General features: G+C 48.5%; 2 protein-coding genes across 6 annotated transcripts; both read right to left on the bottom strand.

Moving 5' to 3' along the window:
* Positions 1 to 38,583: 38,583 nt before the first annotated feature.
* Chst14 (carbohydrate sulfotransferase 14) lies at positions 38,584 to 42,578 on the bottom strand. The gene has a single exon (XM_034493707.2). It carries the CDS (start codon positions 40,510 to 40,512, stop codon positions 39,382 to 39,384), a length of 1,131 nt encoding a protein of 376 aa, XP_034349598.1. The 5' UTR covers positions 40,513 to 42,578; the 3' UTR covers positions 38,584 to 39,381.
* A 159-nt stretch (positions 42,579 to 42,737) lies between these two features.
* On the bottom strand, positions 42,738 to 66,004 carry Bahd1 (bromo adjacent homology domain containing 1). Of its 5 annotated transcripts, none has more exons than XM_076929492.1 (7): positions 65,747 to 66,004; positions 49,965 to 51,386; positions 47,828 to 48,207; positions 46,889 to 47,048; positions 46,411 to 46,487; positions 45,582 to 45,682; positions 42,738 to 44,892 (listed from the first exon to the last, which is right to left on the bottom strand). In XM_076929492.1, the coding sequence occupies exons 1-7, from the start codon at positions 65,757 to 65,759 to the stop codon at positions 44,703 to 44,705; spliced, it is 2,343 nt and encodes a 780-aa protein (XP_076785607.1). In that variant the 5' UTR covers positions 65,760 to 66,004; the 3' UTR covers positions 42,738 to 44,702. The 5 variants fall into 5 exon arrangements, with proteins under 5 accessions (XP_076785607.1, XP_076785608.1, XP_076785606.1 ...); XM_076929493.1 differs by having other exon boundaries at positions 45,582 to 45,673; positions 47,828 to 48,210; positions 65,747 to 66,000; XM_076929491.1 differs by having other exon boundaries at positions 47,828 to 48,210; positions 65,747 to 65,998.
* Positions 66,005 to 70,704: the final 4,700 nt, after the last annotated feature.

Raw genomic sequence — 70,704 nt, 5'->3', positions numbered from 1 at the left:
CCATGTTTCTTTTCTTTTCTTTTCTTTTCTTTTCTTTCCTTTCCTTTCCTTTTCTTTTCTTTTCTTTTTTGTTTTTTTGAGACAGAGTTTCTCTGTGTAGCCCTGGCTGTCCTGGAACTCACTCTGTAGACCAGGCTGGCCTCAAACTCAGAAATCCACCTGCCTCTGCCTCCCAAGTGCTGGGATTGAAGGCGTGTGCCACCACCACCCGGCCAAAAACATGTTTCTAAGGGTGCTGTACTCATGTGGTTCACAGACTTACATGTGGTCAAGACACCCATAAACATAAAACAAATAGATCTCAAAAAAAAAAAATCTAAAACATTTCACATACTTTTGTAAATGCTTATAACAATTTGGCTAGTGTGTCATTTTTCCCAAGGTATTTTAGCTGGCAGGTCATCTAGAAACTTTGGTCAAGAAACAGCCAGTTAACAATAGAATTTCTGTTGATAAAGTTGAAAGAAGGAAGCAGTTGATGTTTCACCCTTTACCAACTTGAGAGCAATAAGGAGATGAGATGACAGCCTCGCCCTTGCTGAGTCATCTTGCCTTCTTGCTGCGTTTGTCCCTTTAACGCAGGTGACACACACACTGATCATCCTGACAGCCCCCCATTAACACACCTTTAACATTCTAAGCACATTCCCTCTTGATGGTGGAGTTTTCTCATCACTGCCTGTAGTGTGATATGTCACAATGGTGACCCAGGCCTGTAATCCCGGAATCAGGGAGTCTAAAGCAAAAGGATTATGAGTTCAAGGCCAACCTAGGCTACAAAATCTCTAAAAACAATGAACAAGTGGACTGGGATGCAGCTCATGGGTATGAGTGCTTGGTAGAGTGTTTATCTTGTGTTCAGCAAACTCTAGGTTTTTTCCCCAGCACTGAAAAAACTAAACACATGCGAATAATTCCAGGAGACAGGAGGTTATCCTTGGCTACATAAAGAGTTAAAGGGCATCTCTCTTCTCTCTGAATTCCAGGTCAAGCTTGTCTGCTTGGCAAGTTCTGTGGGAGCTGTGACTATATGGCATGGTGTCTCAAAAAAAAAAAAAAAAAAAAAAAAAAAAGCTAGGCAGTGGTGGTACACCCCTTTAATGCCAGCACTTGGGAGGCAGAGGCAGTTGGATCTCTGTGAGTTTAAGGGCAGCCTGATCTACAAAGTGAGTTGTTGGACAGCCAGAGCTATACAGAGAAATCCTATCTTGAAAAAAAAAAGTGTTCAGAGCCGACCTGGGAGACTGTATCTCAAAAATAAACGTAAATAAATATAACAAGCAAACAACAAATGTATGTATGTGTGTGAGTTCCAGGGAGATAAGAGTCTGTCATGTCAGGGAGTCAATGGCAGCGAGGGACAGGGTTGGCAGCAGGAGCAGAAAGATTGAGCACTCACATCTTGAAAGGCAAGTAGGAGATGGAGAGAGCAAAGTAGAAATGTCGAGAGTATTTAGCCTCTCAAGGCTCACCTCCAGGGATACTTCCTCCAACAAAGAATGCCTCGCAGTCGAAGGGTCCCAAACCATTGCTGTCAACTGGGAACCAAGCATCCAAATACCAGAGACTATGGGGGACATCACTCTCGAACCTCCAGGTATCTCCCACCTTAATTTTCGACAGGATGTCTCATTAGCCTGATACTTTGCCAACTAGGCTATGCTAGATGGTCAGCGTGCTCCAGAGTCTCCTGCCTTCTCCTTCAGTCTTGCCCACTTGGGGATTACAAGCATATGTCACCATGCACATTGCATCTTTTCACATGAGTTCTGGGAATCCAGAATCAGATTTCCATACTTTTTTTTTTTAAGATTTATTTATTTATTTTATGTAAGGATACCAGCACTGTCCTCAGACACACCAGAAGAGGGCATCAGATTCTATTCCAGCTGGTTGTGAGCCACCATGTGGTTGCTGGGAATTGAACTCAGGACCTCTGGAAGAGCAGTCAGTGCTCTTAACCACTGAGCCATCTGTCCAGCCCCAGTTTCCACACTTTTAAGGCAAGCACTTTACTGACGGAAGGATCCACCCTACTCTTTGTCTTTTGTTGTATTATATATAACATTATAATAATATAATATTTAATAATAATATTAATAATATAAGTGTGTGTGCACTGGGCAGTGGTGGCACACGCCTTTAATCCCAGCACTTGGGAGGCAGAGGCAGGCGGATTTCTGAGTTCGAGGCCAGCCTGGTCTACAGAGTAAGTTCCAGGACAACCGGGGCTGTACAGAGAAACCCTGTCTCGAAAAAAATAACAAAACAAACAAACAAAAAAGTGTATGTGCGTGCATGAGCGCACACACGCGCCCTTTTTAGTGCTTTTTAATGATTTCGGCCTGTGATAATGAATAGCATTGATGGTAAAGTGTGGAGACACATCTCAACATTTTGCATTCATCCTTATGGGAATAGTTTCATTTAGAAATTGAAGCAGAGGTGGAGAGCCGCTTACCAGGCTGCACGTTCCTCTTGCATAATACTGTTGTTAGGGAGTGGCTTCCCACCTGAGAGCTTTACTTCCAGCTCCCTTATATTTCAGAGAGCCCGTGTGATAAATTTGTATTAATGGCATGGAAGCGAGGCAATCCTGCCCCACTTCCAGGCCCAGTTAGAAACAGGCATGCTTTCTCTATGCTGATTGGCTACAGAGAACGGGCTGCTCTTAGAGATTGGCAGAGTCACATGAAAGAATTGCCTGAGCCTCAGCCACCAGAAAGAGAAAAGCCCCGCTGCCCAGGAACATTAGCCTTCAGTTACATCAAACCTCTGAAATGTTGGGGCTCCTGTGTTACAGCAGCTAGTGTTGTTACCTTGAAGTAAAACTCTCCTGGCTTGTACTTTTCTGGGATATAACTTTAATGCAGGACACAGAGCAATCTTCAAGGCCAGCTATGTAAATTTGATCTTCTGTCCTTACAGAGATATAATTTAGTTGACTGTTCCTTTTTTAGCCAAGTCTTATTTTAGTATTCTGTAACCTGAATGAACAACAGAGTCCGCGGTGCAACTTGCAGAAAAACACAAAGCTGAACAGACAGACTAGCAGGGTACTCAGTGAGAAAATCAAGATCCAGAAGTACGTGGTTGGTCTGATGGCACAAGAGCAACAAGATGAAATTTAGGCACACATCAAAATGATACAGCCAGCTGGGTGTGGTGGCACATGCCTTTAGTCCCGGGACTCTGTAGGTAGAAGCAAGTAGATCTCTGTGAGTTCAAGTCCAACCTGGTATACATAGGGTAGCCAGACACTAAGAAAAGAAATGCTTTCCTGAAGATTGGTTGAAACACTGTAACAGATGTAGCTCCTATTATAAATTGGGATATGCAGCAGTTGATAAGTAGTGGGAGGAAAAAGGAGTTATTTTTTGCTACATGTAAGAGAAAAGGGACTGTGATTGTTCATGAGATGCAGATCACTCCCTGATGATGACCACAGCTTCCAGAGCTGGGATGGAGCTTCTTGGAGGTGCATAGTATATGTGAGGCTCTGGGTTTGGTGGTTAATGTCTCAGGAAGCTGTGGCAGGAAGATGCCTTGAGCCTGACACCAGCTTTAACAGCATGATGAGACCCCATGTCAACAGGAAAGAAAAACAACATGTGTGTAACAGTGTTTTAGACCATCTTGTGTAGTCTGAATCTAGCCATTTCTCCAGACTTAGATACTTCCCTTTGTTTGGAAGATTCTATGTATTTAAAAAGCAACATTAAAAATGGCATTGCGGTCTATGCCTGTAATCCTATGCCTGTAATCGCAGCACTCAGGAGGTGGAGGCAGGAGAATCAGAATTCAAGGTAATCCCCAGCTACGTAGTAAATTGGAAACCAGCTTGAGATAAATTCGATTCTGTCTCAAAAGAACCAGGGGGAAGGGGCAGGGGTCAGAAACAATAATTTCAAAATGTAAAGACCTGCATTATTTTCCCCACATTAAAACGAACATGGACACCTGGCAGTGGTGGTGCAGTTCTTTAATCCCAGCACTCAGAAAGCAGAGGCAGGCAGATTTCTGTGAGTTCAAGGCCAGCCTGGTCTACACAAGGAGTTCCTGCATAGTCAGAGCTACTCAGAAAAAATCCTGTCTTGGAGAAAAACAAAAACAAAAAAATCCCCTCATATTGATAAGCAAGCAGGCCCTCACTTAGTGCCTGACTCTAGTCAGTGCTTACCTCAGTGGCAAATGGGACTTTTCTCTGAGTGAAATCACCCGAATAATAGTAATTCACCTCTATAGGCCTCTGGAGGACACTACACTGCACCATAGCAGAAGTGTAATTAGTCACACAAGATTTTACACTTCCGAAAGACATCATGTTTAAAAGAAGAAGAAGAAGAAGAAGAAGAAGAAGAGGAGGAGGAGGAGGAGGAGGAGGAGGAGGAGGAGGAGGAGGAGGAAACAGGTGAGATTAGTTTCAGCAATGTATTTTACTTTAACAAAAAGACGATTTTTATATGTCTAGTGTGAAAAAAATGAGATGTTTTACATCATTTTGCATACTATTTTCATATTTACATCTTTATTACCTCTCGCAGGGTTCAGATGGTCATAGTCCAAACTCATCAATTATGACCAGTGTCACCAGTCTCTGCTACGTCAAAATGGTCTTAAAGACCTTCTCTGTGTTTCTCTTTCAGTCTTCACCAACACTCAGTCACGAATCCCAATCATTCATATTTGATAGATAACATTGTTTTTTCTCCCAGAATTAATGCTAAGACACACAGCTGTAAAGAAAGAGGCAGGCTGAGACCCAGGTTTCCTACCAGTGGTCCCCACCCCGCAGGTGAGTATTCAGGTACAGAGTCAAATAGAGCTGGAGTCCTGTTTATGACATCTGCTAGCCCGCTTACTTGGAGCACACATTGTCACACTGAGGCTTAGTTCCACTGCATGAAAAATGATGATAATAAGAACCCTGATAGATTATTGTGGGATTACGTGAGGTAATGCATGCAAGTACCCATCATGGCAAGTGCTCCTCAGAACAGGATGGTTATTACCGTGACAACCAGCCCATGCTCACTCCATCTTCCACACAGCTTGCCAGGAACTTTTTTTTTCCCACTCAACAAGGTTTAATGTTGATGTGTGACTTTTTACTGAAAACCAGTGACCTGGCTCATTGTTCTGACTCTCAGTCCTACACATCATTGTTATCTTCCAACACCAGAGTGTGACGACGTGATGAACCGAAAAGCAAGTCTGGAAATGTTTGAAGTCAGACTACACTGTCTGAGACCCCTCTCAAGAGCCACCATACCTCATGGGTCGTAGGAATTCCTGTCTCTGGTGATGGGGTCATCTGTCCCTTTGTCTCTCTGAAAACTTCTGAAGCAGAGAATGCAGAATGTCCCCAAGCAGGAGCTGGGTGTCCTTGCAGCCTCTTCCCTGCCTGCCACCAGTATCCTCACTCCTCTGTACTGCTGGTAACATGACCCCTTCCCCAGGTGCCAGGCTGAATGCCCACAAGCCAGTAACAGAGTGTGTTTTACCAACCTTAAAAAAAAAAAAAAAAAAAAAACTTTAATAAAATATGTAGCTGGAGTATCAAACCCTCAAGTAGAAAAATTTGTGTGCTCCTTTCTGTAGTAACTGTCCTGTTCCTTGAAGTATTGTATCCTGTGTGCCTTCATATGATAAATGGCTTTATCATATAGGTTACTAAAGACAGGTCCCAGAAAGATGGACACATAATGAATGAATTATAGCTTCAGTTACAATTCAGCAAACATCTACTGAACCCAGATATGATACCTGCTTATGCCACAGCCCAGAGTTAGGAAGAGTGCTGGGCCAAAGGAAATGGACACACTTGCTGCTTCCTTTGTTCTTACCCACTAGGGGGATTGTAGCTAGCCATCATACATAAAACTACAACCTGCAGTTAGAGCTACAGAGGAGCTCAGTGGTGGAGAGCTTGATGCAGGTGTCTGATCTGCGGAGAGAGGAGGAAAGCTGTTCTGAGAAACCTATGAGCAACTGAGGAACACAACACCTGAGGTGGCCAGAGGTGTACAGGGGTGATCCCGAAAGGAGGGTCAAGTCAGTTATCTTGGGTCTTGAATTAATTGACAAGTGACACCATTTTTCTCCCCAAGACAGGGTTTCTCTGTGTAGCCCTGGCTGTCCTGGAATTTACTCTGTAGGCCAGGCTGGCCCTGAACTTGGAGATCTGTCTGCCTCTGCCTCCTGAGAGTGCTGGAATTAAAAGTGTGCACCACCATCACCTGGCTTTATTTTGTTATTATTAGCTTGTATGCATGTGTGTATTTCATGTGTGGCTTGTATGTGTGGTATGTGGGGGGTGTGTGGTGTGTGGTGTGTATATGTGTGTGGTATGTGTGTGTAGTGGTGTGTGTGTGTGCTCGTGCTTGCTTGTGTGCATGTATGCGTGTGCGCATGTGTGTTACAAGTGTGAAAGACAACTTCTAGGAGCTAGTTCTCTAGCTCTCTCCCTCCATCCAGGGATTGAACACAGGCCAACAGGCTTGTATACAAAGCATTTTTACCCACTAAGGCTTAGTGACAAAGCCATCTCATCCTTCTGGAAGTAGCACTGAGACACCTAAGAGGTGTGATCAGGGAAGCAGGGCATGATTTTAACCCAGTGTAGCCATAGCCCTACCCCCAAGCACAGGGATACAACAGAATGTGGCCAACAGAGAGAGGTCAAATGTGAAGCCTCAAGGTGCCCAGAGGATGGAGTGAGTCAGAGGTCATTGGCCGACCCAGGGAAAAGATGTTTCACTGGGAGGTTGGAGTCAAAGACTGAACAGAGAGTTAAGAAATGGGGACAATCAGTGTAAGCAAGTCCTTTTAGAAGCTTGGTTATCAGAGCATGCGACTGAGATGTTAAAGCCTCCACATTGTAATTCACTGAAGCGAGTGTCATATTTCAATGGAAGGAAAGCCACCGTTTGTCAGTGAAAACCCACATACTAAAGCAGAATTGGCGCCCCTCCCAAGAAAAGCTGAGGAGCTCCGACTCTGGGAGGAGGGCTGCGTATATCACAGAGGCAACAAGACAAATGTTCTTCATTTTGGGTATGCACCTATAAACCTAAACAGCGTGATCTGTGTGTGCAGATGGTTTGGGAGACAATTACTGATCCGGGGCTTGTTTTTGCCTGCTGATCTACTAGGAGGAAGTGGTAGAAAAGGAGACTAATCACCGTGATGGATGCTTGCATCAGAACCTGTGACTCACAGCGGTGCATCAGCACCCGGGGCTCCTCACACTGCCTGTGACACCAGAAAGCCAAGAGGCAGAGTCTGCTCTGGAGGCACAGGCACGTGATGCTCAGCCTAAGAACTACAAGGGAGGGAGGTGGCTTTGGGGACTGGAACATACAGTAATGTCATGGCTTTGACATCCTTCGACAGAGCAAACTATGTTGTTAGTCTTAATAGTTCTCTAACCTCAGACATCTTGACCCATTTGGAGACACGGATGTCATTCACTTGGCATGCAACAGAAGCCAACACATTTTTTTTCTTATCTGTGTGCATATGCCCAAATTTAACCCGAACTTTTGACGTCTAAAACCTTAATTCTGGGGGCCTGGGCTGTAGCTTGGTAGAGTGGGAACCTAGCATGCCCGAAGTTCTGGGCTCCATCTGTGACACCCTGGGTTTGATCCCTAGCACCACAGAATACCATGCTGGTGTTCAGATTTATGGAGGCAGGAGGCTAAGAAATTCAAGTTCATCCTCAGCTATATAGTGGTTGGAGGGCAGCCTGGGCTGAATGAAACAAACAAACCACACACGTGCACACACACACAAAATCAGATAAAAATCAGATCCTACTAAGTTGATACAAATGTTGGGAGGATAAAGAATGTCTGAAAAGTTCCTTTTTCTTTTTTTTCTCTTTCTTTCTTTCTTTCTTTCTTTCTTTCTTTCTTTCTTTCTTTCTTTCTTTCTTTTTTCAAGACAGTGTAGTCCAATGTTGGGCGGTGGTGGCGCACGCCTTTAATCCCAGCACTTGGGAGGCAGAGGCAGGTGGATTTCTGAGTTCAAGGCCAGCCTGGTCTACAGAGTGAGTTCCAGGACAGCCAGGGCTACACAGAGAAACCCTGTCTTGGAAAAAAAAAAAAAAAAAAAAAAAAAAAAAAAAAAAAAAAAGACAGTGTAGCCCACTCTGTAGGCCAGGGCCCCAAACTTGCAGAGATTCACCTACCTCTGTCTCTTGAGTGCTATTAAGGGCAAGTATATCACAATCAGCAGCGATGCCTCAACAAAAGCAAGAGCATTGGTGTTTCCTTACAAACAACTTTAACCGAAGCTCAAAGGCAGAGGCAGGTGGATCTCAGGCTAACCTGATCTACATGTCAAGCTCTAGGGTAGCCAACACTACATAATGAAACCTCGTGTTAAAACAAAAGAAAACCAAAAACTTCACTTTGGACATATTTAAAATGTTCTGCTTCTTACAGCATGGGGCTGTCAGAGAGAGTACTCTGATCTAAGTGTTAGTTGGTGCCTGTTATCTATGATCAAACATCTGGTGCTTGCTTGCATCACCCCACAGCTCCTCCTTCAGCTTACGAAAGACCCCAGGCTCTGGCATACAGCATGCTAACTGTCATTAATAACAAGGATAACGTCCATATATTCTACATTTGAAAGTAGATCTTGTGTTCTTACCACACACACAAAGGTATATGAGATGGTAAGTATGTTAATTAGTTTGATTGTGGTAATAAGGTATAGTTCAGGCATCTGTATATCAAACCATCATGTCATGCTACTCATATGTATACAGGTGAGCATATGCTTTTTTTTTGAGGCAGTGTCTCAATTTGTATCTTCTTGCCTCTGCCTCCAAACTGCCAAGGTCACAGGCGTGCACCACCACCCTGCTGTACAGACAACTTCTATTTGTCAATGACTCCACAGCATAACTGGGGTTGGGAAGATACCAGAGTTTGCATATCTCTGGAGGAGAACAGAGAGTACAGACCAACAAAGCAGGCTGGCCACGTGTGGGCTGGAACAGACGACCTGGACTCTTCTGGGAGAGCCGTTTCTTACCTGGGGAAGACAGCAAACTCTAGTCAAGCAAGGGGCTAGCCCAGGAGCAGAGTCAGGACCACCTGACTAGAGAGTGGGACAACACAAATTACAACCACAAAATTTCTCCACAGGGGCTGCAAAGGGACAAACCCCTAGCTAAGGAACTAAAGATAAGGTCGGGGGTGGGGGAAGAAAGGCAATTCTGCCTTTGAGGAGTGTTTATCCCCAAGGATAGAGGATGTTTTCAGAAATCTGCCTGGGCCAAAGGGACAGAGTGAAAGACCAGTAGGGAAAGAAAAAGGGGACACACAGCAGAGGCATAACCCACAGTTTGCCTTTGGCTCCTGGCTGTGTCTGAGAAGTAGGGAGAGAGCAAGCAAGAGGTGGGGGTAGTTCTTCCTGCGCTCTGCCTCGGCTGCTTTGTTAGGGAGGAGCCTCGGGAGCTGATGGTCCTAGGCTCTCCTTGTTGCTAGCCACAGGCTCGCACATACACACGTACCGCCTCGCCTCCTGCGTCTTTGTGAAGACAATTTTGTGTTAATGTCTTGAGACAATGCACACATTTAACATTATTTTAGGACACTCGTAATTTTTCCTGTCAGTTCCACCGCGTGGGTTACCAGACTAGGACTAAGATTCTATAGAACAAGATCTTACCGATTTGACAGTAAATGCCTTCACCCACTGAGCCATCTTGATGGCTTCCTATGGCTTTTTATAAAAGAGACAATATAACCAATCCAGTGTTTAAGAGAGGAGGTCCTGGAACCACATGACCTGCGTTTAAATTCCAGCTCATCTGTTTGCTAGCGTTGTGACCTTGGGCAGGAGTTACTAAACCCCTGTGTGCTTCACTTTCCTTTTCTATAAAATTAGTTGTGGTGATTGCATTTGCTTGGAGAGTTTTTATGAAGATGAAGGGAGATCACACACAACAGGCCAGGACCTGGCCTGTAGTGACACATCGTAAATGTTTGTCGTTTCTTATGGGGTTTGAGGGTTTGGCTTTAGTATCTCCCCAGCTCCCTGGGATGGTCAGTTCTGAATCTTTCCTGCAAGTTGGTGACCAATCAGTCTACAGGTGGGGATGTGGACAGCGCCTGCTTCAGGCTGCATGAGAGCAGTAGCTGCCAGGGCTTAGGGTTCGGCTCCATTCACTCCATCCATTTCTGTCCCCCCCCCCCTTTTTTTTCTCTTTTCTTTTGGCTGTGCTGGTGATTAACCTTGGGGCCTTGAGCATGCTCTACACTGGGCTATCCCCTCAGCTCTGTCATTTCTATTTTCCTTATTATCTGGGGTACCTTATTTAAAACACACTTCGTCTTCTGTTTGGCTACATAAAGATAAAACCCAATGGGAAGTTTGACCCTTTTCTTCATTTACATTCTTTCAAGCTATGAAGACCAAGCTGACTGGTCTAATAGTCCCAACAGCCACTATCCGGTTTTGATTGTCCTGTCTGGCTACTTGGAGCCTTTTCTGGTGGTTCCTGAATTGTTTCCAAGACTTTGGACAGTAAAACAGTGTCCAGGCTTACTTTGTGCATAGATTATATAAGGGAACAGAAGCAACCTAGGTGTTTTTTGGTATTTTGGCTTACCCTTCCAAATCAGATCCCCCCTTCTCCCCCCAACCCCCCATCCCAGCCAACTTCACCCCCCAGGAAGAGGCTGAACTCTCTCAGAGTTGCATTTGAATTTGTTCTCCTTTGTCACAAAGCTTTGCCTAAACACAAAGATCCTCATGGGCACAGTAGGGAGGAAATCGATGTCTTCCGGCCCCACCTCCTGTTTATCCAAACTGTAAATAATCCACTCTCCTTTACCAATTTTTTTTTTTTTCCAACAGTAACTTTGTGGACCTACCTCACCCACTGTAACTGCGCTGCTACTTCTGGAAGTTCTGATTTCTGCTATAGGAAATGGAATCTCAATACCACAATGTGGGTGGTGTACTTACTGCTTCCTTGCTGGGACGATGCTTCTAATATCTTCAAATGACAGATGTGTATATTAATTGATCTACTGACAGATTCAAAGTAGCCCATGAATTCCTATGGATACAAATCCAAAACTAAAAGAGAGTTTTTGTTTGTTACTTGAGGCATGGTCTCATGTAATCCAGGCTGGCTTTGAACTAAGGATGGCATTGAACTTCTCATCCTTTATGCTTCTGTCTCCCATGTCCTGGGATTACAGGCAGATTACTACAGCCAGGTACGATAGCTGTGTGCATATATGTGCAGGTACATGTAACACAGTACACATATGGAGGTCAGAGAACTTTTGAAGTCAGTTCTATTTTTCCTTCTTTACACGGGATCTGGGGCTCAAACTCACATCATCAAACTTGTGTGGCAAGGGCCTTTTCTGCTGAGACATTTTCTCTTGTTTCTATAGTTATGCTATAGGAGTCTTTGGTCTTTAAAGACAATTTTTGTTGATTCTCATTTTTAGTTCTGTGTGCCACTGTATATTTAATACTTGCTACTAGCCCTCAGCTTGACATTTCTCTAATAATTTTGACAGTCTTAGTGAGTTTTTTTGGTTTTGTTTTGTTTTTTGAGACAGGGTTTCTCTGTATAGCCCTAGCTGTCCTGGAACTCACTCTGTAGACCAGGCTGGCCACGAACTCGGAAATCTGCCTGCCTCTGCCTCCCAAGTGCTGGGATTAAAGGCGTGCGCCACCACTGTCCGGCTTTCTTAATGAGTTTTTAAGACTGTCTATTAGTGTTCCCCATTAGTGTTAGTATTAAATCAGTGTTCCCCAGATATAGTCTGGAAATCCAGATCAGTCTGATATAGGTATAGTGTAGGGAGACTTTATCACTGCAGATCAGCACATATGGCTATGAAGCCAAGAAGTGTTGAGATCTGGATGAGCTGGAGACTCCAAAGCTGAAGCTACAGCTCTGGGTCAGGTCCAAAGTCTTGACACTCAGAAGAGGAGCTGGAAGTCTAAGTTCAAGCCCCAGAGGGAAGAGAGCTCATGGAGTCTGAAAGCAGAGGCGAACTCATTTCTCTGAGAGTGAGATGGCAGTTCTGTCCATTTGGACCTTCCACTGATTGACTCAAAGGCCCACCCACTCTAGGAAGGGCCACTTACTACTCAGGCTCCCACTTCAAATGCTAATGTCCTCCAAAAACATTCTGAGGACATGTCCAGTGTAATGTTTGACCACTCTGGCCAGGGTAGCACACGAAATTAGCCAGAATTGAGTTTGTAATTCACTGGTAAGAATGTTTGACTAGCAATGTAAGAATAAATAAATAAATAAATAAATATCACAAAAGTAGAAGCAAGATTTTGATGCTACCCGAATTCCACCTGCTAGCTTTAGGTGGCCTGCGATGGAGCTGAGAAGTAGTTCACATAAATGGCTGCCCTTCAAAAGGCTCACTTTTGTCTCTCACTGTCCCAATGCCATGGGAGTCGGTGGCCGCTGATGCATGCCATCGTGGAAACTGCAGGATGTGAAAGAACCTGACGGACAAACGTGACCGTGGATCTGCTGACTCAGCCCCACCCCCACTCCCCTTCACTGTGCTGGAAATCCTGGGAGGACAAGGTTCACTTCAAGAGAACGGCACTTTCTATTCTGTAGTCCATGATTCACAGAGAGATTTGCACAGACATTCCAAGCTCCACAGTCTCTCTGTGAGTGCTTTGGTAGGGTAAATCCTCAGATTTAGGATGGCAGATAAGGGTGAGAAGAATAAAGCAATTTAAAACTTCAGGACTCTAGTTTTTCCATTTCTCGAGACAGCAAATGATGGTACTGGGATTATCAATGCCACAGTACATAACATCAAAGCAAAAGACAAATGTAATAGGAAAATTATGCAAACAAAAGACCATCTATAAAGTGGACACACAAAGCTGAGTACAGGCTCACAAGCCTATTGCTCCAGCTATTTGGGATGCTGAGGTAGGAGGAGCCCTTGAGCGGGGATTTTGAACACCCCTCCCCCAACAGCAAACTCCACTTCTTTGTTGTTGTTGTTGTTAAAAGACAAAGTCTTTTAATACTCAGCCCCCTGGCTGAGTATTCACTATTTCAACTAGGCTGGCCCTGAACTCATACAAATCTACCTATTTCTGCCACCAAGTAGTGAGATTATAGGTGATTGCCACTAATCCAAGAGCAACTCTACCTGTGAGCCTGTAAATGTGGGGGATGGGAGCAGAATTAAAAAGAAAAGAAAAAAGGCAGGTGCAGTGGTTCACATAATTCCAACACTTTAGTGACTGAGGCAGGAGGATTACTGGGATACTGTGAGGCCAGCCTGACTACCTAGTTGGCTACATGCCAACCTGAGGTACAGAATGAAACCTTGTCTTGAACAAATGAAACACCGAAAACCAAAACAATGAGGAAAAGAAAAAAAGCCAAACTCAGCCCCCAAAATATGACAAAAAAGTAGAAAAGAAAAAAAAAGATAAATGTTTGAGGAAATAGACATATTAAACCTGGCATATATGTATGTAAATGTGTGTGTGTATTCGTCAAAATATGACATGTTACCTCAACACTTTGGAGGCTGAGGCAGAAGGATTATGATTTTGAAGCCAGTTTGGGATGCATAGCAAATTCCAGTCCAGGCTGAGCTATGAGAACTTGTCTAAACAAACAAACAACACACTACATTACTCTATGAATATGCCGTTTTAATCTTTTTAATCTTTTCATGTATGAGTTTAAATTTTTTTTTTAACGTATGAATGTTCTATCTGCATGTAACAATCATGACAAAAGAGGGCATCAGATCCTATTGCAGATGGTTGTGAGCCATGATGTGGTTGCTGGGAATTGAACCTCTGGGGGAGCAGTCAGTGCTCTTAACTGCTGAGCCATCTCACCAGCCCCTTAAACTTTTAATTAAAAAAACACAAAACAGTCAGGCATAGTGGTACATGCCTTTAATCCCAGCAACTGGAAGGCAGAGGCAGACAGATCTCTGTGAGTTCAAAGCTAGCCTGGTCTACACAGTGAGTTATAAGATAGCCAGGGCTACATAGACAGACCCTGTTTCCAAAAACAAAACAAGCAAAAGGAGTGTATGAGCTTTCCCAGGCTTCCAGACCCATGCAGAAGGGATTCTACAGCCAAGTTATGAATGTTTGCTTTTTCCCTTCCTTTATGTTTTATTTTACTAAAACATTTTATTAGCATACAAATAAGTAGGTTTTATTATGACATTATCAATACATAATTGGCTTATTTTTTATTATTGTTTTATTTTTATGTGTATGTGACATATGTGTGAGGTGCACATGTATGTGCATATATGTGTAGATGCCAGAGGAAACCTTGAATATTGTTCCTCCAGACCTATCAATCTTATTCATTTGTTTCTGAGACAGGGTCTCACTATGTAGCTCTGGCTGGTCTTGAACTCAGAGTTCCATCTGCCTCTGCCTCCCCAAATGCTGGGATTGAAGGTTTGTGTCACCATACCTTACTTGCCTATTTTGTTCTTTGAGACAGAGTCTCTCACTGGTTCATGAGGTTTACCAATTACACTAGGCTGCCTGGCCTGTAAGCCCCAAGGATCCTTCTTTCTTTGTCTCCCCAGAACTGGGATTGCAAGCACCAATCACTATGCCCAGCTGAGTTGCTATTTTGTGTTGTTTTCTTTGTTGTTGTTGGTTTGCTTTTTTTGAGACAATGTCTCATTGTGTAGTTCTGTCATGGAATTTACTAAGTAGACTAGGCTGACCTTGAACTCACAGAGATCCACTTGTTTCTGTTGTTCAAACGCTAATATTAAAGGTGCTCACTACTATATCTGGTCCATGACCAGTTTTTTTTTTTTTTTTTCATGTGTTGGGGATTGAATTTATGTCTTTATATTTGTGCTCCAAGCACGTTACCCACTGAGCCATATCCCTAGTTCAGTTATTTTTTCTCATCCTCCTCCCCTCCCCCAACCATGTCCCGTTTATCCTTCCACCGCCCCCCTTCCCAGTGGGCAGAGTGTTTTACCCAAATGTGTAAGACTTATTAGCATATCTGAAAGACTTCATGGAGTAATCTTCTAAATTCAGTGTGATTCTGAGTTTGCCCAGTGTCTCTGACCAGTGAAGCTTGTCACTAAGCTGGTCACTAGAATGCAACTCACGTCTCTGGAGAAATTGGGTGGATTCCTCCCTGATCCTAGATTATGGCAGCAGTCATGACCCAGATAACCCAGTGTGTTGATAAAAAGTAACTCCAGCCACCTGAGTATAGTGTGACTCAAGGGAAGGGACAGGGATAAAGCCATGGTTACTGTAACCAAAGCGAGGGCACAAGACAGAGTCAACACATGCTGAGCAAATCTGCTTCGTTGGTCCAAAGAAACATTAACTTCATGTTTGCAACTCAGGTGAAGGTTTCCAAAAGGCAAGGTGTGGTGGTTTCAATATGCTTGGTCCATGGGAAGTGGCACTATTAGGAGGTGTGGCCTTGTTGGAATGGGTGTGGCCCTGTTGGAGGAAGTGTGTCACTGAATAGGTGGGCTTTGAGGGCTCCCAGTGCTCAAGCTCTGCCCAGTGTGGAATGAGACTCTCCTCCTGTCTGCCTGCAGAAGATGGTCCCCTTCTGCTGCCTTTGGATCAGGATGTAGAACTCTCAGCTCCTTCTCCAGCACCAAGTCTGCCTGTATGTTGCCATGCTTCCCACCATGATGATAATAGACTAAACCCCTGAAACTGTAAGCCAGCTTCAACTAAATGTTTTCCTTTATAAGAGTTGCCTTAGTCATGGTGTCTCTTCACAGCAATAAAACCCTCATTAAGACAGAAGTATCAGGTGGATTAGGAAAAATAGAATCTAACATTTTGCTACTTGACATTTTTTTTTAAAAAAAGATTCATCGTATTTATTTATTTAGTTTAGGTTAGTTTTGTTTTGTTTTGAGACAGGGTCTTTCTATGTAGCCCTGGCTATCCTAAAACCTACTCTATTGACCTGACTGGCCTCAAACACACAGAAATCTGCCTGCCTCTGTCTCCTGAGTGCTCTGATTAAAGATGTGTACCACTGTGCCCAGCTCATTTTATTTTTAATTTATGTCTGGGTACATGAATTCTGGTGCTGGCAGAGGAAGTGTCTGATCTACTCATGCCCTGGAACTGGACTTATAGGCCATTGTGGGCTCTCTTACTTGGGTGCTGGGACTCCAACTCAGGTCCTTTGCTAGAGCGGTATGTATTCCTGACCACTGAGTCACCTCTCCAGCCCTTGATTAACACTTTCATAGGCCGAACCTCAACCATGATGATTATGTTGACGATTATTTTTTATGTATCTGTTGTCTCATTAGCTGATTAAGATGCTGGGGAACAGCCGGGCAGTGGTGGCACACGCCTTTAATCCCAACACTTGGGAGGCAGAGGCAGGCGGATTTCTGAGTTCGAGGCCAGCCTGGTCTACAGAGTGAGTTCCAGGACAGCCAGGACTACACAGAGAAACCCTGTCTCAAAAAAAAGCCCCCCCCCCAAAAAAAAGATGAAAAGATGCTGGGGAACTGTGTGAGCAGGCTGTGTGGGACAGTGTGACTGTATGAGCAGGCTGTGTGGGACAGTGTGACTGTGTGAGCAGGCTGTGTGGGACAGTGTGACTGTGTGAGCAGGCTGTGTGGGACAGTGTGGTAATGCATGTCTGCAGTTCCAGCATTCCAAAGGCTAAAGGAGGATTGCTTTGTGTTTGAGGCCAGTCATTGCTACATTGTGAGTTAGAGGCCAGTCTGGCCTGCATAGTAAGATACTCTTTAAAGAGAGAGAGAGATGTGTCAACAGATTGTGAAATTGTCCCCTAGGTGCTGCTAGCCTGCTGTCTGTTTCTTCTTTTAAGATGTAAGGAGCTGAGAGCTGCTCCTCATTCCTCAGCCATGCCTTCCTTGCCCTGATGAACTGAACCCCCAAAATGTGAGTGTGATAGTCAAGTCCTTCCTTCTAGAATGGCCTAAAAACATCTGAGAAGACAACAGACTAATCCTTGTACTTTTGAAATCTTATTTTCTTTTTATTATTATTTATTATTATTTTGTGTGTTCACAATGTATTATGAGAGACGCCCTTCCACAGTGCACATGTAGAGGTTAGAGGACAACTGTGTGCAATCTTTTCTTTCCTTCTACTTTTTCAAGGGTCTGGGGGACCAAACTCAGGTCACCAAGGCTTGTAGAGCAAGCACTTTTACCTGCCAAGCAATCGTGCCAGCCTCTGGAAGCTGCTTTTGTTAGATATTTTGTAACAGCAGCAAGGAAAGTACTAATTAATGCCACTGTCAAAGAAACACAAGAGCTGCAAAAGCTGAGGAGGAAGCAGAAAACTTCTGCACTGTTTGTTGATGGGACTGTAAAATAACACAGTTGCCCTGGAGACCACGCTGGCCCTGAACTCACAGAGCTCTGCCTGCCCCTGCCTCTGGAGTGTTAGGTGTGTGCCATCATGCGAGCATGAAACAGGATCTCGAAGTATTTGCAGATCTACATTTACTGGAGTATTATTTATTTCAGTGGCCAATGTGGAGACCCCTATTGAGTGACTTGATACAGAAAATAGGGTGTGAGCATCCAATAGAAGCCTATTGCGCCCTGAGAAAGAAGACAAGAAGCCTATGCAACTGTGCATCTGTAGTCACGGCACTTGGGAGCTTGTGGGAAGAAGAGTGCAAGTTTGAGGGCACCCTGGGCTACCTCGGGAGACCTTAGCTCAGAAACAAACCAAAAAACCAACCGAAACACACAGAAATCCCATCGAATGCTACTTTGATGACACTCTGCAAAGCAAAAAGTGCCAGTTACAAAAAGATAAATATAACATGATTCCATCAATACGAAGAGGTCTGAAGTAATCAAAGTAATAGAAACAGAAAGTAGAGCGGTGGATTCAGAGAACTGGGGGTGCACGGGGATTGGGGGGGGGGACTGAGGAATGAAAGGGAAACTGGGGGAAGAGCGTGGGGGGGCAGTGGGAGATGTTGTGCAATGAGATTAGTATTTCATTTGTGCAAAATGAGACCATAATGAAGTCAACTCTGCAACAATGGCCTATAGTTAACACTCTGCTGAATGTTTAATAGGCTTTTTGTTTGGACAGGGTCTCCTGTAGCCCAGGCTGATTTTGAACTCACTATGTAATTGAGGATGGTCTTGAACTCCTGATGCTTCCTCATGCTGAGCACTGGGATTACATGTATATACCACCATGGTTTTGTTGTTTGTTTTTACAATAATAACGATGGAGAGAAGAAACGGCAGTTCTAGAAAGATCTCTGCAGCTGCTCTGTGTTTCTCCAGCAGTGTCCTCCATCCAGATCCCCAGGGAGACTTGTTTTCTAAGCTCCTTCTAGGAAAGGAATGCAAAACTGAGATTTCTGGGCCCTTTGAATGCTGAAAGACAGAGAGGAGTCGACCAACTTCAAGGAGCGGTAGCTCAGGGCATTGCAGTTACAGTCAGGCCCTAGCAATGCCAGGGAAGATGGTAAAGGACAGAACACACTCAAGCAGGTGAGGAGGAAATAATATCTGGAAAAGTACCATCAGGTTCCAAAAGACACTGTCCTCAGAGTCATAATTTTTAGGGTTGAAGTCCCAAAAGATCAAAATTCAGAAAGTAACTGGGAAGGGTGGCACAGGCCTTTAATCCCAGCACTTGGGAAGTAAAGGCAAACAAGTTTCTGTGAGTTCAAGGCCAACCTGGTCTACCTAGTGAGTTCTAGGCCATCCAAGGCTACATAATGAAACCCTATCAAAAGAAGAAAGAAAGAAAGAAAGAAAGAAAGAAAGAAAGAAGAAAAATCATGTGTGCATTGTGCAGACATGAATGTGTTCATTTGCGGAGGTGAGTGTGCATGTGTATATAGAGGCTAAAGGTCCATGTGTCCTCCCAAATCACTCTCCTCCCTGTACTTTGAGACAGGGTCTCTCACTGAGCCTGTAGTGTACCAATTCCATGAGACTAGCTGTCACTAAGCCCCAGGGATCCTCCTGTTCCCACTGGTATTACAGGTCGTGCTACTGTATCTGGTGATTTTTTTTTTTCTTTACAATTTTTCTTTTACAATATTTTTACTAGTTTTTTTTGAGAATTTCATGCAATGTTTTGATATTTATACACCCACATTCTCCAGCTCTTCCCAGACCCTCTCTCTCTCTCTCTCTCTCTCTCTCTCTCTCTCTCTCGCTCTCTCTCTCTCTCTCTCCAATTGAATCCACTTTGTGTTGCCCAGATAATTGTGGGTGTGAGGCCTGCCTTGGAGCTTGGAAGATTTATCAGGGATCACACACCCTTGAAGAAACTGACTGTCCCTCTCAGAGCAGCTATCAAATGCCAATAGCTCCTCGGCCAGGGGCTGGTGTTCGCATCCCCTTCCCCATACTGGAATTTGTTTAGTATGCAGAGAACTTTTATGTCAATCGGACAGAAGCAAGAGCCATCAGAGAGGAGGGAGCCTAACTGAGAAAGTGCCTCCCTACAACCTGGCTGTAAGGCATCTTCCTTCCTTCCTTTCTTTCTTTCTTTCTTTCTTTCTTTTTTCCTTCCTTCCTTCCTTCCTTCCTTCCTTCCTTCCTTCCTTCCTTTCTTTAATTTAACTTTTTATTGATTCTTTGTGAATTTCATATTATGTACCCAAATCCCACTCATCTCCCCTCCCCTGTACCCACCCTCCACCCTTGCAACCTCCTCCCAAAAGAAAAAAAAAATCTTGTTGTAGAAGTTGTAGAGAATCACAGTGTGTCCCTTACTATATTCTTTTGGCCACACTTCTTTGCTTGCAAATACTCATTGCAATTAGCTATTCTGGTTTGAGGCCTCTGGCTTCTTCTGCTACACTATCAATACAGGATCCTCAGTGGGACTCCTCTCAGATCTCCTGTTTTGCTCTGTGTCGTGGAGATCCTGCAGCTTTGGATCTGTAGAACTGGCCCCATGAAAGGGCTCCAGCAGTTTACGGATGGGCTAGATGTTGGGGTGGGCCAGTTCAGATCCGGGGATCTGGGCCCAGGTGGTAGCTGAGCTGGTTGGTGTGCCTGCTCTACTGAACCCACACCACCAGGCGAGCTCCCCAGCACTGCTAGTTCATCCAGTGCCACAGCTGGCAAGGAGCAGAGCCAGCTCTCTCTATCACATGCCCTTGGGGGCTGGCTCACCTACAAACCCCACAACAACTTTGCTGCCCTGGCAAAGTGCAGGGCCAGCTTTCTGGAGTGCTGCAGCAGGTGAGGGGGGAGCGGGGAGGGCATCTCTCCCTTGCCCATGCCATTTCATGTTACACAAGTGGCAGGGCCAGCTTTCCCAGGCTCACACCCTCCGGAAACCCCACAAGCAGGCTAGCTCTGCTGTGCTGCCCAGGCAACATGCATGCCCCCTGCCCCCACAACCCTCTGCCCTATACTCACTTCCTCAAGTGCTCAACACAGTGAAGGGCAGGGCCAGTTAGCTTACTTTCATGACCTAGGGCCAGCTCTCCTGCCTACCATAGGTGACATCTCTCCCTCGCCCACACCACCACACAGCATACAAAGTAGTGAGGCCAGCTGTCCCAAACTCACACCCTCAGAGATGGCCCACCCACAACTCCTGCAACCAGACCAGCTCTACTGTGCTTCCTTGGAGAGGTTTGGGGCACTCTCAGGAGTCCTGAAGCTGGCAAGGGGTGGGGCTGGCTCTTCTGCTGTCATGGGTAAGGCATTTTCTTAATTAGTGATCCACGGGGCAGTGCCTGGCCCATTGCGGGTGGTTTTCCCATATCTGGGTGGGTGGTTTTCGTCCTATAAGAAAGCAGACTGAGCAAGCCATGAGGAGTAAATCTCTAAGCAGCACCCCTCCATGTCCTCTGCATCAGCTCCTGCCTCCAGGTTCCTTTCCTGTTTGAGTTCTTGCTGACTTCTTTCAGTGATGGATAAGATATGGAAGTATAAGCCAAATAAAGCCTTTCCTCCCTGGCTTATTTGTTTGTAGTGTATCATCTTAGCAATAGTAATCATAACTAGGACAGCAACTGGTACCAGGATAGGTCCGTCTGTGTTGTTTTGGGAAGGATTGTGGAATGACGTTAGAACTTTGGGCTAGAAAAGTATTGAGTATCAAAGCTCGGTGGTCTGTTCTGTGGGAGCTTGGAAGATAAGAGAGCAGTGGGAGCAGTGCAGGCGATGGAGGCCTGGCCTGTGACATTTCAGAGGGAACTATTCGAGTGAAGAATCTGTGGTGTCTGGTCAACTGGAGCCGAAGGATCATCTATGGTTAGCAAGAGACCAGAACAACTAAAGTAAAACCTTTGTTTGAGTGGGACAAATGATTCTGGGTTAGCTGGAGCTGAGAAACAAGGGATGGTTTAGAAGAGACCAGCATCTCTTCTAAGTGACATCTTCTGGGAAGTGTTTCCTGAGAATCAGCACATAGCAGCTGTGGTCCAGAGGTAACCATGGTTCACTTGTGCTGGCAGCCAAACTAGGTGATGTAAGAGTCATCCAGGTGGTGCTGGTTTTAAAGGTTTAAAGAGGTCTTGGCGGGCAGCTGAGGCTTGGCACTGTTCATGTGGCCTCAGTCAGTAAGCAGCACCCAGCCTCTGCATCAGCTCCTGCCTCCTGGTTTCTGATCTGTTTGAGTTCCTGTCCTGGCTTACTTCAGTGATGGACTACAATGTAAAAGCGTAAACCAAATAAACCCTCTCCTCCCCAACTTGCTTTTGGTCATGGTGTTTCATCACAGTGACGGTGTGACCTGAGACATCTGGCACGTCTTGTGCATGCTGTCACAACTGCTGTGAGCTCATATGTGCATCTGTCCTGTGGTTTCCAGGAAACAGATTTCTTGTATTTTTTCTGCCAGGCTCTTCCTTGACAATCCCTGAGCCTCGGGAGAGAGATATGGTATAGAATTCTTTATAGGACGGAACACTCTGCAATCTCTCGTTCTCTGCACATTGACAAGTTGTAGGTCTGTGCTAATTGTCATCTAATGGAAGAAGAAGCTTCTCTGGTGAGGGTTGAGAGACACACTGATCTATGGGTGTAGCAGTAAGTCATTAGGAGTTTAAAACTGTGTCCATTTGGGAGAGTGATAGGCTCTCTCCTAGGGCCTACAAGCTCTCTAATCACAGGTTTGTGGCCCTGATGATGGTGTCAGGTACGGAGTTCATAAAATAAATCTTTTTTTAAAAAGATATCTATTAAATTTGGAAAGAGGATTTGCTAAGAAACATAAAATTACAACAAGAAAACAACAACAAAACCCCACTTTCCAGGGCATTTTGAACAGTAAAACAGACAATAATAATACCTACCATAAACACCAGACAGCTACAAGGGCACTGCTATAGCATAAAAATGGCACTCAGAAAGAAATTCTGAGATGCAAAATGCACAGACTCATATACATCACTATGGTTGGTAATTGTAGTCCTGGCTGGCCTCAAACTCAGAGATCCAGCTGCCTCTGCCTCCTGAGCAGGATTTAAGGATTGAGCCATCATGCCTGCCTTGCACTCAGCTTTCACTCTGCTCATCTGAAGCCCCATGATAGACAGTTTTCATCTTTTGATGAGATCAGCCAAAATTCACAATGGGACACCCAAAGAACAAACATTTAAAAAAAAAAAAACTTTCACAAATGCAGACCTGCAAAAAAGACCATCTCTTTATTTATTGAGGAATTTTCACACTCTCATAATGCATCTTTGGAGACAAATTTGGAAAAATGGCATATGATATATTAGAATACCATATACGACTTATGCCTCCAGTGTTGGAGATGATTTATGGTGATCTGTAAAATTATGCTGACTTCAACCATACGCCTACCTGCAGTGCTAACTATCCAGAGGCTGAGGCAGGGGAATTATCTGAGTCCAGTTGGTCAAGACTAGTCTGCATAATACACTGCAACCCCATCTTAAAAGAAGAGTAAATAGGACTGGAGAGGTGGCCCAGGGGTTAAGAATATCAGCTGCTCTTCCAGAGGGCCTGGGTTTCATTTCCAGCAGGCACCTGGCAGTTCACAGCCATCTGTAATTCCAGTTCCAGGAGATACAAAAGCCTCTCCTAGATTCTGTGAGCATCATGTATATGTGGTGACTATGCAGACAAAACATCCATACATGCAAAAAAAAAAAAAAAAAAAAAAGTGTGTGTGTGTGTGTGTGTGTGTGTGTGTGTGTGTGAAGGAGGGAACTAACAAACGGAAAAAAAAACCTTCTAATACAGTGTCTGAAGAAGTGTAAGACTAGATTGTGATCAATCACCTGGAGGCGACCCACAAGCTCTGCTTTTAGTCAGTAATTAACTGTATCTGGAAGTCCCTCGTCAGAGCGGAATAGCTGCTTTTTCCTGTTAGGGCGGGGTCCTCCTTGGAAAATGCACTTGCATTCATTTTCCATGTGGTGCTCTCCTTGAGACATTCTTCTGACTTGACACACAGGGACAGGAGCATTTCCAGTTAAACTTCCCCTTCTCCCGAGCTGGGCTGCTGTGTCTCGGTCGTGGGTATGCAGAAAGTCACTCTTCCTGCATGCAGATGCAGACCACAAATTTGGCGTAACTGGTGCGGGCGTTGGAAGAACTGTGCACACTGCTTAAATGTTTTCGTAACCTACTTCGTGCACAATTATTTTCAAGCTATGCAGTGACTTTGCTGACTTCTGCAGGCAAATGTGGCTTTAATTCATTAAAAGCCCCTGGAATTTCACCAGCCAATGGAATGCCAACCCAGAAGCAGGCACACTTTTAAACTGATGTTTTTTCTCATTGCCGTATCATGTGGTTCACCCAGTCATCTGAATTTCCTCTCAAAAATATTGGGCTGAGTGGGAAAAAAAAAGGTTTGTTAGTAACTTAAAATTAATCTTTAGGAGCCTTGTTTGCACTTAATTTCAGGTATGTCAGTATAGTTCAGGTGGCACATGTTTTCTTCTGCAGAGTCTATAAATATTCAAATGAGTGCCTATAAAGTGTTTTGATTTACTCAGCCATTAACCAACTCCTAAACAATCAGATAAGTCACTGAACTTTCGGCTGGGCATTGTGATGCCACCTTTAATCCCAGCATTCAGGAGCACTGCAGCAGGTGGCTCTCTATGAGTTTAAGGCCAGCCAGGGCTACATAAGAGTTCCAGGTCAGCCAAGACTACATAGTAAGACCCTATCTAAAAAATAGAAAGAGAGGAGGCGAGAGAGAGAGAGAGAGAGAGAGAGAGAGAGAGAGAGAGAGAGAGAGAGAGAGAGAGAGACAGAGAGACAGAGAGACAGAGAGACAGAGAGACACAGAAAAAAAGGAGGGAGAGCCAGATTGAGCTCTCTGATACATTGTGAAGTTTCAGATTTTCTTTCTTTCTTTCTCTCTTTCTCTTCTTCGAGACAAGGTTCTCCGTGTAGCCCTAGCTGTCCTGGAACTCACTCTGTAGACCAGGCTGGCCTCGAACTCAGAAATCCACCTACCTCTGCCTCCCAAGTGCTGGGACTAAAGGTATGTGCCACCACTGCTGGGCCAATCTCTCTCTCTCTCTCTCTCTCTCTCTCTCTCCTTTCCTTCATTTTGTTTTTTGTTATTTTGAGACAAGGCTTTGTAACTTTTTTCAAAACCTAGTTTTAATGATGATTCTTAAATGCTTTAAACTCCCTTTTAGCCCACCACCTGCCAGAGGTAGTGGGAAAGAAAAGATACAGAGGTGGGGGAGGTGGACCTATTTAGAAAGGTTCTTTAGAGCAACTCCCATCTGTGTTGTCTGTAAATTGGCAGTTCAGTTCATAGGTCAGCAGCGGCGGTTCAATCCACTTGCAAACACTTCATGACTACATCAGCAGTCCAGTTTGGTAGAGTTGGGATAGCAAACAGGAATTAGCTATGGTGACACTACCTAGCAGAGACAGCCAGGCCTCAGTCTTGGCACGAGTCAGCAGCAGGAAAGACTCTGAGGGACACCATAAGAAGTTCTTGCCTATGCCTCTCTCAGTGAAGATGCAAGACCCATAAACTTTGCACAGTTAGCTCTATACGCAAGCCAAGCTTAGCCCCGTCACTGTCAAGTCCTATTTATACCCTCCAAACATCACTGTCCTCCACATGTCTTGCTTCAGCACCATGAGTCTGTCTCAGCTGACATCACTCTGCCAATCAGCCCGAGTCCATGAAAGTGGCAAGAAACTGCAGTACACTACCAGAAGTTTTTTTTGGAGTATTTTTCTCTATGGACTCCTGACAAATGCGGCTGAAGTGTGCAATGCAAGGCAGGCCAATACATGCTTGTAGTTGTCAAAGCATCCTTCATCACATGTCCATTCACGTGCTTGCTTTAGCAGAATATCTTTTGATCCATGTCTGCTTCAGCTAAACGTTCCTTCACATGTTTGCCCCAGCAAAACACCATTCAACCAACTTTCCAAAGAAATCTTAAGTTTCCACTTCAAGGTTTCACTGTGTAGCACTGACTGTCCTAGAACTCACTCTGTAGACCAGGCTGGCTTCAAACTCAGAGGTCTGCTTGCCTCTGCCTCCCAAGTACCAGGATTAAAGGTGTGTCCCACCACTGCCTGGCTCTGATTTTCATTGTAACAGTTACAAGCACCACTACAAATTTAAAAACACATATGTGACCACGTAACTGTAGGAAAAATGATTTAAATTCTTCCCAGAAGTAGAAAGGGAGAGAGAATACATCATGAACACTATATGTGGTCTAGATTGTTCTGACTTCATGGTAGAATGTGCCTACCTCATGGTTAGTGCCACAAAGAATCTGCATTGTAAGAAAGACAAATAATCTAGGGACCCTGGCCAGCATTACACTAACTTGATGCTTCTATCCTTGAAGTCTGAAAACACAGCTTTTGATAAACCAAGAAACCACTCACTTGACATCTCCAGAAATAATCTAACCCTTACATCTGAGAAGTCTTTGAAACAGAGCCACCAAATGCTTGAGACCCTAACTCTTTCCTTCTTCAAAAGGAAAAGAGGGTGGAGTGGAGAGATGGCTCAGCAGTTAAGAGCATGTACTGTTCTTGCAGAGGTCCTGAGTTCAGTTTCCAGCACCTATATTAAGAAGGTCACAATGACCTATAATGACAATTTCAGGAGACTAGATGCCTTTGGTCTCTGCAGGTGAGCATGTGTGCACACACACACAAACATACACACTTTAAATAATAAAAATTAATATTTAAAAAAAAACTAGGTGTGATGATTTAATTCCATAATCTCAACACTTGGGAAATTTAGGATGGTCATGAGTTTGAGCTAGCCTGAGCTAGACTAAGATCTTGTCTCAACCCCCTCAAAAGGGAGTGGGAACCAGGCACAGAGGCACAAGCTTGTAGTCCTACCTATTTTGGAGACCCAGTCTCTTTTTGAAGAGAAAGATAAATTTAAAAGTAACTTCAAGCTGGGTGATGGTGGCATACACCTTTAATCCCAGCACTCAGGAGGCAGAGGCAGGGGCAGGCAGATTTCTTTGAGTTAGAGGCCAGCCTGGTCTACAGAGTGAGTTCCAGGGATTACACAGAGAAACCTTGTCTTGATAAATTAAAAAACCAACAATAACAACAACAAAGAATATCTGTTGGTATTCTAAAAGTAACTTCAGTATTCCAGAGGATACACACACATACACACACACACACACACACACACACACACAAAAGCAGAAACTAAAATGATAAAGGTTATGAATCACAGGAAGAGACACGGAAACACCACGAGTCATGGGTATATGCCCCGGCCGGCCCAGCATTTCACCCTCAGTGAGCACAATTCCAGTTCTCTGATGTAGGCTTGTTTTTCAAGTAATGATAAATCTGAAGCTAAGAGTATGTCTGCAGCAGGATGATGTGGTACATACCTGTTACTCAGCCCTAGAGACTCAGGGGCAGCAGAATTAGAAGTTCAAGGTCACCCTTGAGGCCAGCCAGTGCTATGTAAGATGCTTTCTCAAAAAAAAAAAAAAAAAAAAGCCACCGATGAACTAAACAACAGAAATACTATATGTATTCATTCCATCATGAACACAGTAGAATCAAGCATCAGGTCTAACAACTGCCACAGTTTCTGGGCTAAAGGTGTGGCTCAGATGTAGACTGCCTGCCTAGCTTATGTGAGGCCCGCAATTTAATCTCTGGCACTGTAAAACTAATTCTTATAATGTCTAAGTAGTGATCAGCATAATTGATATTTTTTAAATTTAATTTTATTATTATTATTTTTTACTTATTTACTTATTAGCTGATTACTTTTTTACTCCCCTCTCCTGATCCCCCCCACCACCACAACCCTTCCTCCATCTCCCTTCCTCTTCTCCTCTGAGCGGGTGGGGGTCCTCTCGGGTATCTCTCCACCCTGGCACTTCAAGTCTGCAAAGCTAGGTGCTTTCTCTCCCACTGAGACCAGACAAAGCAGCCCAGCTAGAAGAACATATCCCACACACAAGCAACAGCTTTTGGGATAGCCCACGTTCCAGTTGTTTGGATCCCATATGAAGACCAAGCTGCACATCTGGTGCATATGTTCGGGGAGGCCTAGATCCAGCCTGTGTATGTTCTTTGGTTGGTGGTTCAGACTCTGAGAGCCCCTAAGGTCCAGGTTAGTAGACTCTGTTGGTCTTCCTGTGATATCCCCTCCAGGTCATAATTGATATTTTGTTAACTGTAAAGTGTCGTAGAAATTCAGTGATAGCATAGATGACAGCCACGGAGTTTACAAATATTCACAAAACCATGAATTTACTAACATTTCAGAAATGTATAAAAATTATGTAACTTTCTTCAAAATTTACCCCTTTGGTTATTTCCAAATGCCCTAAGGGGTCCCGAGGACCCCAGCTAAAAACCATTGACCCTAAACCTTAACCAAATAAAATAAGTAAAGTTTTAGATACATAGTCAAGATTAGCCGATTCTCTGCTTTTGCGCTAAGACCAGGGAAGGACCTGTTCTGTGAGTTTGGATAATTGATACAGCAAGCTTGAGTGATTAAGGATGTGTCCAGGTCTCCCACAGAGCAGCATGGCCTGAGACCCAAACCCTGAACCCTAGGCAGCCTCCAAGGATGCCTAATGGAGTCTCTCCCTGCATGGTGCAATTGACACCTGCATCTTCCCCAGTCTGCTTCACTGCAGGGATGCTGTGCTGCATTCTCTATGTCCTCAGACCCGCCCCCCCCTTCCCAGGAGGATCCCACATTCCACAGCACTGTGTGTCTCTCAGGCCACAAGAAAGGACCCTGAAGATACTGCTTGCCCCTTGTGAGGAGAAGGAGAACTCCCCTTAATGCAAGAACCTCCCTGTTTGTTAGATTGCTGGCCCTGTGGAGACCCCCAGAGCAAGGAGGACCTAGCCACTCATACTGTCACCCCCTCCACCCACCTTGTGGCTGGAAAGGGCTGAGATGTCCTGGAGTTGCTAAGCAACAGGACAGAATTCAGTGATGACTGTACCCAGAGAATTGCTACACCCTCAGCATCATGCAGTATATAATATAATGTAGCTCTTTCCTTAGAGGTCTAGAAAGGGGGTGGAAAGGAGAGGTTGCCTTTCTAAAGGGGCCTAAAGGAGTCAGGGCAGGCTACCATGGAGGCCAGGTCGATTCCACAGAGTGGGTTGGAGATGTCTCCTCCTCCAGCACACCAGGACCTGTCAAAACCTGTGGTGTCTCAGCAGGAGAAGGTACCTGCCACCAAACCTGATGACCTAAGTTTTATTCTCACAACCCACAGGCAGAAACCTGGCTTCTGGCTCCTGTAAGTTGTCTTCTGACCTCCACATGCCTGTGGTGATGCATGCATGCAAAATAAATCAATAAAATGCATTTAAAAAACATGTTTTCTGTCTCAGCCAAAGTGCTAAAAGGAGCTGTTCAAAAAAATATCTTGGGTTGAAGTTGGTCTGGCCCTTAAACTCATGCTTGAGCACGAGGACCCGAGTTTCATCACTAGCACAAGTGAAAGCTGGGTACTGCAAGCTGTATGTGTAACCATCGTCCTGGAACAGAGGATCCCTGCGGCCCCTGACCAGAAAGGCTAGTTGAATCATCTAGCTCCAGGTTCAGTGAGAAATCCTGTCTCCAAAAAATAGGGTGAACAGAAATTAAGGATAACACACACAGTTGACCCCCGGCCTCCACACTCATAATGCACACAACATGCACATACAACTTGACATATTTGTGTGTGTTATACAACTTGACATATTTGTGTGTGTGTGTGTGTGCTCTCCCCCCACCTGAGACCCTTGTGCTGGGAGTGATAACCACAGTACTAGGGGAATGAAGCCCAAGGATTGCTGTAGGTTTAAGGCCAGCCTGGACTACACAGTGAGAGCCTATTTCAAAGAAACTAAGGGCTGGAGAGATGGCTCAAGTGCTCTTAATCAGAGGACCCAAGTTTGATTCCCAGAACTTACATGGCACCTCATAACCATCTGTAATTACCAGGAAATCTAATACCTTCTTCCAACCTCCAAGAGCATCAGGCATACATGTGGTACACAGACACACATGTGAGCAAAACACTCATGCACATAAAATACAATTAATAAATCAAGAGAGAGAGAGAGAGAGAGAGAGAGAGAGAGAGAGAGAGAGAGAGTTTAACGGATAAAGGCATCTGCCATGGAGCCTAACAATGTAAGTAGGATCCCCAGGACCCACATGATGGAAAGAGAGCACTGACTACAGAAAGTTTTTTTCTAACTTCCACTCTCAATGTAGCAGACATGTCTCACACAGATGGAAAAAAAAAATAAGTAAAACATAATAAAGAAAAGTTGAAATAAGCCAGGCAGTGGCGGTGCACACCTTTAGTCCCAGCACTCAGGAGGCAGAGGCAGGCAGATCTCTGAGCTTGAGGCCAGCCTGGTCTACAGAGCAAGTTCCAGAACTATACATGTCTTGAAAATAACAACAATGAAATAAACAAAATAAAAAAGAAATTAAAGAAGACTAAGAAACCACGTCGATAAAACACAGCACAGATCCTTGATGATTTACTGGGTTTGTTTTTGAGTTGTAATGATCAGTTTTTAGACAATTGGAAAATTTGTATGTGGGCTTATACAGTACTGTTGTATTGGGTATGATGTCTTAACTTTAATGACAGTAGCGAGTTGCACAGCGGAATGTCCTTTTCATGGTTGGGGGATACGCTGGAGTTTTGGGGGCTGAAGCACCAGAGTCTAACCTATTCTGAAATGGCTTAAACAAACATGCACATTCCAGGAGAGAAAACAAAAGTGCCCAATGTTAACTGGGAATCTAGGTCATGGGTGCTCATTGTACTATTTTTATAGCTTTTATGTAGGTTTGAACATTTTCAAAATAAAAAAAAAAAAAAATAAAGGAAAGCTCAATGCTTGAAACAGAGATCCAATCAGCTCCCCATTTCGTGAGTTGATATTTATACCTGCGTAAGAATGATCTAAGCAAAGAAATGATGTTGCTAAGCAGAGGAGGGTGGGGGAGAAGGAGGAGGAGCAGGAGAAGAAGGAGGAGGAGGAAAAAGAAGAAGAAGATAAGAAGAAAAAGAAGAGGAAGAGAAAGAGGAAGAAGATAAGAAGAAAAAGAAGAGGAAGAGGAAGAGGAGGATGAGGAAGAGGAAGAAGAGGAAGAGGAAGAGGAAGAGGAAGAGGAAGAGGAAGAGGAAGAAGAAGAAGAAGAAGAAGAAGAAGAAGAAGAAGAAGAAGAAGAAGAAGAAGAAGAAGAAGAAGAAGAAGAAGAAGAAGAAGAAGAAGTTGTTGTTGTTGTTTCTGGCAGGTGGCAGGGACCTGAGAAACAGGGGCCTCCCCTCCTCTCCCCAGCTTCCCAAAGGGTATGAGCAGGCACACAGATCTCCTCCCACCATGGGTGGCAGCGCCATGCTGTCCACACTGTAGGAGGAAGAAGTGGCCCAGGTCATCAGCCAAGTTCACAGCCTGGCCATTAGCTATCACCTCTGTAGAAGGTAAAATGCCAGAGGTGGAAAGAATTCTCAGTTCTTAGATTCACTGGAGGCAGCGCCTTGAGTGAGACCAGTGTCAGGTATGCTATGCAAGTGGGGACCCACTAGCATTGGGGTGCCAGGTGCTCATTATAGCGCTGATTAAGCCCTTGTCCACAGACTTCAGCGACTCATTCTGATACCTTACAACTTTTTAAAAAGAAAATATTTATTGTTTATTCTTTCTTTCTTTCTTTCTTTCTTTCTTTCTTTCTTTCTTCCTGGTGTGTGTGTGTGTGTGTGTGTGTGTGTGTGTGTGTGTGTGTTAGGGGGCTGTGTACAATTGCCCACAATGTTGGGTCCCATGAAACTGGAGTTACAGGTGATTATGAGACACCTAGTGTGGGTACCAAGCTTGAGTCCTCTGGATGAGCTAGAAGCCTTAACTGTTGTTTCTTTATTTCCAGCAACTCTTTGTGATAGTGGTTATATTGTTTATTTTACTTGCAGGGAAACAGTCTCTGAAAAGGCTTAATGACTTTGGGAGTGTCTCCTGAGCAATAGAGCAAGGAATCTGGATCCAGGACTTCTAACTCTTGCTTTCTCAGCTCTGCTTCTCTCCACCCTTCAGGTGAGCAGAGCTTGATGCTGTGCAAAACTCTGTACCTTCCCCACCTAGTATGGTCAGCAAGCCACACACACACACACACACACACACACACACCTGTATTCACATAAACACATACAAACACACATCCTCACATCTTACCTATTCTATGCCATCATCTATCATCTATCTATCTATCTATCTATCTATCTATCTATCTATCTATCTATCTATCTATCATCTATGCATCTACCACCTACCCAATCACCTGGTCTTCTACCTGGTCAATCTTTATTGAGCTCTTAGTATTTACCAAATACAAAGGGACACAAGGCCCAGCTCTTGCCTTGGGCAGGGCCCGATAAACAACAAGGTGGGTTAAAAGTTCTCCTTACGTGTATGGGGTGTGTGTGTGTGCTAGAACCATAGATATCAGAGGACGAAGGGGCTACGTGGTCAGAAGGCTTCATGGAGCACTGGCCTCTGGTCTGCACTAGGACTCTTCATCCTTCTTTGTTTCCATTCATGGCTGTCACTCTCCGCATCCCCCAGTTAGTCACTTAAAATCACTTGTAGACGCCTGGGTTGAAGGCTTTCCTGCCTGAGTGACATCTTTATACCAGGTTGTCCCTCCTTTTTCTCTGCCCCTCTTCTTTCCTCCCTTCCTTCTTGTCAGGAAATTTCTTTTTTATTACTGGAAACTTCCATTCTGGTAACTGAAGGGACAGGCCTCAAACTCGTGATCTTTTTGCCTCAGCTTTCCAATGGCCAGAATTACAGGGTGCTTGGCCAGGGCTTGGACTTCACTGTTTTTAAAGTTTTTTTTTTTTTTTTTTTTTTTTTTTTCTTGTTTTGTTTTGTTTTGTTTGTTGAGACAGGGCCTCTCTACACAGCCCTGGCTGTCTTGGAACTCACTATATAGAACAGGCTCACCTCCAACTTGCCTGCCTCTGCCTCCTGATTATACTTGGCTTGAAGATTTATTTTTATTATTTTAAAGTGTGTATATATGTATGTGTCTGCGTGTATATGCCCATGAGTTCATGTGCCTAAGGAGACCAGAAGCCTCTGATGCCTCTGGAGCGCCATCTAACATGTAGGTGGATGCTGGGAAGTGAATCTGGATTCTCTGGAAGAGCAATATGCAATTTTAACTGCTGGGCCAGCTCTCCAGCTCCTAAAACACACACAGCTTGTCAAGGTTCTGTTGCCTTGTCACCGAGTGTGGCAACTTACATCTGTATCCTAGCACATGGACTGCTGAGGCAGGAGGACTACTGTGAGTTGGAATCTAACCTGGACTACATAGTAGGTTCCAGAACAGCCTGAGATACAGAGTGAGACCCTGCCTCAAGAACAAACAGACAAAAAACCAAAGCCAAACTAAACCAAAAGCAAAGATAGCAATATCTATTGCCTTTAATACTCTGGCAGAGGTCACAGGGGCAGGCAGTCTCTGAAGGGCTGGGAGGAGCAGTAGTTTGGTGAATGTCCCATGTACACTCCTGTGCCAAGCTGTGGTACACTCAGGGTTTGGTTCCCTCCATTTGCAAGCTGGCAGTGAGGCAGTGAGTGGCCTGACAGGTCTGGGGACACTACTTCTTTTTTTCCTGCTTCCTAGAGTCCCATATTCCAAAGCCAAGGCTACCATAGCTTTCCTTCTAGAAGGTCACAGGGCACTGCTGGGTGACCTGGCTTGGCCTAGGTCCTCCTTATGCCCCTGCCCCTCCCCCAGGCAGGATGTTCTTTGTTTTAGTGGGAACTTTTCTTTTGGATCATGCAGAAAGGAGCTGAAGAGCTGGGGAGAGAAGCTACTAAAGAACAGGCTGTCAGCCCGGTGGTGGCACATCTGTAATCCCAGTGCTCAGGAGGTCGAGGCAAGTGGATCTCTGTGAGTTTGAGGCCAGCCTGGTCTACAGAACTAGTTCTACACAAAGAAACCCTGAAGAGAGGGAGGAAGGGAGGTAGGGAGGGAGGGAGGGAGGGAGGGAAGGAGAGAGAGAGAGAGAGAGAGAGAGAGAGAGAGAGAGAGAGAGAGAGAGAGAGAGTTTATATATGTGTGAATCCCTGGATGCTGTCTTTGGGGAACCTCCCTTTCTTTTCACGTTGTCTCGGAGTTCAAGACTAGCTGGGAGATCATATTTGGAGGGAGCCGGGTTCAGTAGACGACAGCAGCATCTGAACTCACTCTCTGTTATCTTTGCCAGCTGATTGTGCCCTCCTCACCCCAGCTGTGTGTGATGGAGGAACTGGGGATGTGGAAGCCACCAGAGATATTGAACACTAATGACAAAGACACAGTCCAGATAACAGAAACCTTCCTAAGCTGGGTAAACTGCAGAATGGATGCCCTGAGAAGACAAATTTGTGAATGCTGACTGTGCATACCCTTCAGTGCCCACTTGAAGAGCACTGACAGAGGCCAGCTATAAGATAGGAGATAGGGGCCTGGAAAGACGGTTAGGTGGTCAAGAGTATGAACTGCTCTTGCAGAGGACCTAAGTTCTGTTCCCAGCAATCATCTCAGGTGGTTTACAACTGCCAATAACTCTAGCTTCAACTGAATCCATTACCCTCTTCTGGTCTTCTTGGGGCCATCACACATGTGCACATACATATATCTGGACATACACATAAACACAAATACAATATTCTAAACATAAAATCTGGAACATATAAGAGCTTGGTGAGTAAAAGCATCAAGACCTGAGTCTGAATCCCGTCTATCCATCCACAGCTGAGCACAGTAGCTCTTGTGCACCTCTGATGAGATGGAAGGTGGGGACAGGAGAATCTCTAGAAGCTTAAAGGCCAGCTGGCCTGGAATACAGCAACAAGGGACCCTGTCACAACAAAGCGAAAGGCCAGGACATCCTCCCACTGCCACATCTTGTTTTAGCAGCATAGACCCACATTAACATACACAAAGTGCTCTCTCGTTCTCTCTCTCTCTCTCTCTCTCTCTCTCTCTCTCTCTCTCTCTCTCTCCTTATCCTAATTAAATATCTACAAATCGAAGGCTGCGAAGGCTGAGAAGGCTGGGAAGGCTTGGATGCAGCTCACTGGTACAGCTGCTGCCTAGCATGAGTAAGACCCCAGCACTGTTAAGCAAAAGGATGTCAACAGAGCCCAAGGGGACAACCGGCAAAAGTCAAAGCAGCACATTGGTTCTGTGTAGCAGCCATGGGATCATATGACTAGAATATTAGCATCTTTCTTTGAGATAGTGTGCTGGAAAAATGCAGCTGGCTGACGAGCACCCCTCCCCACCACCCTTGGCATCTCTCTGTGTGCCTTAAGGCTCATGTTTGCTGCCTGCTGCCAGCATGGTGAAGTACCAACATTATCATCCCTATAGAGATTGCCTTCTGATGGGATTTCTCTTACAGTCCTGCCATAAACAGACTTAATGGCTTCAGGATTCTTTCTGGCTTTTCATCTCACAGGGGTAGGCTCTTCCTGGCTCCCTGTTCCTTACCTGGCTGGTTTGAAACTTGCTATATAGATCAGCCTGGTTCAAAATCACAGCAACTTGCTGGGATTATAGACATGAGCTACCATGCTCAACAAGTTTTTCTTTGTTTCCCCTCCCTCCATCCCTTCCTTCCTTCCTTCCTTTCTTTTTAAACAAACATCTTAGGAAATCCTTCTGTCTTAGTCTCCTAAGTACTGAGAATATAGGTTTATCCACCATGTCTGAGCATTTCCAATAAGTTTCTAATTTTTTGCACATCAAATTCTTTTTTATTTGTCTGTTTTTTGTTTGTTTGTTTGTTTTTTTAGATAATTTCTCTGTGTAGCCCTGGCTGTTCTGGAACTCACTCTATAGACCAAGCTGGCCTAGAACTCAGAGGTCCGCCTGCCTCTGCTTCTCTAGTGCCAGAATTAAAGGCACACATTATCCCTGCCCAGGCACATCAAATTCTATATTCACAACAACTTGAAAAAATGTGAACATATTGCATTTGTGGTCTTGGGCTAGCATCAACCAGAAAGTTGACCTTTGGAGTGGGCAAATCTGGGGAACTTTGTCAGATTTGGAAAAGCCCATGGATAGAATCCATTGTACAGTGTAAGGAAAGAAGACTGGGAAGGGAAAACTCAGGAGAGAACTGCACATGCTCATAGCACACACAATGGATGGGGTCACCTAAAATGCTCACAGATTTGCTCTCTGGAGGCAGACACTGAACAGAGTGAGGTTTTAATCCTCAGGCTTGATTTCCTCCTCTTTAGTATAGGAACATGTTTTTTCTTTCTGTACTGAGTTGCAAGAATGGCAAAGAATGCATATAACATACTGGTCAGGCTCTCACGACTTAGAGGAGCCATTGTTACTTACTATTGTTTTTAGAATCTGAAAAGCAGGTCAGGCAGAAGCTGGCTTGAGAAAGAAAGACTCTGGGTCCATCCTAGGAGTGGGCTTGGGAGTCTGCCTCCCCCCACCCCCCCTCATGATTGGATCCCCTAGGAAGAGTAAGGGTTCTGTGTTCTCCCATAGAGGTGGGTCAGCAGTTCTTCTGCCCTTATTATGGCTTCCTGCAGGGTCCTGGATGGTGTGGCCTCCTACAGGGTGAGGAGTTTCTGTACAGCCGCCTCAGACAGGCAGAGAAACAAGCACTGGAGCTTCGAAGTGGAGTCAGGGTCCAGACTCAGAGAACCAGACACTATGGGGCCTTTTCCCTTTCCTCTGCCCTTGGCTCCCACTGTAACAGAAGTTAAACAACACGAGTCCCTTCACTCTGTGTCCGGGGGACCTGAGTTGTCCTGGGTAGAGTTACTTTTAAATGAGCCCTTATTCTCCTAGGGGCCAGCCTGGAGCAGAGGGTTTGGTTCTGAGTGGGAATCACAGCTGACCCAGGGAAAGGCAGAAATTCTCAGAAGATGCAGCTTTGGAGTCCAGTCCTGAGAAGTCTGTTCTCCTGGTGATCCGGAGCCCGCAGCACCCCCACTCTGGCCTGGACATGGAGGGAAAGTCAGTTCCCACTAGAATCAGTTGGGCCCCACAACTCTCTGCAATTTCCTTGTGGACCTTTTTCAGAAGTTCATTTCCTGGAAAGAAAACTTAAGCAAAAAGGCCCAGCAATGCTGTTTGTCTTGTTGCTCTCTCTGCTCCTCCCTTGACTTCTCCTATGTCACAGCTGTCCACCTCTGGCCAGCAGGATGGTCTGTGGCCCAGCATCCCTATTCTGCCAGGTGGACATGAACCAATATGCCAATCAAGGACTTTGCCCCCTCCCCTTTCCCCTTTAGAACAGTGTTCTTGGCCAACCAGTTAGGCTGGGTTCATTTTTTTTTTTTTTTTTCCAAACCAGAGTGGAGAAATTTTGTTAAAGGCCTCTCCCCACAACCTGAGTGAGTCCTGTTTTCTCATCCTTGTTTCTGTCTACTCTCACCTTCCACAAACGTTCTCCATCCCCCAGTGTGGTCAGCTGGCCCATCTGTCTGTGTGTCTGCTCTTTTCTTTTTCCCTCCTACTTGAGAGGCATGTACACCTGGGGTGGACCCTTTGGGTGGCTACTCACGCTCTCCAGGCTGATTCCCGTTTCTGTAAGACAGGATGACACATTAGGGAACTGAGCTCCTCAGTATTAAGCAGAATGAAGCAAAGTCAACAGCTGGACCTCGTGTTCTCTGGGCTTTCTAGGTTGCCTTTGCACTAATGGCACCTTCGAGGGCACCACTGGCTGATACAGGTTTGGAATTGCTATAAGCCCCAGGTAAGAGCAAGGGGTGAGCTAAGAATGGAGGACTCCTGAGATCCTTGAGGCTCATGGGACTTGTTGACAATCCCTTTTTGTAATTCTCAGTTCTCCCTTTGCTCACACAATAATCCCTTTTTTGTTGTTGTTTGAAAACATTGGAGTAGGGGCTCTTAGGTCAAGAGGTATTCCTAGCTGGCATAATGGTAGGCACCTAGAATTCCAGAGGCTAAGGCAGTAGGATTGTACTTTTAAGTCTAGCCTAGGTATGGTAAGCCCTCCCAACCCTATCTCAAAACAAAAACTACAGAGAAGCCACCTTAACCTTAAAAAAAAAAAAAAAATTAGTCAGGCATGGTGGTTCTTTAATTCCAGCACTCGGGAGACAGAGGCATGTGGATCTCTGAGTTTGAGGCCAGCCTGGTGTGTGTGTGATATATATATATATATATATATATATATATATATATATATATATATATATATATATATATATCAAGTTCTAGGGTAGCCAAGGCTACACAGAATTAGGATTCTATGTCAAAAACAAAATAAAACAACAACAACAAAAAAAAAACCAAACCAAACCAATCATGTGTATTGTATATATCTGTGTAGTGTGTACCATGTGTGTATGGGTATTCACAGAAGTCAGAGCCATTAAGAGTCCGTGGAGCTAGAGTTACAGGCTGGAGCCACCTGAGGTGGGTGCTAGGACTTGAACTCAGCTCCTTCTGAACTTAACCACTAAGCTACCCCTTCAGCCCTCATTTCCTTTAACGACTGACTAATCCACATAGGTGTGCTATATATCTGATGCCACACTGTGTACCCCTGTCTGGTCTGGAACCCCCTGTATATACCAGGCTGGCCTCAAACTCAGAGACTGTCTCGGATTAAAGGTGTGTACACTCCATTCCCCTGGCTGGTGTCATTCTTGCCAGGCCTTACCTTTTAAATGGCATCTTAGAAACTAAGTCTGTGAGCATATTAGAAGTCCCAAAAGACTTTATGGCATGACAGGGGCCACTGGACTTATTTAAGCAGATTTAGTTACGTTGTCTTTTTTTTGTTGTTGTTTGTTTGTTTGTTTGTTTGTTTGTTTTTGTTTTTTGGAGACAGGGTTTCTCTGAGTAGCCCTGGCTGTCCTGGAACTCACTCTGTAGACCAGGCTGGCCTCCAACTCAGAAATCCGCCTGCCTCTGCCTCCCAAGTGCTGGGATTAAAGGCGTGCGCCACTACTGCCTCCTTGTCTTATTGCTTCTACTTGCAAGCTTTCTCTTTTGACCTGGGAAAACAAGTACTAGGAGTCTCCCAGCACCATTGGGAACTGAGGGGAATTATAGAGAGGCTCATTTTGTATACAAAAAAGCTTTATTAAAAGTCAGCCCTTACACAGATTCTATCAAAATATACACATTTTAAATAAATGCATTAGACAAGTGACAGCCAAATACACGGGCCACACACAGTCTCACACAGTCTCAAAAGGTTTGTAGGGAAGGGAGGCTTGTTGAAGATGCCCCAGGAGCCCTAGGAAGAGGTCAGGCATACGGGTCTTTGGAGGCTTGAGGGGCTGGGCTTAGAGCTTCGAGGTAAGGGCCCTACTTTAGTTTCTCTTTCTGTAGAAAAATGATTCAGACGTAGCAAGTGGAGGAAATTTAAAGTCTGGAGTAGAAAAACACAGATTTCATTTCTAAGCACCACAGCTCACTCCAGTTCTGAGGTCCATGGGGTAGATGAATGTGGGTCAGAGCCATTGGTCCTAGGCATGGTCATGTACTGGCTAGTGCCACATTTGGGATTTGGCCACAGGTTAAATTACAACAGACCAGGTGGACTGCATAGACCCAGCAGTCAGGGGCCTGGAGTCAGTCTTTAGATCAAACATATGGCTTTAATAACCACTGGTGCCCTGCAGACAAGGATGCCACAGGCCCCTATGGGAGTCAGTTCACCAGTGAAAGCAGCAGGCCTCCTTTCTAGATCTGTCTTCTGAGTCACTGTGGACAAGGACCTCCGAGGACAGTCTCTACCACTGAGATATGAATACACCTAGAGAAATCAGGAAGCCCCAGACCCAGGAGTTTCTCTGAAAGATTCCTCAAAGCTGGTGTCGTTAAATCCAAACTCCAAAAGATGCTGGCCCACTCTCACTGGTGACAGGCTTCCTTGGTGACATTGGGCAGTGGGTAAGCAAAGAGGGAGAAGTCCAGGATATACTTAGGTAGCACATCTTGAAGCAGGGCTCGTGGGGCATTGCACAGGTGGTAATGCAGACTTTCTGGGCTGGCTGGCCGGTACCAGGCCTGGCGAGCTGGGAACCGTACATGGGGTGGGGCCCGCACCCACTCCAACACCTGGTTGGCATCAGCCTCCAGCCTCTCATAGGAACCCACGAAGTCGTAGTGCACAGCACATGGTTGGCACAGGTGGTACACAGGCATCCAATGCTCATTCATATGCTCAGGATCCTCATCCACCAGATATCTCAGAAACTCTGGGAAGGTGACATCGTCTCCTGCAGGACTGGGGCCAGCTCCAGCCCTGTAGCGCCTGACAATTTCCGCCCCATAGCGCTGCTGGTACTCTCGGATCTCTCCAAACTTGTTGCGGTAAGCAGACAGGAGGCGTTCCAAGGGGTCTCGCACAAACAGGAACTTGAAGTAGTGCTGCAGACGGTAGCGAATTTCCTCAGGCCGCAGGTCTGCCAGAAACACCAAGTCACTGCGGTGGTCCATCTTGAGGCGGACATCCACGTTGTTTAGGACACCCGCCAGCACCTTCAGCACGCGTTTCCAGTTAGAGCAGGCCACTTTGGGGACGTAGCAGTAGAGGAAGCGGTAGCGGTCACTTACGAGGATGTGGCGCAGCAGGGTGCGCCGCTGTCCCACCGGCAAGTCCCAGGGGTCTCGGGGCATGCCTGGTTGTCCACACACGGCCCTCAAGGTCCGGTTTCGGATGTCCTCCCTCACTTGCAAGTCCGAGTCCCCAGCATACAAGGATAGGCCTCTAGGCTTAGGATCTGTCCCGCTCCAGGCCGCGCCTTTGTGGCTGGGAGGGTGTAGGGGAAGGGGTTTCATCTCCGATAGGATGCCCCGCTCGATCATGAGCAACAGTCCGCTGGAGGCCACGATTACTGCGAACATCAGCATGGACGGCAGCAGCAGGGGCGGTCCCCCAAGCCCAGCCCGGGCCCTGCCCAAGGGGGCCCGCCTCGGCGTGCGGCCCAGGGTCTCGGCGCTTTTTGGGGCAGCCAGTGGGGTCAGAGGGCGGGGAAACATGGTGCTGCGGCCAGACCTCACCAACCTCGAGGCTGCAGAAGAGGCGACTGCGGCTGGGGCTAGTGGTCTCGGGAGGGGAGGGATGGTGGGTGGCAGGCTACCGGGGTGCAGCCAGGGACCAGGGCCGGATGTCCCGCCCGGCCGCTCTCCTCTCCCCGCCCCTCCCTGATACAGGCGCAGGGGCGGGCTCACGCCGGGGGGCGGGGAGAGGGGCCGGTGCCCGAGTACTAGGTAGGAGCTGTTTGCCGAGGCCGCAGGCAGACCCTAGCCCGGGAGAGGATGCATGAGCCTGGGTCATTCCAGACTCCTGGGCCTGGGGACAAAATGAGATCTGGAAAGCGGGAAAGAGCTACTGAGGTCCCATCTCTCTTTAACACGTGCCCTCTTGGTGCTGGACATAAGATTTGCACCCTCCATTCTGCTTTAAACTGCTCCGGAACCGCCATGCCTCCAACTGTGATCTGAAGGCAACCCACCACTCAGTCGGTCTAACTGATCTGTCCTAACTGGAATCATGGTCCTTGGCCGCCCTTACCGGTCCCAGTCCAGGACAGGGCCACTCTGTCAAGATCTGGCTAATGTCTCCATGGTGATATTTTGCTTTAGTAATTCCTGGGGACTAGTGCTTATCTACTGCGCAATGCTGATCTGTCTGTAAATGGAATCTCCCCTCTCAAATCTGAAGCAGTAGACTAACTGGGACATTCTGGTTAGAGGCTATGAACAAGTACCTTGGGACCATGTATAGCAGATATATACTTCACGACAACCTACAAGTACAACGCAGCAACTATGCAGAAAGCCTTGTTTGGAGCCAAGATGTGACCAGTGGCACCAGATCGGCCATGTGGGCTACAGGCAGCTCCCAGAGTACTTCGAACAGCAGCACTCAACTAGTCCCTAAGCACTGAAGCTTGACTTCATGTGGGTCCTCAGCAAAGCCTGAGACAACAGAATTGGGGAACAAGTCTAAAAGATCTTTTCACTAAAAGAAATCTAAAAGATTTTTTTCACTATTTCCTTTAGTCATCAGCTACTTGACAAGTAGATTCTGTGGATTTTCTCATTGTATGGACTCTGGGGTAGCTGTGACTGCAGGTTTGTTTTTGTTCTTTAGACACTGTAAGGGTTTCTCTGTATAGTCAAGGCTGACCTTCAGATCTTCCCACCTCACTCTGCCTAGACTATACGCATGTTCCACTAGGTCCGTCTCTGTTGATCTTACTTTAAGTAAAAGAACTTCTAGTCATGACAGCACACTAGATGGGAGGAGGAAGTATTGACTTCGGGACTGGTTATACTCAGAGGATGATGGAAGGTCTGGGTGATAGTGGTGAGACAAAGCTAGTTCATTAGGCAGATGAAGAGGTCTGAGGAATAAAATGGGGTGTGTGTGTGTGTATTTCATGGAGAGCTCTCCAAACCCAGTTACACAGAAAACACAAGGTAAGAGTCAGAACTGGGAGGTTCAGTGGCCTTCCAATTGGATGCTGGGTGCATCTCAGGTCACTTCTGACAATTCACTACACTGCTGTTCATTTCTAGTCAGCGTATAGATTTCTGGTGGTGGGATTGTTTGGATATGTCTGTAAAATGACACCTCTTAAAACCCTCATGGGCAGCACACTGATGGCTGTCCATACCATGAGATATGTCCATACCTATGTCATGAATAGAAAGCACTGGGGATAAAAGCTCTGATCTCATCAGCACTTTTCTTCTACCATGGATTTGGACTGAGTTAACAGGTGGGAGGACTGCAGCATCCCAGAACGGAGGGCTCTAAAGAGGACCATGCTACTCCACCAGTTAAATCCGCACACTCGAGATGCAGTCCTATCCCACACCACAAAAGGAGTGCCAGCTGCCAGAACCGAAGACTGAAGTTTCTAACCAGTCCCAAGGTTATGATAGTTATCTTTATGCACCTAGATTAACTAACCCCCACCTGGGTCACTGACCAAGCCAGAGCTGGCAACCCAAGAATTTCACAAACCCAACAGGCAGCTGTGGCTACCTTGATGTTAACTTCAAGCTCCCATTTCCTGGGTCTTTTCACTTGTCTTTTTTTCTAGCCTTAATAAGCACTTCTGCTGCAAGGAGTAATTAACTAGGACCCCAGAAACAAGAACAGTGAGCCCCTTCATATTTACACACTAAATCCAAACTAACTCCCCAAAATAAAAGCACCAAGCCAAACCCAAAACAAGACACACAGAAAGTAATTCTTTTCTAAATCAATACAATTTCTCAAATTTATTTATTTTTCTTAAAGAAGTACTTCTAATCTCTGTCAAAAGGGAGGTTAGGAAAGGTACCCCCTCCCTTGTAAACACTGAAATACAGATCTGGGAAACCAGGATCGACACACACAAAAAGTGCATTTTACAAAATATCAACTAAAATATATTTTACATGGATTATACTTCCATTGAAATTCTACCAGCTGCATTTTCATGTTCGAAAAAATATTTCCACATCTAAAGAGATTCCAAAAGCATTTAACATCTGGGCAGCAGCCCCTTGCCTCCTAGGAGGGTCTTATCTCCTCTCCTGTGGGTGAGGCTGGGCTCCTCGGCAGCACCCTAGAACAAGCAGGCTCCAAAGGGCTCCATCTCCACTCTTGACAACCTCTTACTTACGCCTTCCTCCAAAGAGCTTATTTAATGAGAAGTCTTCCCTTTGGGTTTGAGACAGGGCTTCCAAAACAACAACAAAAATTAACCTGTGAAGCCTTCAGGCCTCACCCAGCCCAATTACCCAACAGGAGCAGTTTATCTTCTAAGGATCAGGGCCTGAACCTGGGGTTGCCAGGTCTTTGCCTTCACGGTTCACTTCCACCTCCCAATGCAGCCTGTGTCAGACTATCCTCACCCCAGACTGCTGGACCCGTGTCTCCCTTCTCTAGGGAGGACCCAGTGCCATCTTCCACAGCGGATGCCCCTGTAATACACCCTTGTAGAAGTGCCAGGGTGGCAGGTGGCAAGCACTGGGCCCAAACCACACCACACTTCCCTGCACTGTACCCTCCCCAATCCCATGCTCCTCTTTGGTACAAACAAGGTACAAATAACCGGGCTTCAGCCCCTCAGACCAGGCCAACAGGGGACTGAGCATTCTGATCAATCACTGGTGGGGAGCATGAGGCTAGAACAATCTCTGGGCAACAGGAATGAACTGAAAACGCAGGGCCTAGCTCCTAGAGGAAGTGGCTGCAGCTCAGGTCTGTGGACTGATAACAGTGTTGATTCTCACTGGGATGTAAATTAGTGCAATCTACAAAAGACTAGGGTAGGGGGTGGCAGGGCAAGAGGAGCCACAACACTCCTTTGGTTTGATTTCAGGTGGGTGTGGCTTGAAGAGTAGTATGAAGTTCTGCAAGAGGTTTCCCAGAACCTCCAAGAATAAGGCAAGAGGAAAAATCTTCAGCAAATCAGGTAGCAATTTTCCTTGTCCCCTGCCCCCACCCTCTCTCCCAGCACTCATCTGCTCTTCCAGACATGATAAACTCCATGTTGACCAGTATTCTGGGAAGCCAGACCTGCTGGGTGACCCTTAATGGCAAGCTGACATGAGGCTGACACCCATGGGTCGGCAGGGTCAACTTGTGCCAGCACCAGTGGCTACTGCAGTGGTAAAGAAAGCAAGCCAGGGAAAAGCCTCGAGTCCAGGAAGAGGAAGTCAAAGCTCGGCTCTCTTGACTCACTGGAACAAGCCAGAGCTGTGCTAGAATCTGCAGAGCCTGGTCCCAGGCTGACAGGGGAGCGGCGGGTCACAGTGGGTGAGGTAAAGCTGGTTCCTGCTCCCCTTGGAAGGCCTGGGGAAGCTAGAAAAGGGCCTGGTAGGCCTGGTTCTGGAAGGACCTTACCCCTTCTTGTCCCTGCCCTTCCTTGGCCATGTCCCTCAGGCTTGGCCCAACCTCAGGGAAGACCGAATCTTCGGGAGTCTCCACCCTGGGGTGCCCAGATGGGCACCTCAGGCCAAGTTGAGGGTTTAGATACCTTTCTCATATCCTGGCCTCCCTTTCTCCCAAGGGGCCCAGAATCCATAGGGCCCCTGCCCTCCCTCCCCCCAAAGAGAACCACAGGCCAGCAACCCATGATCCCTTAACCAAGTGCTGTGCTTCAAGCAGTGCCCCCTGCCCCAGGCCCCATTCTCCCAAAGGCAGCCCCACTGTGAGCATGAAGAGGCTACTGGGGGTTCTTGAGGATGCGGCCATGGCGGAAGTCATAGACATGGCGGCAAAGGAACACCAGCTCAGGGTCCGTGTCCTCCGGCACTGTGCGGTGTGGTGGGGTGGAGTAGTCTGCAGATGGGGGCACCAGTGCTGTCTTCCGGCTGGGAAGGCCCTCGCCCCGGCGCTTGGCCATGGCACAGAATCTGCAGTGACACATCATACCAGCCTTTAGCATAGTCTCTTTGTCAGAAAAACCAATTCCTTCCCCACCCAAACCCTGGGCAGGAACTGAGAGGTGACATGCTTCTACTCTCACTCCCAAGGCTATGTACACTCTGCCAACTTCCAGTTGACTTCAGCCCCTGGGACACATACACCTCCCAGGGCTTTCTCTCTTAAACACTTCCCATTTTCCTAGACTTCTCTCAGAACAGTAGTGGGCCACAACATGATCATGAAGGCTGGGTTAAATTGTGTTAATTACCTCAATAGGGGATAGTTTTGCCAATTAAAAAAAAAAAAAAATTCTAGCCAGGTGTGGTGACACATGCCTTTTATCCTATCACTCCGAAGGTAGAGGTAGAAGGATATCTCTGAGTTCGAGGCCAACCTGATCTACAGAGTAAGTTCCATGACAGCCACTATCTGTCTCAAGCAAACCAAACCAAACCAAACCAAACCAAACCAAACCAAACCAAACCAAACCAAACCAAACCAAACCAAACCACAATAAAAAAGGTGTTAGAGGAAGGTTTTAGAGAAGAATACCTGAGTCCATAAGACTCTGGGCCTGGAGCATAGTTATTTCCTTGAAACTCCATGCAGTTCCCCCCAGATCACCCTAGCTGAGTCTGAGGGAACAGGCCAGATACTGGTGCAGGGTACTACCTACCTGCAGTACTCAGCAAAGGTCAGCACATAGCACTTCTCTTCAATGCAGGCCACACTGTTCTGGTCCTGATGTCTTGATGCAAAAACTTCATTCTGCAAAGGCTCAAGGAGAGACAGGAGCAGCTTAGTTGGTTATGGGAGCTAGAAAGAAGCACCTAACTCTAGGAATGTGCCGGCCTTAGCCACCTTCCGCAAATGAGGGAGTCAGTGTAGTCTAACTCTTGACCTGACTGCCTACTCTGTCCCTAAGAGGAAAGGAGATCGGTCCCTATCTCCTCCATGAAATGAAAGGTTCCACCGATGGGACAGTGTGTTAGAGTATGCCTTTAATCCTGGCAGTTGTATCTCTGTGAGTTCAAGGCCAACTTGGTCTACCCATACATATCAATTTTCAGACTAGCCAGAGTTATATGGTGAGACCCTGTCTCAAAAACAAAAAGCAAAACAAAAAACAAACAAACAAACAAAAAACAAACAAACAAAAAAAAAAAAGAAAGAAAGAAAGAAAAAAGTCCTTGCAATAAAATGTGTGCTCGGCCCGCCCTTGGCCTATAGGCCTCAGCCCGGAGGTTCTGTGTGCTGCAGGCACTAAAGGGGCTTAGTGAGCAGTGTCACCTCACCATCCTGTAGTTAGAATTGAACCGCTCATTCTCATTTTCAAAGCTCTTGACCCTCAACGGTCATAATTCCCATTTGGAACATAAGTTGGGACAGAGTTTGGGAAAGGCTGAACCCCAGGGGACTTGGCTGCCTCCTAGCTGGCCCCTCTCTATGCTGTGTTTTAATGCCACAACCTCTTGTTCTGGCCCCTCCCATGCCAGGCAGCTCACCTCATGCATGCTGGGGCTGCGGCCTCCCTGTAAGTGCTCAGGCCTGTAATACCACAGGAGGCTCATCATCAGTTCTCCTAGGGGACAACAGAAGAGGTCATGGCTGGAGCTGGCAACCCTGCTGGCCACCTGCCCTAGAGGTTTGTCCAACCCCAGCTACTGGCCCAATCCTACAGGCTCTGGCCACCTGTGTCCTCTGAGCAAGGCCAAGCATTCAGCAGCCTGGAATGCTGTTAGACATGGAGAGATGGGAGGAAGGCTCTGACGGTGAGGTATGGGGCAAGTGCTCAGGCTCTGGTGGCTAACAGAGTGAGAGCACAGAGTCAACTCAAGTCGCCACAGTCTCCGCAGGAGACAGACCCCAGATGAGGGGTAGGCAGACTCTGCCAAGAACGATGGTCTTGTGCCAGGCCAAACTCTAGGCAGGGGCCAACTGAGGGCAGCTGTCCCTTTGGTTCCCAGTCTGAGGAACATGTACCTGACTCAGGGTTCTCCCAGAGGGCAGAGATCTTGGCCACATAAGGTGTAGAGGTCTTTCTTGGGCCTGACTTGAGGAGGACAGTGTCTCGGACTCGGATTGTCTCTCCACGCCGCTCGACTGCCTGGTAACTCTTCCGGATGGCAGGTTCCGGCTCATCCTGGGCAACAAACCAATGACACAAATAAGTTTTCAGTGCCACACTCAGAGTGAGAATGGAGGGAAGCAGGAAATAATAGCCATTCTCCTTCATCAAGGCAGTCAACAAACTAAGCATAGCAGCTGGCTGGGTCCTCCTCTCCAAGCCTGGCTTTTGGGGAGAGGATTGAGGGTGGGAAACTCCTATGCTTGGAAAAAAGACTCTGGTGGGGATGTGGCTGGCTCTCTAAGCATCTGCACTACTGGCGCAGTCTGAATCTGAACCCTTAAATAATCATTTTAAGTGGCAAAGCCTTGGTCAAGTTATCTAAGCCTGTTTCCTTCTCTATGCAGAGACCGTGGAGGAGCCTACTACATATGGTGGTGGTGAGGGTCACAGAGCCTGCAGCATGCAGAGCGCTCGGCTTAGTTCTACTGTTGATTTCAGAAGTACTCAATCCATTTGGGTTGATACTGCTTCCACCGCCCAGTGTTCTATCACTTAACTTTCTGTGTCCACCCAAACTCTTCCTACACATTCTCTCCAAAGACCCCATTTTTGAGTAGGGTGGAAGGTGGACTGGATGGGGATAAGAAGCCAAAGACTTAGGGCACTGAGAATAAGTGACAAACAGAAACCACCAGGGCATGTGATCCAGGACTCAGGGAAGGGGCAGAGGGGGGTGCTGAGAGCAACATGATTGGTTCCTGAAGTGAACAGAGTAGCCAGACCCAATCTTATTATGTGTCCTGTGCCCTATGGACCCCACCTGTTCCCATCAGCTAAGAGCTAACACTCACCAGGACATACACTGCCTTCTCACAGGCAGCACCTACAGGCACCCAGCCATTAGTGCGGCGGCGCCGGCGGCGGCGAGGACGTGGGCGCTGGGCACGTGGCTGCTTGGGGTGGCTGGGCCTGCGGGCAGCCTTGCTTCTCACAGTGTGCCGGCAGCTGGAGCCTGTGCGCAGACCTGACTTGGAGCCGCTCGGAGGCTTGGCGCTCTGAGGGCACGCCCGGGCTACTGTCTGGGGCTCCGAGATGGGCGTCTGAAGATGGGGGATAGGCTCTGCTGCAGGTGGCACACTGGGTACAGGGCATCCCAAGAGGGGGTGAGCAGGTGAGGCTGGGTGGCCAGCTTCTGGGAGAGGAAATTCCAATTGGCCGAGCGACCTGCAGCCTTCTAGAAAAAGGAGAGTGAGTCAAGGCAGGTAGGATCAATGGTGACCCCTCGAGGATCTGCTTTCAGGTCTCAAGACTCACTTAGTTCTAAGGCACAATTCAATGGCCAGAGAGGTGGCAGATGGGACAGGGCCCTTTCTTCACCTTAGAAACTGGGCTGCAGACATTTATGTGTTCCCTTCTAACTGGACGGAGTGACGGCAAAAACATCTTCGTTAGCTCTGACTTAAGCTTCTCTAGGGTTTTCACAGGACTGAGAAGCAGGGGGTTCTGGAGTCAGACAGACTAGAATATGAGTCCCACACCTACCACTTACCAGCCATGTGACCTCAGGCAAGTCACTCTGGCCCCTCTGAGAAATGTTAAGTAGTGCTTTCAAGTATGACGCAGAATTTCCTGACTGTTTTCCTTATTTACATATTAACTCATTTCACCTTATGACACCCCTGAGGTTAGGTACTATCACTACCACTTTACAATGAAGGAAACAGAGCAGTCACTGGCTCATCCAATGGTCACAGGGGTTGGGGGGCATTTCAATCCAGGTAGTTTGGCTAGTCTGCCTAATTACACAATTTGCAACCTGTGTGTCAAGCACTGAGAATGGTTCTTGGAACACAGTGCTTATTGGTAGTCTTACTTATCAGGGTGAGGGTCTAAGAGGAAAAGCCAAGAACCAGCCTGCTCTTGTTTCTTAGGACTCCAATTCATGCTAGAACCTGACATAACCAGTCTGGCAAGAGCCAAGTGGGCTATAAAGCTGTTTTATAGACCCCTACATGAAGGGGTGTGGGGAGAGGAAAGAAGAGAGTAGAGAAGGCCCAGCCCTCACCATTCACACAGGGTAGACCTGCTGGTCAGGATGGCTTTAGTCACCTCATTTCTACCCAGAAGCCGGGGACAGCCTTTTCAGTCCAGTGCTATTTGTGCTGGGCACGAGCCATTCTGGTGTCTGAGCCCACTGTGACAACAGTGGAGAACACCGCTGGTATGCCCACATACCCTGTCTACACACAATTATTCACACATGCCATGCTTGTGCACCTTGTCTTTTTCAAAGCCATACACTACAGCAAAACTCCCACTACCCCTGGTATAACTTCCTGAGTCCATAACCTTCCTATGTAGACAGTCTGGACTCCTGGAACATGAAGAATGGCAGCTCTCCAAGGGAAGAGGGAGTCCAGGACAGAAGAAGGCACATGAGAATGGCTTGGTAAGATCCTAGTTTGATTCTTCCTCCCCCAGGATTGGGGAATAAATCCCATGCATATATATTAAGTCAACATTCCTATCATGGCTAAGCCCAGGCCTTTTTCTATTTTTGTTAGAGACAGGGTCTCTTTCTGTAACCCTAGCTGGCCTTAAAGCATGATTCAGCCTTCAGTGGAGCTGAGCTTATAGACCTGTACCTCAGGGCTTACAGAAGGCCCTAACTCCTGTACCTAGGCGTCTAAGGGGAATCCCAATGTGGGAGGAAAGACCTTTTTGTCCCATTCCATGGCAATGTCAATTACTTCCAAGCTGAAAAATCTCACTGACAGTCTAGGCAAAGCAGGCCCTAAGAGCTAAACATGGGGCACTTTCCTGGGACTGTTCCTAGGCTGACAACATTGCCTAAATGAGTAGAAACCTCCCTTCTCAAAGTTCCCAGCCTCCCAGGTAGTACATAATCCCAACAGAGCCCTTGTCCAGCAGCCTCCTGGGACGCCATGTCTTAAACCCCACCTAGTCACGTGTCCCCACAAGGCTTACCTGCGGTAAAAGGCATTTTGTAGGGGCAGCCACCACAGGTAGTGCCAATGTGTGTGAGAGACAGAGGCAGCACTCCACAGATGCTGTAGCCATTCGTTCCAGTGTCCTCACCGGAGCAGTAGCGAGATGCACTCCAAGGAGGGTGCTGGAAAGGGACGCTGGAGGGCACTGAACTTGGGGCCATGAGCAGCCCCTCATTGGGGCCTGCCACCGGAGATAGCTTGCCTTCTGGAAGCATGGGGCAAGGAGAGTAACCTCCACACTGCAGCCCATCTTGGCCACAGTACAGGTAGAAGCTGCCCAGTGCAGTGAGCTCAGGCCCTCCACATGGACCACTATAGTCGGCTGGGTTGCCCGGCAACGGCAGCGGAGACAGCTGAGGTGCAGGGAAGGAGGGCTGATGTAGTTCCTGCTTGGGGGCAGGTGACTCCTCGCCTGGACGCCCAGGCTCTGGCTTCAGGGCTGCCTGCCCACCCATCAGCAGAGGCAGGTTGGGGCGCAAGGGGTTCTCCAGAGCCTTGCCTGGGGCCTGGTGAGATGGCTGGATGGGTGGCCCACGAGGAGGAGCAGATGGCCAACGCTCATCAGGCTGCTCTTGCCAGTTGGGGGGCCCTGTAGCCTCCCCAGAGCCAGTCCCTTGCCGAGCCTTGGGACAGTTCTTGCCATTGACCTTTGGCCGCAGGGTCTTGGGTGCCAGGGGCTCAGTGGAGCGTCCATCTGCTTCTGCTTGGGCACGAGAAGATCGAAGAGGTAGCTCCCGCTCCTGGCTGAGTTTTAAGAAGGCAGCAGCATTTAGGCTAGCCAGTCTCTTGGGAGCTGGGTCTCCATCTCGACGGGTACCTTCATCTGGGGCTAGCTCTGGGGACAGGTCCCTACTTCCTTCTCCAAGATCTCCCAGCCGAGGTCGCTTCTTAGAGAAAGACCAGGACCCTGTGGCCCGGTCCCGGCTACGGTGAGGGTCCCCACCTCTGCTTCGGCGGGCACCTGCCAGGCTACTGGAGTCCTCCCTCTCCAGCAGCAGATTATTCAGGGCCTCTGCATTCAGGGAGGCGAGGCGCCGCTTGCGGGGCTGGACAAGACCAGCATCCTCACTGGACGGGGTTGGACTAGGGGCCTTGGGCAGGTCCGGGGGCAGCTCATCCGCCTCGTCTGCACTGCGTGGACCAGCCACATTCTCCAGGCGAGTCAGCAGCACTTTGCAGGCTTTGGGCTTCTCTGGGACTAGTGAACGTTTGCGCAATGGGTAGTTCTTACGTCGTCCTGTAAGGTGCCCAGGGCTCGCAGGCATGCCTGGCTCCACGTCTTCAGCCCCCTGCTCCATATTGCTGTCTTCCATCTGCAGGGGCTCCCCTCGGCCAGTGGGGCCGGAACTTAGCATAGGAAGGGACTTCCTCCGAGTGTGTGTCATGGAATCCCTCCAAGCTGCAGGACAGAAGGCAGGCAATGAGAAGACCTGGTCACTGCCCCCTCTTCCTCCACTGCGGCCTATCCACCCTCACCTGAATCGACTGTGGCTCACTCCTGCTCTTGTCCTCCAGCTCATAATTTCCTAGGACCAGCCTTCCAGATGCACACAGTCAGACTCTCAGTAGCTGTCCAAGGACTTGCTCCCCTTCTCTCCTTCTAGCATGGAGTCGCCATGAATTAAGTCTGGCAAGCCTGGGGAGTGCCGCAGATAACAGCACCAAGGCACAGGAGGAGCGAAAGCGACAACCAGACCTCTTCTTTTCTCCTCACTTTGAAAAGAGGGGCTCTGAGAACACAGCCAGAACAGGGCTAGGTGGTAGGAGCATTTCAGAAACATGACCAAAGCACTACCAACTCCTCCCTCAAACCTGGCCTTCTGAGACTGGCCACAGGAGGAAAAAGAGATGGGCAGAGGTGTTGAGTGGGAGAGCCTGCCTGCTGGGCAGGGGAAGGGCAAATTCATTCTATCATGATACATACCATGACACATAAAGCAAGAGGACCATAACTGAATCTTTCCAGAAAAGCCCTAAGAAACATGAGGCCTGAGTGTGCCCTAGGAAGCAGGCCCCAAAAACTTGGTTCAGATTTTAGAAAAAGGCAGCTCAGAGAACCACTATCAATAAAGGATACTAGGCTCTGATCAGAGCCAGTAAGGAGACGAAGCAGTGGTCCTTCTAAGTTCTGCCCTTTCCTCAGTTTCCCTTGATAGGCAAGGTGTTAGGTAGTAGGCACAAAGAGTAAGGGAGACTGCCTCAGGAAGCCCAAGGATACCCGTGACCAGGCATGATCCCTAACTTCAGCTTTGTACACATGTGGGGCAGCCTGATCCTAAGTTCTAAGTGACAAAGGCCAGACAGAGCTGTCTGAGCCATGCACTGCACTCTTATAGTGAAGGCAATGCACAACTGAAGGGTGAGGGAGGGTGGCCAGACTCCAGAGCCGGTCACTTCCAATCCAGTATCCAAAGCACAACGGCTGACACTAGAGGTGCCAGACAGTGCAGGCTCCTCCTCAGGCACCTCAGGAGCCTTCCCCATCACCGGGCAGGCAGGCCAAGCTTTTCAGCTTAAGTTTCCCCACTGTTGTTATTCATTCTGGGAGAAGTCCTTGATGGGCTGAGACTTAGCCCTGAAAACCCAAGCGTGAGGACTTCCAGGCTTCCAGGCTTTGCCAAGTTTCCCCAGTTAGTTCTGTGGTCTTAGGTTAGTGATGGGGCTCACTGGGTGCCTTCTCTGTATAGACACACTGCACTAGCATAACAAGGATGCTGAGAAAACTCAGCTGACAGGGCAGTGTAGACAACCCTCAAGGAGAAAGGACTGGGATACCTGCGAAAGGGAAGACACAATGGCCATTTGTGGGGACCTGCCACTGTCCAAACCCAGGTCCCAGGCACATTGGAGTCTACAGGAAGCAAATCCATCCATTCCTATATGGCAGGGCTCTGTGAAGTTCTCTTTTCTGCTTTGAATCAGTGACCACTGTAACTCAGCATACTCACCAGCATGCCCCTTTCACTTTCAAAAGCACCCAAGAGCAGACAACCCACAGACCCTTTTCTCCAACCAGGGTGCCCCGTGCCGGAGGTGGATCAGCCAAGAGCAAACACCACCACACCCCAGCCATATCTGTATTTCCAGCCAAAGCCAGGTCCTGCTTCCCCATCCCCGAGGAGCTTAGAGATGAAGGATGAGTGAGAGATCTGACAATACAGCCAAACATGGGCTGAAGCCCCTCAACAGGCCCCAAGTTGCCAGAGCAGCTGGGCCTGGGAATGGCTGGGAGCCAAGGGTGAGGTCACCTGGTCCTGTGGCCTTTGAACACATGGATCCGAAGCACAGGGTGAAGGGGGGTGGGAAAGGATACAAGACTGAGTAGCATGGCTAGTGAAGGGCTGTGGGTGGGGAGGAGACTGGCTGCCTGCTGGTTACATGGGTGTGCTGACTGTCCTTGGATGTCTTTCCCTCTTAGGACCTTAAAGGTTTCAAGCAGAGTGGTGGGAAGAAAAGGCAGTGGCCACTTTCAGGAGATTTCCTTAGACTGTGTGTTCCCTGTAGAGATGGCTTCATTTTTAACTTCCCACTGAGTATTCAGGGAACCTCTGCTTCCCCCCTTCCCCCCCCAGGGCTGGACATCAGGGAGCAAGTCCTATTTCTAAGCCAAGCGCAGGAGCCTCTTGCTAGCCTCCTCTGCATCTGCCAAACCTCCTGTCACTGGCTAAAGACTGCCAGGGCCATCAAAGCACATTGTGCAATAACCTCCAGCTTTCATGTGGTGCCTCAGTGGCTGTCTTGAGGAAGTTTGGGGTCTCTGCAGCCAGCTTCTGCTGCAACTAGATATTGGAGAGCCTGTGACTCATGCTCTGAAGCACCTGTGAGAACCTCAGCAGCAGCTTTTCCCTGGGGTGGGGCTGGGTGGAGGGGCTTGCAGCTTGGGGGTGGGGGGAGGAGGGAGGAGGGAGGAGAGAAGGCTCCAACCTGAGGGAAGGAAATCCCAGGCATACAGTAGGCCTGGCCCCCATTCCAGGAGAACAGATGTCCTGGAGGCCCTCTTATTTACACTAATTCAACCAGGAACTTTCTATTGCTTATAAGTGGTGAGGCTGGGGTATTTTGGCATTGTTCTGCTCTCTGGAACAGCCTACCCCTGCATATCCATGCTGGCCCCTTGAGAGATGGGCCTGGGAAGGAAGCCCCAGGGCAATTACCTTTTACTGAGCTGGTATCAAGCAAGCTTCCACTGGGGAAAACCAGTCTGACTGTCATCAGCTCTGAACAGCTGCCCTGAAGGACAGTGGCTGGCCAGAGGGCTTCTAGGTCAAAGACCCCACAAGTTGAATCCAGAATACCCATGAGCATACAGCAAAGCTGGCAGGCCAGAGATGTCCACTCTAGGTACATCAAAGGCTCCACACAGGGGGGTCTGAAGTGTAAAGGTGAGCGAGTGGAACTAGGCTTCAGTGTGACTCAGATCTGCCCCAGGGTGGGGGGGCGGGGGGCTAGCAGAAGCCATCCCCCTAGGAACAGAGAATAGAGGGAGTGCACATGCAGAGTGCTTCGTGTCCAGCTGAAGGCTCCAGCAAGAAAGGTCAGGGGCCTGGACTGAGGTCATAATATGAATTACTCCCATAAACTAAATCTGCCCCTGGTTAGGAAGAGATCCTTAGAACTGACTCCGGGTTCTCTTACTACAGTGCCCCAGGTCTCAGTCTTAGGGCTGGAGATGCTCTACCCCTAAAAAGAAACACTGGCTTTCTTGAATCTTCTTACTGGAAAAAAAAAGAGTAATAACTAAGTCTCCCTTCCATGCACACGTGTGATGGCACCAGGGAAAACAGACACCGCTCTGCTGGACTACTATGGTAAAGCCAGGCAAAGGTACTATATTGCTCGAATCTCTTGGTGAAAAACAGACAGACCTGAGGTAGACCTGACTCTCAGACTGGGATGCAGCTTCATGGTAGAAGGCTTGTCTAACCATGTATAAGGTCCTGGGTTCTATTTTCAACTTTTGGAAAAACAACAACAACAACAACAACAACAAAAAAAGCTGCTTCTGTCCCAAATGCATACCTCACCTGTGTCTGAACTGGAAGAGTGTCCTTGTCTGAAATGGACATACCAAATTAAACCTTACTTCCCAGAACTGACAAGAATGGCAAGACATTGTGGAGAACTGAAGTTTTTCTCTCTTTCCCAGCCATAGGAGAAGAGGCACCAATTATTAGTTCTCTATAGCAGGAGCCAAGAGCAGCCTGGATTGAGCATCCAAGCATCCAGCCTGCACTTTCACTCTGCTCTGCTACTATTCTGTTAAGGACACTCAAATGTCCACCCCGAGGAAAGATGGGGCAAGCACAAGATGAGGTCAGAGTGGCAGGTGTTCTGCCTACACACAGTATCTGACTGAGGATCCACTGAAGGTACCCCTAAAACCCTACTAAGCACTGCACCACCTGCTAAGAGAGCAGTGGCTCTGGCTGCCAGCCCTGCCAATCTGGCCTCACTTGCTACAGGTACTCAAGTCACATTGCTTAACTACAGAAACACATAGGCAGAAAGGACAGCACAGTGAACAACCAAAGGGAACGGGTTCCACCCATCTGGGCACTGGCATGCTTTTGAATGTTCTTAGGTCTGGCATCCATCTGAGGAGTCACACCTGCCATCCAGAGGCACGAATACTGTCCAGGTCCTATAAGACCACACCTGCTCCTCACAGATCACAGTGTGATCTTTGAGACTCCCAGAGACACAGAGTGAATACTGCACAGCAAAGGTTCATGCCCACTCCCTGTAGGCAGGATCTGGTTATGGCAGCTCAGCTCAACCTCAAAGCCAGGTCTGACTTTATCAATTCTGATGACTCCAGCATGAGAACCCATAGGCCAAAGCCGGCCAGCTCCCCTTCAGTAACTGTAAAGGCACACAGATCTACTGTGGGGTGGGGAGGTGAGGGGCACTAGACTCCCATGTCTGTTAGAGATCAAAGTTTAGGGCAGGAACAACAGAGACGGTAAGCTCTTGATGGCCAGAAACTGCCAACACTTCAGTACTGAGGCAAAGCCCCAACAGGCAGGGAGGGGTTGAAGAAGGGAGAAAAGACAGCAAGCACCTTTCCTATCTATGGATCCCTAAACAAGGAGAGTGGGCAGAGAGCATTGTGCTTTGATAATGTCTGTGTCCTGCTCCACGAAACTGACAAACTAGAAGGTAACCGTATGTAATACCAACTAGTCTTTAGGGGCTTTCTTTAAACATTTTTTTTGGTATGTACAGATGTGTATGAGTGCATACGCCAATAGAACATGTGGCCAGAGGACATCTTGTGGGAGAGTTAGCTCTCTACTTTTGCTATGAGGGTTCTGAACACTGAACTCAAGACTATCAAGCTTGGCAACAAATGCCTTCACCCACTGAGCCACACTGTTGGCTCTAGGGGATTTGTTTAAAGGTCCAAGCCTCTACCTTAGCCAATTTACCCTTCCCTAGCTCTTCCTGGTGCTCCTGTGAGCACTCAGAGCACCTACGGCTCGTACCCAGGCACCTCTTACGACCTTCACCCTTGCTGTCCGCCCCACACAGCAGAGCTGAGACCTGACCAAGACTGGAAAAAAGCCTTGCTCGGTTTACTTTTCAAAGCAAGACTTTGTTTTTAGGAGTAAGAACATGTATCGAGTGCTGAGTATACACCAGGCACTTAATACAAGCCCATTCTCTTTTTTAAAAATTACCTTTTGTGTACTGAGTGTTTTGACTGCATATGTGTACCATCTGTGTGTCTGGTACCCACCAAAGTCAGAACAGGGTGTCAGATCCTCTGAGACACCCTGAGTTACAAACAACTGTGAGTCACCATGTGGGTGCTGGGAATCAAACCTAGGTCTGAGCCACTTCTCCAGCCCTAGGCCATCTACACCACCCCCCCCCCCCCAATAAGTACCAGGCTAAGGGATGAAAATAAAAGTACGAGAGACAGAAACTGGAGTGTGGGCTAGTGGAATGCAGGGGGAGCTGGGGGAAGGGAGGGCCAGCAGAAGGCTGTGATGAGGAGCACCCGAGCTGGCTGAGAGGTTTGCAGAGGGCACTTCAACCGAGGACCTAAGCCACACCAGGTGTGTTGTGAGAACAAAAGCCCAGCAGGGAAGGCAGTGCTAGCCATCCCCAAGTACCAGGATGCAAGAAGACAACAGGCAGAATAAACTTTCCCTAGATTCTGCCGGGTGGGTTCCACAAGGATTCCAACATGGGGGTGCAGGATCTCCAGACCAGGCTCCCTCAAACCCCACTACTGTATGCTACACTGCCCAGGCTGGGTTCACAGAAGCACACTCATGCTTGGGGGCACAACCCCTTGCTCTGAGCAGCTGTCTGGAGACAGGAATAGGTCAGCGCTTCCCGTATCTCAATTAATGGACTTTTAGCAACTAAGGAGAAAACTTTGTAATACTGATAAAGCATTCCTTAGTAAGAGTCCACAGCTTACCAACCTGTTCTTCGAGCTTGTTCAGGAGTGGCAAAGAATGTATACTGATTCAGTCACCAGGACAATGCTCTGGATGGACCTCAGAGAGAAAGCACCTCCTTGCCTAACATTTGCAAATCTCCAGCATCAGTAAAAAGAAAAAAGGGGGGTGGGTGGCTACCTCCAGGTTCTGAACAGAAGTGACCCATCAAGTCAGGAGAAGAGGTCCGTCCAGACCTTCCCAACAAAGAACCTCCTGAACAAGGGCGCCACAAAACAAGTCCCAAAGACCAAGCCTTCCAAACATTCCACCAAGGGAGGGAGTCACAAGGCAGGCTGCAATGCTACCTCAACAGGTTGCAAGCCTGGGGGAGGGTTAGGTAGGATCTGACTTCCCCACTACTAAATTCCAGCCACAAAGCTTACCTGGCTGCTAGCTCACTGGCTTGACTCACAGAGGTTAAAAACCCCTTATTCAAAAGGCTTGGCTGGGTTAAGTATTTTAGATTTCTGGGTATTTTTTTCTCAGTCCATCTTGGAAAACACACATACACATACTTTACCAGGTACACATCTGAAATCCAAAAAAAAAAAAAAAAAGAAAAAAAAAAAAAAAAAAAGAATATGTTCCCAAACACACAGCTTTTGAAGCAATCCAGGACTTCACATGCCTAGATAGGGATTCCTCTGGCCTTCAACTTTCCCCCTCATTCCCAGAGAGTCCGCTGAGCCTATCCAAATTCACATTCATAAATGAATTTGTATTTACTCAACTCTTTCACAACCATTCCTTTTTTTTTTCCTCTCCTAATTTGCCCTAGCTACCTCAAGGAAAAGATTCTACTTCTTACCTCCCACCAATCATCAACCATTAATGATTAAATGTACACACATTTATGACAAAGAATGCCCAAGATAGTCTGGGGATAAAGCTTGCCCAATGCTGGCAGTAATGGGTTTGATCACCAGCACTGTATAAAAGCAGGCAGGATGATGCATAGCTGTATCCCAGCTCTGGAGGTGGAAGCAGGAGGGTCAGTTGGCTCAAAGTTCCAAAGAAACCCTTATAAGCATTTTCGAAACAAACCCATTTTATTACCTAGAAAGTGGTGAGTGTTCCAGAGAGATCGAATTTTACAGTAAATCCAGAAAAAGAGCTTTTCCCAGCACTGACGCCAGTCTATAGGCCTGAAGGAAATCCTTTTCCCCTGGCTTAGATTGCAGTGGAGACTGAGGGTGGCCTATGGTGGTGTAGACACCCACCTTAACTTATGGAGACAGAGTAAGTGCTCCTGGCTTCCTTTCTTCAGAGCAGACAATCTCTAGTACTTTCAATTTTCTCTAAAGATCATTTCCTCTCCATATGATTCTTTTGCCTACATTCAGTGGAAACTGTATGAGTACCTGTAAGTGCAAAATAAGGGACACCAACCCAGGTCTGGGAAGCCCCCAACTGACCCTGATGATAACGGTACTTTGCTTCTGTGCTTCTTGCAAAATTTTCAGGATCTCAGGGCATCAAGTAGCAGGCAACCAGATAATAACTATCCTAAGAACACATTTCTAAACCACCTGGCCACACAAAAAGCTGATAAACAAATTGTGTATTCCCAAACATTCTGAACAAGTGACTACATTTGAAGGGCCATTCCTCTCTCCTGCAGCACGAAATGGTAAAAGTTGTATTGGTAGAGGCAGGAACTAGGTATGTTCCTTTTCTCCAGGCTAGGGAATCAACATATCTGTCCTTCCCAAATCTCACAGAGAAGGAACAAAGGCAAGAGAAAATAATTAGAGCCACGTAAGTCCTTAGCTAGTACCGATATCATTAACTATTGAAAGACACCTATCTTTTCATTCAAGTAACTTAGTTATGGTACTCTGGAAGTTACCAACTCATAAAGCCAGACTTAGAGACAAACTCTCAGTCCTCCCTGGCAGATCAAGCCTGAAGAGGACCCTCCACAGTGAGTCACATAAATAACCATCCTTGCTGATACTGCCCACTGTGCGAAGAGAAATGTAGTAACACTACCCCAGGACAGTGACTACACTCTGAGTCCTGTTCTCCAAACCTAGTGGCCTCTCACCCCCAGCTTTCTCACCTAGATGCCTGGGATAGATACCCATACCGGTACAGGGACCCCAGGACTTGGCAGCCCTGAGCAGGATGTTTGAAGCCCGTTGCTTCTTCTACCTCTTTTAGCCATCTTATACCTCATTAGCAGAAAAAACCAGGAGATGGGCTGGAGAAACAGAGGAGTCGACATTCAACCAGTCCATTTTAGTCTAGCTACATGCCTCCCATACGAGCTAGGCAGGCTCTCATCATCGAAGACCTCCCAGGCCTAACATGGAAGATTTAAGCAGCCCGAGGGGTCAGGAGCTGCAGAATCTCAGATCACTAGGTGTCAGGAAGGAGCCTTTGCTATAATTTTCATAAGCTCTGGACCGCACATGGTATTTCCCATCTTTTGATGTTGGCTCATCAAGACAAGGCTAACAAGCCCACAAAGCTAGAGAACACAGAGGCTGCATCAGAACCAAAGTCCCTCCAAAGTCACAAAGGCACAAAGGAAACAAGCCTTGCCAGACCGTGTTAGCAAACTCCCATAAATACTTGGGCTGGGGTAGTGCTGCTTATGTGAACTGCTTCCCCATTGAGAGATGCTGCTTTATTTACATTCTTCACAACCCATTCATAAAAAGGAGGCCCTTTAATGTCGGGACTGTTCATATAATGCTCCATAAACTCAGCAGCTTTGGCTGGCAGCCTTAGTTCAACACAGGCTACTTTTCAGCTCTGGGGACATTTCCCCCCTTGGTTTTTTCTCCTCCTTAATGACTCACCCACCTTGCGACAGGGCACTGAGGCCAGATGTGGCCTGAGCAAGGCCAAGAGGAACAAAAGCAGATAAAATGAAATCACTATAAGTCCTCTTAGATGCTATGACGGAGAGGCAAGGAGAAATGAGAATAAGCAGCCAGTTTTCACTGAACTGCAATTTCAAGTAGATATGCTAGGTTGAATTTCTTTCAGGTCTACTGAAATTTCCTTCTTGACTGCTACCCAATTCATGCCTCTAAACACTGAAGTGTAAGGAGGCACTTCCTCTATCTCTACACAAGAGAGAAGGGCTCTTTCTGGATTGTAATTTGCATCATGGATGAATAAATTAAAAGGTTGTTTTCTCTTCTGATGGTTCTAGAGCTGCTGGCTCAAACAGGAGCAAAATTTGCTCAAGGTGAAGAAACTCAGACAATGTCCCTGAAGAGGGAAAGGACTGTGTTTCAGGATGCATGCTACCGACCGGGCAGGCAGATGAGAGCGCTCAGGAGAGGCTTTCTGAGGTGGTTTTTCTGTTACAGTAAGAGAGAAGTAGGATTTTTTTCTTAATTGACAGGGGAGAGGTCTGCATTGCCATGGCAACTGTGAGGGGTGGCCTTCCTGATTGGAAGGTAAATGCTGGTTCATTAATCATCAAACTGGGGCACAATTGAAAGGTTTGGGGGAGAGAGGATGGGTGCAGGAGGTGTGTCTCTTCACCACCTAGCACCAAACCAGTCATCAGTCTTCTCCCATGTCCCCCATGGTCTGGGTTTGATCGGCAATATACCAACTTCTAAGACAGTTGGAATAATAGCATTTCTTCCCCAAAGCTTCACCTTGGGACAGGCATAGCCCCTAAAGTCAGTAAAAACACTTATTATAAAAGGAACCCTACAAATCTCATCCACATGACTGACCCCGGTTTACTTTTCTTCTCTGTTCGCTAAATCGTGTCTTCTCTCTCACTGACACCCAGATGAGAAGAGGTAAAGCATATGGATTCACGAAGTATGAACAAGTAAATTGCAAACACACAGCAAAGCTGGGTACAGAAAGAATGGTCCAGTGGGGACAGGAGGAGAACAGGATCACAGCCCCTTTCCAACTCATGTCTGGGTGGTGTCATGTGAACCATCTACAGGGCCAACTCCCCAGCAGCAGCTCAGGAACAGCAGTTAACATGGCCATGGCCAGAGCCTCACAAACATGCCCTAACTGTACACCTTTCACAGAAAAGGTCAGACCTCCAAGGACTGAATCCATACTGAGCTTTCTAGAAGAGCCAAAGGTTCCCCTCCATTCCCATTGAATTCCACATCACACAACACTCAGAGGAAGATTAGACTGCACACGGACACACACGTTTAACTCTTAACTCCAATTCATAAGAACCTACCAATCTACATTTGAGAAGATACCATGTTAGACAATCCATTTTCACAAGCTCACTGGCCAGAGCAATGTCAAGACAATGGACGAGTGGGAGAGCAGGAAGGGCAGGAGCTGGGAGCAAAGGGCAGGGAGACACAAAAGTGCTCGGCAGGAGCGAATAGCCTTAGGGACACTGTCTAGGGTCAGACTGCAGGAAAAAGAAGCCAGCACAATGTAGTGAGTAAGAAACTGACTTGTGGAAGGGGTGCTTTGGGAGAAAGATCTGGTAGCTGCCTACAGACTGGATCAGAAGAGCCAGAGGAAGCAGGAGGAAAATGACACGGGAACATGGCAACAGAAAGGGAGGGAGGAGGGAGACACCAAAAAGAACAAACCAACACAAGCAATGGCAGTGCACACCAGGAGGCAGAGAGAGGAGACTGGTTTGCAAGTCCCAGGCTAGCCTCTGTTCTAGAGTGGTGAGAGATACAGGAGAGAAACACGGGAGAACAGGGACAGAAAGAAATGGAAAGCGAAAACATATCTCATTAATGGCTCAACTCCCCAGAGTCAGCCGTCCCAACACTGATCTGACAGACAAGCATCTCCTGCCAGGTTAAACCCCTGCCACAGAGGGAAATGTTATTTTGGCAATTCCCACCCTCTGGCAGCCAAACCAGGTCACCCTTATGACTGCCACCAAAAGAAATCACATACAGTGCAATCCCAGCAAAAGAAAAGATTCTCCAGCCTTCTCTGGATTTTAGACATACAATTAAACTCTCTGAAACAAACTTCAGTCTCTTGTGTGAAGTAATACCCCCCTTTCCCTACAAGCCTCAACTCCACCCAAGCTGGGGTCCAGACTCTTCTGGGGAGAGAGATGGGTGCTAGGATTGAAGTCCACAGCCTGCTGCTCCTGCTCCTTTGGCAGACAGCAGCTTTCTCAAGGTGGGCTTAGAGCCAAACCCAGCCGAGTGCTGCTCTTGACCAGTCCCACTGGTGTGCCACTCCAACCCAGATTTTTCTCAGCAAAGGCCATGTTCTCAGCTGTTATCAGCCTGAGTCTCCTCTCTTCCTGTTCCCAACCTAATCACATGAGGAGGGGCACGGGAGCTGAGTGAATTTTCTCAAACGGGTAAACAGCATACAGCACAGAGCTGCTCACCCCTGGGGTTAGCAGTACTCTCAGAGCTTAAGCCAGAGATTCCAAAGTGTCCTAGGACAGTGGTGTTCCCTAGAAATATGGTCCCTCTGACGCTCTTTCCTTTTTGGTAGAAGATTATGGAGGTGTAGAAGATGGGGAGAAACGTGTCAGGTGGTACAAAAGAAAGCTGGAAACCTTAGTTTATGTCATCATCAAATTATCTGCCTCGATTTATGGACTCAGCTCATCATGTGGGGTACCTTCTTGCCCACGGAAAACTGCTACAGCAATAGTGAAGGCAGCGCCAAGCACAGTGGGTGTGTATGTGTTGGGGGGTGGGGTCCCTTAGTCCCAATCCAAGTAGCCGTCTGTGCTCTTAAGACTGCCGACAATGGGCCACTAGGAGACATCCCAGGTGGAGTTAAACCTCTACCGATAGGCAGACTTGCTGAAAGCCTCTCACTGCTAGCAGGCTCTGCTCGCCTCTGAGTCCACCAGCCCATTCGCCACCGGCCAGGGCACTCGGTGCGCACACCCCCAACCCTGCCCCTCCGCCTTGGCTAAGTCGACCCCACTCTTCCCGGAGCCGCGAGGATATCTGCGGCTACAGCCCAGAGCCAGTGCCGCAGCTCCTCCCGGTGGACGCCCCGGCCCCCGCAGTCCCCAGGGCAGAGTCCGGCCCCGTGCCCGCCCCTTGGGGTGGGTGCCCCGGACTCGCTCCCCTCCCCGATACCACTACCTGCGCCCGCTCGGGCGCCGCCTTTGTCCGGTTCTTCATCGCGGAGCGGGCCCCTTGGGCCCGACCTGACCCGGCCCCCAGCCCCAGAGGAGAGGCGGCGGGACTGGCAGGACACAACCAGGCCAGGCCTGGAGCACCGGGTCCTGCTGTCACTTGGAGGCGGTCTGACAACTTCGATTCCCCCCGCCCCACCTCGGACTCGGCCGCCGCCCCGCACGGTCCCCATAGGGCCTCCCGCGGCCCACACTCGCTGTTCGAACCGGTCCCCTTCCGTCTTCGGCGCCTCCCTTCCTTCAGCCCGACCGGATCGGGTCCACACTACCCCTTGCCTTGACGCGGCCCCCATCCCCACCCCCCCTCCGGCAATTGTCGGTCAGCTCCCAACCCCGGAGGGCGCCCCCCACCCCGAGAGGGCGCTCCCGCGGCGACGCCCCCAGCCGCGGCCCCTAGCCTCGGGGACCACGATGGGGGAGGGGGCTTGGCGGGGGCCTTGCCGCCCGCGCACTCGGAGGCGAGCCGGCTCCGCCGCGGCGAGGAAGCACCCCGCGTCCTCCCGCCCTCCGTAGCCCGGGACGCCCGCACCGCCGCCGCCCGGCCAAGCTGCCACCCTGCGGCCGTCACCCACCCCGCCCCCGGCCTGCGAGGCGGGCGCCCCCCGGGGGCTGTCACCTCGAGGCGCGCAGTGCTCCCCGATGGCGGGACCGCAGCGCCGGACCCGGGGGAGGGAGGAGGCGCGCGCGGGCGGGCAAGCAGCCGCACCTGCTTCTTGTCGTCCGTCCGTCCCTTCCCGGGGCTGGCGGGGGCGGCGGCGCGGCGCGCTCGGCGGGGCGCGCTGACGGGCGGCCGGTCCTCTCCCTTTTGCTAGTCCGCCTACCTAGCTCGCTCGCTCGCTCGCTCTTGCTCGTTCGCCCTCCCCTTCCCCCTCCTGGATCCCAGCTCCTAGCTCACCGGGACGAGCGGCGCGGACGGCGCGGCTTTGGGCGCCCGCAGGCCCTGGCCGGGCTGGAATCCGGCGGCTGGAACCCCCCGGGGGCGCTCAATTCCCGGGCTCCACGCTGCTGCGTCAGCGCCTCCTCCTGGGGGCCGGGGCCGGGCGGGCGGAGCGGGGGCCGCGGTCGGGCGGGGCCGTCGGGGGGGCGGGCGCGCCTGGCCGGGGCGGGCGGACGGCTAGGGCCGGACGGGCGGGGCAGGCGGCCGGACGGGCGAGCAGCGGGGGCCGGGCTCCGGGATCCGCTACGCCGCTCGCGGTTCCCCCACAAACTCCCCGAGAGCGGAGCCTCCGCCGCCCTCCTTCCTGCTTCCTCGTCCCCAGCCAATCAGCGGCGCGCCCCTCGGCAAGCTCCGCCAATCAGCCGCCCCGCCCTGCGCTGGCCCCGCCAGCCAATCCGGCCCTCGGCTCCCCCTCCCGGTCTCCAACCAATCAGAATCGTGGGTCGGTCGTCCCGACGCAGGGGGCAGCACGAGGCGGCCGGGGGAGGCGGTGCGGGGAGTGGTGGGGCCTGGGGGGAGGGGTACGGTGCCAAGGGTGGTGGCGGGGGATGAATCTCTTTGCCGGCTTCTTGTATTTTCTCCTGGTCTTTGGAGCCTGAGCCAGTATCCCATGGTGACCTGACCCTGAAGCCCCAGCACCTCATTGCAGACCCCCACCCTGAAAAATCTTAGCGCGCCCCCGCCCTGACCATCACCCTTCTACATCCCTCTTCCCTCGTAACCGCTCCAGCACCCGCTACAGTAAACTGAGGGCCGAGGGGACACCCCACCCTCCTCAGGCTGCTGCCCCCATGGCAAAGCTTCGGGAAGACCAACCGAAAAATTCAAGCAAGAACAACACCCCCTTTCCTCCTGAAAGGGCCCCAGACTCGCGCGAAAGGGCCACGACTGCTGAGAAGCCCCTCCCGCCCTTGCCTCATCTTTCCGACTTCCCTGCTTGCCACGTCTCCTTTCCTTCCTAACAAGGTCGGTCCTGACTCGGTAACCCCTCACCCGCATCTCTTTTTCCTCTTTTTGCCCGTCACCTACCGCCCCCCACCCCAGATCCCAATTCGCCCTCTTTCAGAAACCAAGTGTGGAACCCTCATCCATTTCTAGCTGACAGCAGAGCCTGGTCTGTGAGTCCTTGACACCCACACACCCTCTTCCACCACCGCGGGGAACATCAGAGCTCTCCGGGGGAGAGGGAAAGGGGCGGGCAGCCCAACAGGCGCAGCTGGACACACTCCTTCGCGTCCCCAAGCCAGGGTAGAACCAGTGCAGACACTTACCTAGCTTCCCCATAGTCACCTTATGCTGTGGCTCTGTCTCTCACACCCACAGACGTGCTTTTCCAAGCCTGAGCACGCTCTCGGGGTCAGCTGGGTGGGTGGGCACAGCAGGCTGAGGTCATACGAAGGGGTGGGAAGTCCCTGGGAGGTGCGGGAAGGGGCTGTGTCCTGGACACCTTGTAGCGCCAGAGCCAGCCCAGGACTTCACTTCAAGGAGCCGTAATGTGCACACAGTAGGTTCTTGAGAAATACCGAGTCCACCCCTGAACAAAGCCTCATTCCCAATTCAGGCGGGGGAAGGGCGCTTTGGGAGGTAAAGGAGCAGGAGCAGAAAGGGTAGTGTCAAGTCACCCGAGCCTGGGAGCAGCCGGGGAGGGGCTGGGCCCTGGAACGCCTAGGGCAGAGAAGCGCCCAGAGTGCTGAGGAAGCCTGGTTAGTAAGCAGGAAAAACCTAGCCTTGGAGAGTGGCTTAGGGGCTCCCTCTGCACTCTATACAGTTCCCCACCTTTTCTAGACCGTGCTACTGACGCACTGACCCGGGCACCTTTTAAGGTAACTAGGGCTGCCAGCCTCTGTGGCTGGGCAATAGCCTTCCCTCGGGGGTGGGGGGTGAGAGAGACAGAGACAGAGAGACAGAGACAGAGAGACAGAGAGAGACAGGGGGTGGGGTGGGACAATTCATTTGCCTCCAGAACTGCCCCGGGGTCGCCCAGACTACCCAGCTAGTCTACGGGACGAGGTTTACCAAGGTCGTGCTAAAATCGTGGTGCGCCAACTTCTCAAAGGACCAAATTCTCTTAGTACCTCTGTCCTTCTACTTTCCATCTTTAGGGCAGGCAAAATCCCAAACCTCGGAAAGTAGGGCACTGAAGGACTTCTCCCTTCACTGAGCCTCCCAAGGCAAAGGTACTCTGCAGTGCTCCCCAACCAAACAGGCCAGCTATACTTTCCATCTCACAGAATTAGCTCCTCTCCTCAGCCAAGTCCACTATCCTGTCTCACGGTAGACCCCAGTCCGTATCAAATTGGGAGTAGAGGGTACTTCTGGCCACTTAAGTGAACAAGGTAGGAGAGCAGACTCTCTGATTATGGGGGGCGGGGTGGGGTGAGAATGTGAGGATCAAGAAAAAAATAACTGGTCACAGGGAAAGAAACTCAAGTGGCAGCCCACGTTTAGCCTGGGAACTGTTAGAGCAAGATTGCTGGGGTGGGCTTCTTCCTGGCACCTTCAGGTAAAACCCCTGTGGTCCTGCTACCAGACGAAGTTGACTTATTTGGGACCCAGGTGGAAGGGAAGAGAGAATCCTGATGGTGGAGGACCCAGGAACTACTTAGATTGCTCAGCCTGCTCAATAGCCAAAGGAACTCTGTCCTCAGAGCTCTCCCTGTGGGTGGCTGGCTCATTTGCCCCAGGAGGCTCTGGCTCAGTGGGCTTATGGCTGGGGGTGGGGTCTGGAGGGAGGAGTACAGGCTTTCTAAAGGCACTGGATGTTCCTCCTTTAGCAGCCCAATGATCTCCTGGGTCCCCTTCTCTCTTGCTTTTCAATGCTGGTCCACAAGCCACACAAGAGGAGGCCAGGGTTTTAGACAGGCTGCTTGTACCCCAAAGGGAGTTTTTGGCCTCCTGTCCTCTTTCACTCCATTTTCAGGAACCCCTGCATCTGGACCATCCTCCTTCCCAATCCAGACACTTTCCTATTGTAGAAATATTTAATCTCAATCCAGGGTTTCTACCCCGCCTTTGACCATTAAGTTCCCGGATAAAAGACACACCCCCCCTTACACACACACACACACACACACACACACACACACACACACACCCCCTTTATCTTTATAATAAGCCATAATCAGCACATCTGGAAAAGGCTCCTGCTCCCATAGTGTCTTCCTTAGTGCATGCAGCCCCCATCCCACTCTACCAGAACAGCTGTGCCAGTGCCTGGGGGTTGTCACCTTTCCTCTCTCTCACCAAAAAAGGGTTTGTCATTTGATCTAGAAATGGGTGGTCTGGAAATGGATAGGTTCATCAGGTCTCCATGACTATCCCCTTCAGCAGAGGCTTGCTCTCTTTACCTAGGCACCTCCAGTAAGGGTTAGCTCCCTCGGAGCAGGAGAGCCGAGAAAAGGAGATAGATGCCAGGAGGAGAACATTCAGGGCCAGAGAGAACACGCTGCACACCCTTCCCCCACCATGTACAACTAGACTGACAGCAGGGACAGACTGGCTGCTCTGTCATCCCCAGTTCAGCCGAGAGGCACCTCCTCCCACTGCCGCAGCAGTCCCAGCAGACCGCCTGCCCTGAGATCCAGCCACTGGCACGGGGCAGGGCACCCAAGCCTGCAGCACAGTTTCTGTGAAGGTGGCACCAACCACTTTCACCTGCCTCGATGTCATGCCCAGGTGTCTCCTTTCTGGGTGTAGGCAAGCAGCCCTCCCATCTCACATCAGACCATCCAAATTCCAGGTCCCAGAACACTGAGTAGCCTGGCCCCTAAGCCCCACTGGAAGAGATGAAGGAATGAATGGCTCTCTTCTGGAGGAACTCTTTGTCATAGATTAAATTCATCGCCAATACTTGCCCCCTCCCCCATCAAAAGACGCCCCCAGGGGTGGGAAAATAAAGTTAGACTTTTATAGTCCTTTTGCTGGGACCTTGCTCTCTCTCAAAGGGATCAGAACACCCCCCTCTCCTTAAAGGGACCTCCGGAAATTATTTGCCCTCAGGCAAAGCCAAGTGTAGAAGTCTGGTTTTTACCTACTGTGGCCTCTTTCCCTAGGGATGGGAAGGTCAGAAGTGCTCTCTTTGTAACTAAGCCGAAAGGGTTGGGCTCCCTCCTGCCACCAAGGAGCCAGTTGATGAGTACCCATCAAAGAAGAGGATCGTCTCTCTTCCCTAAAAGCCACAGGATGGGTCTGAAGGATCAGGATGATGTAGGGGTCTGTGTGGGACCAGTCTTCATAAAAGCCACCAGCGCTTAGACTTTGGGGATCGCATTCCATGATGCTATGTCCCAAGCCCCCATCTGTCCAGCGCTACCCTCCAGATTGCTAGCCAGGGAAGTCTTTGCAGGCTGCCCCTCCCAGCGAAAGCTGTTTCTGTATTCTCCTTCCCTTTGACACAAGACTTTGCCTCGTTGGGTCCCTTGTCCTTCCCCTTAAGAAGCATCCTCTACCCCACACGCGAGTTGCCTCCCTGCAGTGCCAACAACTGCTGCTTATACCTATTTCAGGCTCCTTCCTGCCCTAGTCGCTGTCCCTGGGGTCCGCCTGCACCCCCACCCGTCAAAAGGCTGGGGGATGGGCACACCTCCGCTCCCTAGAGCGCAGCAAAGCAGCATCTTCTCTCCGCTGCTTACTAGGCACTTAGGTTCATTCAGCCCTTAGGACTAGAGGGTGTGTGTGTCGGGGGGAGGGGGTGCCGAGGAGGGGGCATAAATGGCGGAGAGGGGCCCGAGGGCGCTTCAGCCGAAGAGGAATAGTCACAAGTCGCACTCACTAAAGCCACCTCTTCTGTATTCTCCCTTCGCCGGTGGAGGGTCGACACTGCTGGGAGAAGACTTTCCTGGCGCTTGGGAACCCGCCAAGGCCGCCCACCCTTGCCATTCTCAGGAGGAGACTCCCCCCCAAGGGCTGGAGCAGTGAGCCTCCTCCCCCTCCCCCGTAGCTGCAGCAGCCTCCGGCTGAGGTCAGGCTCCACCTCCTTTCTCCGGATGGAGAGCGCAGAGGGTTGTTTGTTGTTGGGGTGTGTGAGGGAGAAGGTTCGAGATCACCTGGCTGGGTGGGCACGCCTTTGGGAGTCGGAGCTGAGCCGGGTGGGCTGGGTTAGGCTGAAGCCTGCCCTAGAGGGCGAAGTACTAACCTCACCCCCCACTCCGGCCCCATCCCAAGGTTCGGACTAGGCTGCCGGGTCTGCTCTGCTGCAGCTTGGGTTCTGCAGAAGGCCACGTCCCCCTCCCCCCTCTGCGCTCCATCCCTTAGGGAGTGATCTGAATGTCCCAATGCAGAGGCCAGTAGGAGAGTGACTTCCTACTTTCAAGATGCTTCCAGTCCCGCACCCGGATGGGTTGTGGGTAGAGGGAGGAGGAGACTGAAAACTAACTTTCTGAGAACATCGTGTAATGGCTGCTGGGGAGGGGCAGGTGCCAGGGTCTGTTCCCGGGTGTAGGGTTGGGAAAGGTGCGGGTGTTCGGACAAGAGTCCACGACGCGAGTTTACTTTGCGGAGGAGTCGGCATTTTTTTTTTTTTTAAGGCCGACCTTCGAGAATTAGAAAGATGAGGACACCCTTTTAGTATAGGCAGGGATCTGTGAGACAGGCTGAGAGTAGGACCCGAGGCTGGAGAGCCATTGGGGCTACTCGAGTTTTCTAAGACAAGTCACATCCTGTCCCGAAGGTGTTGGGGGCACTCTAGATCACTTAAGGAAAAGAAAATCTCGACCTGAGATCCAAAATGCAAACTGATTGAACCATAAGCTCCCTTCCTGCAGGGGTAGTCGGGCTGCCCTTCGATTTCCTGGTAGTTTAACTTTTGGGTCTCACCCTCTCTCCCAGGTAATAATTGGGTGGAAATGGTTCCTTCTGGGGTGCCCTTAATGATGCTGCACTCCTTACAGCTCCTACTCCTGCCCACCATTGCCGGGAAAGGCAAAAGTGACTCGTTGTTTTCACCACCAAGGCAGCCAGCCTTGCCAGCCTCCAACCCTTGTTTACTGGAGCAACTACCAAAAAAGATGCCAACATGGAGACAGAAAGTGCTTCCTCCCACCCTACTCCTTTTGAGATTAGAACTCTCTGGCTATAACAATGTAGAGACCAGCATGGTGGCAACTATAAGCCTCTACTCCCATCCCTTGGTAGGCAAAGGCAGGTGAATCTCATCGAAGCCAGCCTGGTTTACTTCCAGACTAAGCCGGGGTGGGGGGTGGGGTGGATGGGGGTGGGGGGAGAGAGGATA

The sequence above is a fragment of the Arvicanthis niloticus genome, chromosome 2, assembly GCF_011762505.2.
Source record: "Arvicanthis niloticus isolate mArvNil1 chromosome 2, mArvNil1.pat.X, whole genome shotgun sequence".
In the NCBI taxonomy this organism is placed as follows: Eukaryota; Metazoa; Chordata; class Mammalia; order Rodentia; family Muridae; genus Arvicanthis; species Arvicanthis niloticus.
The sequence above is the reverse complement of the archived record's forward strand: the minus strand, read 5'-3'. Positions and strand labels throughout refer to the sequence as shown.

Excerpts from the sequence above, each read along its gene's own strand:
- Bahd1 (XM_076929491.1), bottom strand. Across the intron at positions 46,488-46,888 it reads CTGGGAGAACCCTGAGTCAG|GAGAACTGATGATGAGCCTC; the intron begins GTACATGTTCCT and ends GTTGTCCCCTAG. Across the intron at positions 45,683-46,410 it reads GCAGCCCCAGCATGCATGAG|CCTTTGCAGAATGAAGTTTT; the intron begins GTGAGCTGCCTG and ends TCTCTCCTTGAG.
- Chst14 (XM_034493707.2), bottom strand. The coding sequence starts at position 40,512 with ATGTTTCCCCGCCCTCTGACCCCACTGGCTGCCCCAAAAAGCGCCGAG.